The sequence below is a fragment of the Salmo salar genome, chromosome 15 (assembly GCF_965601325.2).
Source record: "Salmo salar chromosome 15, fSalSal1, whole genome shotgun sequence".
Classification (NCBI taxonomy): Eukaryota; Metazoa; Chordata; class Actinopteri; order Salmoniformes; family Salmonidae; genus Salmo; species Salmo salar.
The window spans coordinates 90,761,217-90,833,305 of record NC_138305.1 but is presented as its reverse complement, the minus strand read 5'-3'; the positions used below and the strand labels follow the sequence as shown (position 1 = coordinate 90,833,305).

Genomic DNA, 72,089 nt, shown 5'->3' with positions numbered 1-72,089 from the left:
GGAGGCTCCGAACTGAGGAGCGTCACCGGAGGCTCCGAACTGAAGAGCGTCGCCGGAGGCGCCGGACTGAAGAGCGTCGCCGGAGGCGCCGGACTGAAGAGCGTCGCCGGAGGCGCCGGACTGAAGAGCGTCGCCGGAGGCGCCGGACTGAAGAGCGTCGCCGGAGGCGCCGGACTGAAGAGCGTCGCCGGAGGCTCCGGACTGAAGAGCGTCGCCGGAGGCTCCGAACTGAAGAGCGTCGCCGGAGGCTCCGAACTGAGGAGTGTCGCCGGAGGCTCCGAACTGAGGAGTGTCACCGGAGGCTCCAGACGGAAAAGCGTCGCCGGAGGCTCCGGACTGGGAGGCGTCATAATCGGTTCCGGACTAGTGACCGTTGTTGCTCGCTCCATGCCATGGATCATCTCTACAGGTTCCGCACTAAGGATCATCACTGGAGGCTTCTTACCATGGATTATCTCTACAGGTGCCGGGCCATGGATTATTCCTACAGGCTTCGTGCCATGGTTTATCCCTACAGGCTCCGGACCATTTATAATCCCTCCAGGCTTCTTGCCAAGGATTATTTCTTCAGGTTCCGGGCCATGGACTACCTCTTCAGGCTTCGTGCCATGGAATATCCCTACAGGCTCTGGGCCATGGATCATCACTAGAGGCTTAGTGCCATGGATCATCTCTACAGGCGTTGGACCATCGATTATCACTGGAGGCTTTGTACATGGAGCAGGAACCGGTCTCATCGGACTGGGGAGACGCACTGAGGACCGAGTGCTCAAAGCAGGCACCGGCCGTACTGGGTTATGGATGCGCACTGGAGGGAGAGTGCGAAGAACAGGCACAGGACGTACTGGATTCTGGAGGTGCACTGGAGGGAGAGCGCGAGGAGCAGGCACAGGACGTACTGTGCTATGGAGGCGCACTGGAGAGAGAGTGCGAGAGGCAGGCACATGCTCACCACAAAAAGCACGGGGAATTGGCTCAGGTCCCAGCCAAACTACCCGTGTGTCCCACCCAAAAACATTTGGGGGCTGCCTCTCGTTCTTCCCAGGTAGGCTCCGATATTGCTCTATTACCTGGCCCCAAGTCCAGTCTCTCCTCTCAATCCACTCCTGATGTGACCAGGTGTCCATTTCTGCCCGGGCACGCCGCTTGATCCAGTCATGGTGGGTAGTTCTGTAACGCGGGTCGTATAAAGGGGACCAAGGTGCAGCGTGTATAGTGCTCATATTTACTTTTAATTAATATACTTTAACAAAACAACAAAACGTCCAAAAACAGTTCCGTCAGGTGACATACACTAAACAGAAAACAACTACCCACAAAACCCAGGAAGAAAAACCCCTACTTAAATATGATCTCTAATCAGAGGCAACGAGGATCAGCTGCCTCCAATTAGAGATCAACCCAAACAATCCCAACATAGAAATAGAAAAACTAGAACTTAAACATCGAAATAGAAAACATAGAACAACCCAAAAACACCCCCTGTCATGCCCTGACCTACTCTACTATAGAAAATGACATCTTACTAGGGTCAGGACGTGACACTGACGTGTATAGTGTTGCAGTCATCCGCATACATAGACACTCTGGCTTTACTCAAAGTCAGTGGCATGTCGTAAGTAAAAATTGAAAAAGCAAGGGGCCTAAACAGCTGGATTATATTTGAGAGGCTTCCATTAAAGAACACCCTCTGTGTTCTGTTAGACAAGTAACTCTTTATCCACATTATAGCAGGGGGTGTAAAGCCATAACACACAAGTTTTTCCAGCAACAGACTATGATCGATAATGTCAAAAGCTAAACTGAAGTCTAACAAGACAGCCTCCACAATCAGTTTATCATCAATTTCTCTCAGCTAATCATCAGTGATGTGTGTAAGTGCTGTGCTTGTTGAGTGTCCATTCCCTATAAGCATGCTGAAATTCTGTTGTCAATTTGTTTACTGTGAAATAGCATTGTATCTGGTCAAACACCATTTTTTCCAGAAGTTTACTAAGGGTTGGTAACAGGCTGATTGGTCGGCTATTTGAGCCAGTAAAGGGGGCTTTACTATTCTTGGGTAGCGGAATAACTTTAGCTTCCCTCCAGGCCTGAGGGCACAAAATTGAAGATGTGGCAAATAGGAGTTGCAATATCGTCTGCTATTATCCTCAGTAATTTTCCATCCAGATTGTCAGTCCCAGGTGTCTTGTCATTGTTGATAGACAACAATCATTTTTTTCACCTCTTCCACACTGATTTTACGGAATTCAATTCTTGTCTTTCATAATTTAGTCCGATATACTTGGATGTGTAGTGTCAGCGTTTGTTGCTGGCATGTCATCCCTAAGTTTGTTTATCTTGCCAATGAAAAAGTAATTAAAGTAGTTGGCAATATCAGTGGGCTTTGTGGTGATTGATCCATCTGATTCAATGAATGAAGGAGCCGAGTTGGCTTTTTTCCCCAAAATTTCATTTAAGCTGCCCCAAAGCTTTTTACTATCATTCTTTATATAATTTATCTTTGTTTCATAGTGTAGTTTATTTTTTATTTTGTTTAGTCACATGATTTCTTAATTTGCAGTACATTTGCCAATCAATTGGGCTGCCAGACTTAATTGCCATTCCTTTTGCCTCATCTCAACCATACCATTTTTAAATTCCTCATCAATCCAGTTTTTACAGTAATTTCCTTAATGGGTGCGTGCTTATTAGTAACTGGAATAAGTAGTTTTATAAATGTGTCAAGTGCAGCGTCTGGTTGCTCCTCATTACACACCACAGACCAGCAAATATTATTTACATCATCAACAACATAGGAATCACTACAAAACGTATTGTATGACCTCTTATCCACTATATTAGGCCCAGCCTTTGGAACTTTGGTTTTTCTAGATATGGCTATTATATTGTGATCACTACATCCTATGGATTTGGATACTGCTTTAAAGCAGATTTCTGCAGCATTAGTAAGTATGTGATCAATACATGTTGATGATTTAATTCCTGTGCTGTTTGTAACTACCCTAGTAGGTTGACTGACAACCTTAAAATCACCCACAAAATATACTTCTCTGTTGATATCACATACATTATGAAACATTTCACACATATTATCCAGATACTGACTGTTAGGACTTGGTCTATAGCAGCTTCCCACAAGAATGAGCTTTAGGTGAGGCAGATGAACCTGTAGCCATATTACTTAAACAGTATTTAACATTAGATCGTCTCTAAGCTTTACAGGAATATGGTTCTGAATATAGACCACAACACCGCCTCCGTTAGCATTTCTGTCTTTTCGGTAGATGTTATAACCATGTATTGCTACCACTGTATCATCAAAGGTATTATCTAAGTGAGTTTCAGAGAGTCAGAATATGAATGTTATTTGTTACAAGCAAGTTATTGACTTCATGGGCCTTGTTTCTCAGGGTACTTATGTTAATATGGGCTATTTTTAGCACTTTTCAGTGTTGCTTGTTTGTTTTTAATGCTTTACTGGGAAGCTTATCAGAGGTAGACTTACTCATGTTATTTACATTGGAGCTGATAGTAGGAAGACCACATTATGCAGCTCACCCTGCACTATTGCACACCGCCTCAGTGCTAACAGTGTAACTCAGGTTTATAGGCTCATGATTACTGCTTACAATAGCTGTAGGATAAACAGGTGCATTCGGTGCAATTAGGGGTACATAAATTAAATTACTTACATTGTGTTTGCCAATGCCCCTAAGATCATTTACATTTGCTGCAGCATTATGACGACTCATTGTCACAATGGTAGGGATTAACTGAGCTGGTCCTGGATCATTTACCAGTCATTGTTTCAATGCAGCCTTGAAATGCGTGGACAGAGTCCAGGAGCCGAGATGATTTGGATGGACTCCGTCATTCCTGTAGAGTATCTTCTGTTTCCAGAAGGTGTCAAAGTTATCAATAAAAGTGACTCCAGCAGAGCTACAGTAGTCTTTTAGCCAGATGTGTAATGCCAGCAGTCTGCTGAATCTTTCACACCCTAGACGCGAAAGACTCGAAATGGTACTGGACGATGGTACTGGACCTGAAATTATTGGCTGTTTTTTGGAGTCTTTTAATGCTAAAATCAGTTCTTTAAAATCAAATTTCAAATGTTCCGAGCTAGGCCTCCTGATTTTGTTGACCCCACATGGACTATGACAGTGTCAGCTCCCGACATCTGTGGTAGAACAGTCGGAAGCAGCCTTTTTATGTCCAGTACTTGTGCTCCTGGGTAGCACAGGGTTTTTTCCTCGGGGACCAAGATGTTTCTCACCATAGAGCTGCCTCTGATGACAGCTGGTGATGTTGAATGGGCCGGTCTCGCAGGCAGCCTTACTGTCTGGTGAGGCTGGGAGCTCCGAGGATCTGAACCCAAGGTAGAAGCCACCAGAGAGGGAGACAGAACCGAGGACGAAGACGCAGGTACCTCCGGATCCGATCTTGATTGGGAAGCCACCAAGGACGAAGGCGCTGGAACCTCTGGATCCAGGGCGGCAAAGCTGTTTCTGGTCTGTGTCAGTTCCAAGCTCAACATCTCCATGGAGACCCCCGTTGCCAGAGGACGCCTTTTTCGACTTCCATGGCGAGTGACGTACCTCCATGGCTGGTTGGTTGGGTCGAGAACAGCTCCATTCTCCAGGGAGGGGGCGACCCCTTCGGGGATAGAACCCTGCCTAGTACTGGCCAGTCGGCTGTGGAGAGCCGACACGGCGGCAAAACTTCCACCAGACCAGAGTGCGGCTACTGGGGTGGAAGAAAAATTAAGAGTAGGTGGGCATGGGTTCCCCAGTAGCTTATGTAGGTTTGCTACTTGATTGCTAAGAGTAGCTACTTCGCGCCTGTAGTCCTCCGCAAGCAAGCGGTTGCTACATTGAAAGTCAGCGCGGTCCACATTGTCCCGGAACAAAGCAAAGTAAACACAGCCCCTGCAACGTTGGAAATGTTCAATAGCGGCCTCCATTTGAGGCCGCCGAGCCAGCTAGGATAGCTGGGTTTTCGCATCTCTCCCCCTGTACAGAATCTGTCAGGATCCCGGGACAGATAGCAGCACTCACAGCAATTTAGCCCAACAGAGCCGCAGGATTCCAAATAAAATATAAGTATATAAAAACACGGTCAGCTTTTAAACCGAGGTCTTTAGTTCAGGTTTTGGCATTCGACAGCGTTCAACAACAATAAACATACGTTGGGCTATGATGATGTAGTGCCTTTTATGTGCCTTTTACTGAGGAGTGGCTTCCATCTGGCCACTCTACCATAAAGGCCTGATTGGTGGAGTGCTGTAGAGATGGTTGTCCTTCTGGAAGATTCTCCCATCTCCACAGAGGAACTCCGTAGCTCTGTCAGAGTGACCATCTGGTTCTTGATCACCTCCCTGACCATGGCCCTTCTCCCCCGATTACTCAGTTTGGCCGGGCGGCCAGCTCTAGGAAGAGTCTTGATGGTTCCAAACTTCTTCCGTTTAAGAATGATGGAGCCCCCTGTGTTCTTGGGGACCCTCAATGCAGCAGAAGGTTTTTGGTACCCTTCCCCAGATCTTTGCCTAGACACACACCTGTCTCAGAGCTTTACGGACAATTCCTTCGACCTCATGGCTTGGTTTTTGCTCTGACATGCACTATCAACTGTGGGACCTTACATAGAGATGTGGGTGCCTTTCCAAATCATGTCCAAACAATTGAATTTACCACAGGTGGACTCCAATCAAGTTGTAGAAACATCTCAAGGATGATAAATGGAAACAGGATGCACCCGAGCTCAATTTCACATTTCATAGCAAAGGGTCTGAATACTTATGTAAATAAGGTATTTCAGTTTTTATTATTACAATTTATAAAAACCTGTTTTCTCTTTGTCATTATGGGGTATTGTTTGTAGATTGATGAAGGAAACAAATATTTAATCCATTTTAGAATAAGGCTGTAACTATTAAGGCTGTAAAAAGTGCAGGGGTCTGAATACTTTCCGAATGCACTTTACATCTGGCTCTAGCTTTACTGGTACTGCAAATACAGATGATTATTTATAAGGATAAATATTCTGGAGAAAGTTCATAAACCATGACACAGAAATTCAGGTTACGTCAATAAACTATTGCAGTTGGTGTGTGTCCAATCCAATCTCTTTCTATTAAATCCAAAAGTGGGAATCAAATGTAAAGCATGGACATCAGCTGCCTCGGGAGAGTTGGATGTAAGGCTGGAAAACTGGGGCTGTGGGAGTAGGATGCTTTTGTCAGTCATGTTTTCCTAGAATGAGAATGACTAGAAGTTAGTTAGTTAGAGTCGGTTCTCAGTCTTACTGGGGAGTATCTGTTCTCCAACAGTATCTGTGGTTTACTGTTATGCTGACACAGTGACTCTGTGTAAAGTTGTCTCAGCTTTTGCTGTAATGTTTTTTTTTACTGCTCTATATTTTCCCTAGTCAGAGCATACAGCCCCACCCCAAAAATTCCCAAACAAATCTTTTCCCTTATAAAATTACCCTAAATGTAGATTTTAAGCTCAAATAATGCAACAAAATCTTTTTTTTTCAACTTGAAAAATCACATTTCCCTGCCAGACAATGATTGTTCCGACTTTCAAGAATCTCTGTGCTAATTTCCTGCCTTTCTACACATTTTTGCATGAGGCTGAGAAAAAAATTCTGCAGCTAATTTCCTGTAATTCTAATGATTTATTTCATGGCATATGACTTGTTCATATGCTACAGTACCAGTGAAAAGTTTGGACACACCTACTCATTCAAGGGTTTTTCTTTAATTTGACTATTTTCTGCATCGTACTTCATTTGCACACTTTAAAAATACTTTTCTACTGTGCTATTGAGTGTACGTTTGTTTATTCCATGTGTAACTCTGTGTTGTTGTTTGTGTCACACTTCTTTGCTTTACCTTGGCCAGGTCGCAGTTGTAAATGAGAACTTGTTCTCAACTGCCTACCTGGTTAAATAAAGGTGAAATAAAAAAATTTAAATCATAGAATAATAGTGAAGACATCAAAACTATGAGCTAACACATGGAATCATATAGTAACCAAAAAAGTGTTAAAAGAAATCCAAATATATTTTATATTTCAGATTCTTCAAAGTATCCACCCCTTTGCCTTGATGACAGCTTTGAACACTCTTGGCATTCTCTCAATGAGCTTCATGAGGTAGTCACCTGAAATGCATTTCAATTAACAGGTGTGCCTTGTTAAAAGTTAATCTTTATCAGTTGTGTTGTGACAAGGTAGGGGTGGTATACAGAAGATAGCCCTGTTTGGTAAAAGACCAAGTCGATATTATGGCAAGAACAGCTCAAATAGCAAAGAGAAATGACAGTCCATCATTACTTTAAGACATGAAGGTCAGTCAATGCGTAAAGAACTTTGAAAGTTTCTTCAAGTGCAGTCGCAAAAACCATCAAGTGCTATGATGAAACTGTCTCTCATGAGGACCGCCACAGGAAAGGAAGACCAGAGTTACCTCTGCTGCAGAGGATAAGTTCATTAGAGTTACCAGCCTCAGAAATTGCAGCCCAAATAAATGCTGTTCAGAGGAGACTGCGTGAATCAGGCCTTCATGGTCAAATTGCTGCCAAGAAACCACTACTAAAGGACACCAATAAGAAGAAGAAACTTGCTTAGGCCAAGAAACACAAGCAATGGACATTAGACCGGTGGAAATCTGTCCTTTGGTCTGATGAGTCCAAATTTGAGATAATTGGTTCCAACTGCCGTGTCTTCGTGAGACGCAGAGTAGGTGAACGGATGATCTCCGCATGTGTGGTTCCCACCGTGACGCATGGATGAGGAGGTGTGATGGTGTGGGGGTGCTTTGCTGCTGACACTTTCAGTGATTTATTTAGAATTCAAGACACACTTAACCAGCATGGCTACCACAACATTCTGCAGCGATGGTTTGAGCATAGTGGACTATCATTTGTTTTTCAACAGGACAATGACCCAACACACCTACAGCTGTGTAAGGTCTATTTGACCAAGAGGGAGAGTGATGGAGTGCTGCATCAGATGATCTGGCCTCCACAATCACCTGACTTCAACCCAATTGAGATGGTTTGGGATGAGTTGGACCGCAGAGTGAAGGAAAAGAGTGAAGGAAAAGCAGCCAACAAGTGCTTAGCATAACTCCTTCAAGACTGTTGGAAAAGCATTCCAGGTAAAGCTGGTTGAGAGAATGCCAAGCTGTCACCAAGGCAAAGGGTGGCTACTTTGAAGAATCTAAAACGTAAAATATATTTTGATTTGTTTAACACTTTTTTCATTCCTACATGATTCCATGTGTTAATTCAGTTTTGATGTCTTCTCTATTATTCTACAATGCAGAAAATAGTCAAAATAAAGAAAAACCCTTGAATGAGTAGGTGTGTCCTAACTTTTCACTGGTACTGAATATCAGCTAAGCTCATGGGGCTGTGTGCGGGGCACCTATATATGCAACTACAGTTGTCATCACTCCAGGGCCTGTATTCTTGTTCCATGGCATGTCAAGTTGAATGGCTGGAACCAGGTTACCGAGATCTACCGGGATTTACCGCCCAAAACCACTCCCTTTTCCTGGGATAAATAACTGCGAAAACCAGTTAATTATAATAAATTATTTATAAACTAAGCAAAAAAAGAAATGTCAATTTTTCAGTACCATCTTTCAAAGACAATTCGTAACAATCCAAATAACTTCACAGAACTTCATTGTAAAGGGTTTAAACGCTGTTTCCCATGCTTGTTCAATGAACCATAAACAATTAATGAACATGCACCTGTGGAACGGTCGTTCAGACATTAACAGCTTGCAGACGGTAGGCAATGAAGGTCACAATTATGAAAACTTAGGACACTAAAGAGGCCTTTCTACTGACTCTGAAAAACACCAAAAGAAAGATGCTGCCATCTGCGTGAACGTGCATTAGGCATGCTGCAAAGAGGCATGAGGACTGCAGATGTGGCCAGGGCAATAAATTGCAATGTCCATACTGTGAGACGCCTAAGACTGCGCTACAGGGAGACAGGACGGACAGCTGATCATCCTCGAAGTGGCAGACCACGTGTAACAACACCTACACAGATTTGGTACATCCGAACATCACACTTGCGGTACAGGATGGCAACAACAACTGCCCGAGTTACACCAGGAACGCACAATCCCTCCATCAGTGTTCAGACTGTCTGCAATAGGGTGAGAGAGGCTGGACTGAGGGTTTGTAGGCCTGTTGTAAGGCAGGTCCTCACCAGATATCACCTGCAACAACATCGCCTATGGGCACAAACCCACCGTCGCTGGACCAGACAGGAATGGCAAAAAGTGCTCTTCACTGACGAGTCGCGGTTTTGTCTCACCAGGGGTGATGGTCGGATTCGCGTTTATCGTCGAAGGAATGAGTGTTACACCGAGGCCTGTACTCTGGAGCGGGATCGATTTGGAGGTGGAGGGCCCGTCGGTCTGGGGCGGTGTGTCACAGCATCATCGGACTGAGTTTGTTGTCATTGCAGGCAATCTCAACGCTATGCGTTACAGGGAAGACATCCTCCTCCCTCATGTGGTACCCTTGCTGCAGGCTCATCCTGACATGACCCTCCAACATGACAATGCCACCAGCCATACGGCTCGTTCTGTGCGTGATTTCCTGCAAGACAGGAATGTCAGTGTTCTGCCATGGCCAGCGAAGAGCCCAGATCTCAATCCCATTGAGCACGTCTGGGACCTGTTGGATTGGAGGGTGAGGGCTAGGGCCATTCCCCCCAGAAATGTCCGGTAACTTGCAGGTGCCTTGGTGGAAGAGTGGGGTAACATCTCACAGCAAGAACTGGCAAATCTGGTGCAGTCCATGAGGAGGAGATGCACTGCAGTACTTAATGCAGCTGGTGGCCACACCAGATACTGTTACTTTTGATTTTGACCCCCCCTTTGTTCAGGGACACATTGTTCAATTTCTGTTAGTCACATGTCTGTGGAACTTGTTCAGTTTATGTCTCAGTTGTTGAATCCTGTTGTGTTCATACAAATATTTACACGTTAATTAAGTTTGCTGAAACTAAATGCAGTTGACAGTGAGAGGACGTTTCTTTTTTTGCTGAGTTTATGAGCAGCATGGTGTGAAATGGAACTGTTAAATTATATGCAATGTCTAAATCTGGCTTCTCCATGGTCTCTGCATGATGGATCAACTCGCAGGGTGGGGACAGACAGCCCATCTCAGTACAGAGCGCAGTTCACAATGCATGTAGACCTGTCATCTCATCATGGTAACTTTTTTTCTTGTGATAGGTAGGCCTACATTTGCTGCAGCATAGCCTATGTATGTTACAGTAATATAAAGACAGAATGCGTGTCTAATTTATCCATCTCCATCTGGCTTTGTTTTTTTAATGGTAAAGGTTATTATATTTTTAATTGCAGCTCCAGAGTATTAAAACAGCCTTTCACTTGAATATCATTGCTTTAAATCAGTGCACGTGTGAGAAAACGTGTCATTATGGGGTATTGTGTGTAGATTGCTGAGGAATTGTTTTTATTTAATCCATTTTAGAATAAGGCTCTAAAGTAGCAAAATGTGGAAAAAGTCAAGGGGTCTGAATACTTTCCCAAGGCACTGTAGTTGTACCACATCCTTTCTGATGAGATGAGTAGACTATACACCTCATGCTCTTTGCGGAAGTGACAGAGATCCAAGATATGAAACTTTTAAACACCTATGCAGAACAAGCTTGTTTTTTTTACTAGGGCTGTCAGTCAATCAAATAAATTATTATTATTACTAAGTCTTGCATAGTTCGTTTTGTGTCTGTATGTTACATTGAAATTGCCTAACATTGCATTGATCACAATTCCCAGAGTAGAGCAAAACGTTGATACTGTTAACTAAAGGGGAAAACTCAAATAAGATGAGTGAAGTTCAATGTAATTCTTCTCTGCGCGGGCGGATATTTCTTCTGCGAGGCAGTCTGATGGGAGCTGTGCTGCAGCTTAGAGGGAACACTGACACACACGCACACACACAAACAACATACATCGTTTTTACAGAGGTTGGAGAACACTCACAGCCATGGGCTTCTCCAGAAGAATATGGCAGCCTTTCTTTGCCAGTGCTATGGCAGGGTCCTGGACAAAAAGACAAAACACACTATCCTAGAACAGCAATCATGGATTCTCAATGTTAACATGAGTGTCATTCTCCTTTTTGACACTGTAGCATCAAAGGACAAAAAACGTTTTGGAGTAGCCCTGTGCATCCTAAAATAGTTCTGTTGAAATGGTTGATCAGATTCTGTGACATAGCTAGCAAATTTGATTGATTCAGTAACATGTATCCTCTTCTACTATATGGTTATGACGACGGTCTGGGGTACAAATGAACACAGCATCCACAAACTTCTCTCTTGCTACTATACCATGCCAATCTGGGAAAGAGGAATATAATCAGTAGCATTAATTGCAAACTGTTAAGACAGGTGTTAAGTCATATTATGCATGCAAAATACACTTGCTTGTACTTGACATTCAGTGACATAAGACACCATGATAGCTTAAGGAAATTGTTATGTCAAGCTTATGGCAATATGACATTGGTTATGAAGTATAGTTCAAATGAGGTGCTACCAAATAAGGGAGAGGGAAAAAATGGGTGTCGGCTGACATTGACTTAACACTCACACCAGCAAACACGTTTTCATCTGCTACTCTGTGTTGCTTCTGAAGTTTCTCTCGTGCAAATTTCCTGGGATCAGCCACTCCAACGACCTACTATGAATTTGAGTAATCACTGTTGCCGTTATCATTATCATCACTTTTACGTGAAAACTTAGTCAAGAGCTGGTAGCACACTTCAGTTCTGATGGAAAGAAGTTGTGAATGATTTAGTGGGAAATCCTATATCTTACCAAGATCAGATGGTCAACTCATTTAAATTCTTTCAGTCAGTATTGACAAGATCAGATGTGGAGAGCGGTTGGGGAGTCTTACTCTCATGTGTTGAGGACGGAGGCAACGTGTGAGTACGTCTCCCCACTGTTCCCAGCTCCCACCACAATGACATCCACAAGTGATGCCATGGTGACTGTATGGTTACGTCTCTGATTTTGGTGGCCTGTCCCCGGAAATGTCCCCAATAAGCACTGGGAAAGAAAAAATAAACTATAAAGTTAAATTGAGGTTGATATTTCAATAATCAAAAGCTGTATCCAATCCGATTTGCATGTTAAAAGGATGTCTATCCCTGTACCGCTGGTAAACTCCTTTGCTTTGCTGCAGACCTATGAGAATACATTGTAACCACCTCATGAACAACCATTCCCATGACCATAAGAGCATCTGACAGCATATTGGTAATCAAACTTGGGTGATTAAAAAATTACTAAAGTAATCAATTTCTGTGTTATAATTAAAAGTAGTCTAATTTAAAGACAAAAATGTACAATGCCTTTCCCCCCCCCACACAGCTAAAACAGATACCAGAAATAACAGGTGACATTCTGTACTGTCATATCATAAAACATTTGATATCAAATCCAAAATGCTGGAGTATAGACAAATTCAAGTAACGAGTCGATCTCACTTTTTAAAAGTCCTAATGATGATGTCATCCTCGTGAGGAGGATAAGATGGCCCATCAGCAGTATACCCACGTTAATATGTTTAATGACCAAACCATTCTGTTGTTGGTGTATGCCCACATCATTCCAACACATAACTGCTGCTTTTTAAACATACTTAATTACCTTCTTTTTTTTTTTAAAGGAAAACCATTTCACTTATTGTAATTAATTGGTCATATTTCATAGAAATCTGGAAACACTGGACAGTTACTTTAAAGCATTTTAGCTTCACTGTCCAAATAAATACTTACAGGAGTGCAATTTGTTTCCCTTTTACTGACAATATATAGTGACGGTCACATGATCATAGAAAAACACACTAGTAGTATGCTAAAGGCATAAACAGGGATACATTAGCAACAAAAACAACGGCCATCAATCATCCCAGAGAAATCTTTGACTGTGTCTATAAATTGCAAAAATCAGATAACTATAGATTAGGATCTTTCCTCTAGAAACAATTGCATACAATAAGCTACAGTAGATCAACCGATAACCTACATTGGCCAGAGGCGGCAGAGAAATGTACGCATCATCTCTGCTTTGACCACTTAAAAAATATGGTCTTTGATATGACGTCGTCTTCAGAATGGTGTCGTCTGCAGCAATAAGAAAACACTTCCCCATCACGGAATTTTGATTGAATAAAGGTCCCTCACATAATAGTAGAAGTGTTAACAACTTCTATTTATGATGTGAAAGAAAATATCTCGAAACATGAACAATGCTTGACATTTGTTCATATTTAAGACATTTACATTATTTGACCTTGAAACATGTTTTAAATGTAAATAATAATATTTCTGTATACAGCACATAGGCTACTAGCACTGTACAGGAAAAACAGTTGCGACTCCATAAAACCATTAGTGAGTAGACTGGACAGAGGCCCTAGAATACAAAACAGGTATATTTGAACAAAGCAAGTGTTGCTGGACTTTTACTGTGGTCAAAGAGCTTAAAGTGGGGTGCCTGGACACAATAGGGTACAAATATAGCACTGCACAGGAAAAACAATCCATTGTGTGTGTGTCCATAAAAACATGGTTGTCTACTCAGTAGGCCCTAGAATACAAAACAGATTAGTTTGAACAAAAAGCTAGGTCATAGGAAGCTTTATGTCAACCTTTGAACAGTGCGAAACATCCCAGCAAACATGCCTACATTGGCATGATAGAAAGGTCTGGAACCCTGTGTTGGGCTTGGTGTGGGCAAGCCCGTGCCCACATGTGGCCAATGGGATATCAGCACCAGGGACAGCTACCGTTTCAGAATGTAATGTTGTAAGCCTACCTTCGATTATGTGGCCCAAAAACACATTGTGATTTCATATTTTAGTCTATTAAATGAAGACAGTCTCTGAGAGACTGCCAGGGAATGATAGCCGATATACTGCACAAATGCTTCAGTTGCAGATACAGGTGCTGCTCATGATGTCCCAATTTATACCGGTAAGCCAAGGAGTCTTGTTTGGAAATGCATGAGAGGAGTTTCAATGTCACATGCACAAGTACAGTGAAACACATTCCTTGCGAGAGGAAGTGAGGAGGGGGGCTGGGTTGGGGAGGAGAGAGAAACTGCATGGGAGTAGAAGCAGATACTGTAAATGTTGGGAGTGGCTAAGTAGGAGTAAGGCCTTGCGGTGTTCTGTTCCACAACACAATCAAGAAGAGCATCACTATGAGGAGTACATGGGGGAAAATTCATTCAGAGGCAGATTATTACCTACAGCAGGTTTTCAAATTCCTTACTACAAACAGATACATGTTAAATGCAAAGACAATGAAGCTCTGCGTCCTAATATATTACAGATGTTTCATCACATCTGTAAGTTAAACATATTGATCTGAGAATAAAGTTGTCATCAGACAAAAATATAGTAATTATTTTGGGCCGTCTTAACTAGAACTTCTATAGTAAGGTGACCAATTTAAATGGAAACAACTGCCATCAGCACTGTGTTGTAAATCAAATAGGGGGAATAGGAAGAATATGGGGACTCTAATGGTTTCACAAGAGCCTCCTCAGCTCTTCACATGCAAAGTTGAAAGACCATAAAAAATAAAATATTCGTAAGCATAGGAAGGATATGAAACCTTGGCATAGCCAACTCCATATAAATAATGATGCAGACCTATGATGATCATACTTGAGTCCTGCTACCATCTAGTTCATAAAGAACCCCGCAGCACACAAGGAATACTATTTTCTGCCAAACACTGTATATTCATGCTGCACTATAGATGAAGAGAAACAGATCACTCTGTGACTAAGTTTAGCATCCATTGTAATTTCATAAGCAGTAATATACACAACAGTCTCTTTGGATGCTTGTCATATGGTGAGAAAGGCCTCAATGTGATTACGTGAAATACGTTAGAGAAGTTAAAACGTCATTTATAAAACTACTGTCTTTATTTTACTTATATATCAAATTTACAGATTAAGAATGCTTATAAAAACACTACATGAAGGAAATGTCAGTGCATTTCGACGGCATAGTCACTATTTTCCTTTATCTACCCAGGAAAAGAAATTACAGCGAGCCTCAGGATTGGATGCATGGCCCTGAGGGCGGTTACACACAAAGAACTGCTTGCCCATGTTTGGACCTGCCTTTTTGACAGTGCGGAGTACACAGGGTTCCCCATGAGCCTTACAGGGGGGCGGTAGGGGTGGCCCACGCAGGACCGTCTTCCAGAACCCGCCCAGTGAAGCCCCCTTCCTGGGACATGGGGGGTCTACAGTAGCCTCTGAAGCCAGGGCTGCATCCTTCCCCTGGTTTTGACTATTGACACTGGCATCCTGTATGTTGCTGCCCGGGACATGGACTTTGTCTCCCATACAGACACCCTGGGGATCTTCTGTGCACGGCGGGCCTGGAAGTGATGGGACATCTTGTCCCATCACTGCAGAATGTCCTCCCTTGAAGGTATGTGGTTGTGATGGGGTCACTTCATTTCTCTCTTCTCCCCTCTCACACTGACTCACAGGTATGGATTTGGGCTTAAAAAAGGCTAGGAGGTTGCCCTGGGGTTTTGGGGTAACAGCCTTCAGTGTCATAATCTTTTTGCTCTTTGGGACACCAGATTCCACTGCCAACTTCCATTTCTTTCCAGTGGAGCTGGTCCCTGCTGATCCCAGTGGATTCAGGTTCTCTCGGGTCTCCCCAGTCTCCTGAGATCCTGGTAGTGGGTCCCTGCAGGCCTCTCTGGCAGGTTGTTGTTGGTCCATCTTGACAAGGAAGCGTGAGAGTTTCTGCTGCCTGCCAGCAAACTCTGGTAGGTTGCGGGTACAGAGAGGAGGCAGCTTGGAGCTGGACAGGAGGGGGCAGCACAGTTTCCCCCAGACAGGGCAGTGATCAGACCCCTCCACCTCTGGCATGATGTCTGCTGCCACAAACCCCATTTTAACCAAGGGATGGTCTGCGAAGATGTAGTCGATACGTGTGCCATAGTTGGTCTGCCTGGCTCCAGTCATAGTGTTCCAACAGGTGAAGGCCTTGGAGCGTGTTGGGTGAAAATGGCGGAAGGTGTCCACAAACTTGCCGCTGCTGAGGGGTTTTGATGAGGTATTCTCAGACTCCTCATGGTTTTTTTCATAATCCTTTCCTTCACTGTCATCAACCAGTAAACTGTTTAGCCATTTCCTCCCGGGGTGATCCTCAAAATCATCCTAATAAAAGTAAACAGATAGGAGTAACAACATCAGCTATTAATAAACAGATGTCAAAACTCAAAAGTAAATGTGATTATGTCTGAATGAGGACATCAAACCTATCACCTGAAAGAATTCTGATTACTTCACTTACTATGTCATCTGGGTCACAGTGATCTATGGGCCGGTGGGATGTATTCACATCTCCCAAGATGATTACACGGCTGGGTGAACGAGTCAGATAAACAAAGAGAAATTAGACTTCCAATAAAATGCATTGAACAAATCTCATATCAGTTTGTCCCCTATTATGATACCCACCCAAACCCTCCTGCATATAGCCCACTCACCTCCCAGCTTCCAAAATTGCTTCAGCCCGACATTGAAGCAGCTTGTAGAACTGCAGTTTGAAATGTTTACGTTCAGGCTTTTCTGGGTCAGCTCGTGGGCAGTATACATTGATAACCGTAACTGTTTCAGGTGTGTCTTCACACCTGTGAAAAAGCAAGTGGGCACACAAAAACAAACAAACACTCAGATCATTGGGGAAACAATGGCTTTTCAGTGCCACAACAAGTTAACAATTGATACATTTCATGACATTATTTCAGAAAACCTAAAGAATAGCATGGGACAAATCATGTGATAAAATTATATTTTTTTCCTCCGTACATGACTCTGTGCTGTGTGAGAACAGCCCTTCCCTCATTGTCCAGGAGCTGCAGCTCCTCACTGGAGAACTCTCTCGGGTCACCATAGCATCCAATGGTTCCCTCGTGGTTGGTGGTCAGCAGACCGGTCAAGCCCTCCTCTGCAGCAAATGGGGTGGCACTGTCTTTGCAGTAAGTAGCAACTCCTATTTAATAAACAGATTAGTGAGGTACATATTAATGTGGGAATGTGAAGGCGCAATGGGAATACTATTTCTGTGGTTCATTCTTTTTTTGTCAGGAATTTGTGATAATGGAACTAATGGATCAATGCAATCCATGGGAACTAATTCAAACAGACCGGGGACACCGTTTCAGGGGACCCAAGGGTCATTGTGTCTTGTTCTCTGATATAAGAGGGATTATGTGGCTATTTTGTTCAGATGAAAATGACTGAATCAGGGCTTGCATGATCCCGAAGCTCAATACTTTGGAAAATTATGAATGGTCCCAACCTGAGTAGCCACTGCGTCCGCGACTAAAGCTGAAATAGGAGTTATAACCTTCAACAATAGCAGTCTTCTCATCCAGCAGGTCTCCTGTCACAGACAAACACAGGATGACAGAATCAGTAGCTAGCCTAGCTGTAACATTGTCAGTTCAAATTGTAGCAGAGAATGTCACATGTATTATACAATCACATATTTATCATATAGCTTCTGTTACATTATCAAGTTAGCCCGAGTGCCAAACTGTTTGCCCTATCATGCTTGCCAACTTCTTATACTGTAGAATCTCCCGCGTACAATTCTTACTTGTTACTTTTGTCTCTTGGACACATACGATGTCAGCATCCAGCGACTCAAGCGCCTTTTTAATTCCACCCTTGAAAGTCCTTATGCCATTAATGTTCCAACTGACAATCTTCATGGTTTTACGGCACTCGTGACCAACTGTTCAAATATTTTTTACAATTTGCTTTACAAAAATTGTACTTGAAACGTGACGACTGGTTAACACGGAAGTGACCCGGAAGTACGTCAATCGAATAAGAACATTTTCGACAGTTTCTCAACCCAGAGGCACAAAATCGCGAGACTTCCGGGAAAGCTTGCAAAACAAACCAAGCAGACCAGGCCGGGGTTTGAGAAGTCAACGAGAGAAATAAACAATTCTTCCTTAGTTGTTCAATTTTCTTGAAATCTAAAAACACAACCTAGATAGGAGCCAATGTCTTTTAGATGTACTATGCAGAAATCACTCCACCATTACCTGGTTGCTAAAATTCAAGTAGTTCACCCTAATTTCAGTTTGTGACAAAATAAGCAAGTACGGGTCAAACTCATTCCATGGAGGGCCAAGTGTGTGTGAGTTTTAGCTCCTCCCTTGGACTTGATTGATTAATTAAGGTCAGTGATTAGTAAGGAACTCACCTCACCTGGTTGTCTTGGTCTTAATTGAAAGGAAAAAACAAAAAAGAGCTGACACTAGGCCCTCCATGGATGAGTTTGACACCCCTAGTGTAGAGAATCATTGTACCATCTAAACCGCTGTGAAATATATTTTCCATAACCAAAAATCTTTTATTTTCAGCTGGTGTACACAACTAAAAGTAAAAGATGAAAAAACGAAACATAAGAACGGGAAGCACAGAAATAGCGCGCATAGAACACATCTACTACCTTCTTAGATTTGCTTTTTTGAAAGTGACAAATTGACACGTTTTCATTTTCGTCAAAAAATTTAAATGTTTTATCGAAGGAGTGTCTTTGATATGACGGCCTGCACATGCGCAGTTTGGAGCGAGACGACAGTAACTGTAGACCGGATGACGTATTTCTGCACATGAGTTTAGCTAGCCAACGTCGCCATGACATCGCATACAAGTGTGATCTGGGATTTCTATTGGAGAAGCAGTTTTTGCCTATCTTCATACTGTACTGTCTTTGGTCAAAGTACATCTGCATTGCTTGCTCTTTGTGGTTATATAAGCACTTTGTAACGTTTCTGTATAAGCACTTTGTAACATTGATTGATATGTGATAGAGCGGTCAGGAGGAGCTCTGTGGACCCTTCGTGTCCTGAAGTAATTTAGCCATTCATTGTAGTGATTGCAATCTTTAGATGGTTTGGAACGTCAAACTGAGAGTGGCGTAGCGGTCTAAGGCACTGCATCTCAATGCTAGAGGTGTCACTACTGACCCTGGTTCGATTCCAGCCTGTATCACAACGGCCGTGATTGGGAGTCCCGGTGCCCAATTGGCCCAGCGTCGTCCGGGTTAGGGTTTGGCCAGGGTAGGCCGTCATTGTAAATAATAATTTGTTCTTAACTGACATGCCTAGTTAAAAAAAAGGAGGCAAAAAGTAGATTTTGGCTTGGAAAAGTTGAATATTTTCAGAAGGAGTTGGGTAATTGGTTAAGGGAGGTGGATTGGAGGTTGAAAAGATTGAGGGAGGCAGAGGAACGGGTTTCAATCTGTTGAAGCTAGAAATAACAAGGGTTAGGGTATGTTGAGGAAGATTGGTGTCAAGTTTAAACAGAGTGAGCCGGACGCCAGTTCAAGTTCTGGAGATGAAATGGAATGGGTAGAAGGTGTTGTGAGGAACTTGGTGCCCGAGCCTTGCATCGATGGTCATGGTCATGATAAAGATATGTTTGGTCCAGTGGGAGTGAGAGTTTTGAAGAGGGTGGGACCAGGCCTTTTGTGATGTTTGTTTGTGTTTCTTCAGATTAGAGGGAGCAGGCGCTCCATGTGACGTAACTTGGGGAAAGACCTGTATCTTGCTTTGCGCTTAAGTACATGGCACCATTGAAGGGAGTGATTTCTGGGGTAGTGTTAAGTGTGGAGGTCGAGCAATTTAAGTTGAAGATTCCTGGTGTTTGTGACGCCCGCCGTTTACTGCGATGCAGATTCTGTGGGGAGTTATGCTGTTAGAGCTTTTGTGCCGAATACACTGCCGTGTTAAAGGTGCCAGATTTATGGGCATGTCACAGCAGTGTGTAGGAGGGAGATTCTAAGATGTGGGAAGTGTGCAGGAGGATATGGGACCGAGGAATGTGTAGTTTTGGTGGGAAAAGTTATAAATGGATCACTGGAACTTTAATAATGCCACTTTAATAATCAAATCAAATCAAAGTTTATTTGTCACGTGCGCCGAATACAACAGGTGTAGACCTTACAGTGAAATGCTTACTTACCAACAGTGCAATTTCTAAAACAAAATAAAATAAAGGTATTAGGTGAACAATAGGTAAGTTAGGAAATAAAAACAACAGTAAAAAGACAGTGAAAAATAACAGTAGCGAGGCTATATACAGGCACTGGTTAGTCGGGCTGATTGAGGTAGTATGTACATGTAGATATGGTTAAAGTGACTATGCGTATATGATAAACAGAGAGTAGCAGTAGCGTAAACGAGGGGTTGGCGGGTGGTGGGTGGGACACAATGCAGATACCCTGGTTAGCCAATGTGCGGGGGCACTGGTTGATCGGGCTAATAATGTTTAAATATCTTGCATCACTCATCTCATATGTATATACTGTATTTTATACCATATTTTGCAGATTGCCTATGACACTCTGTCATTGCACATCCATATATTTATATGTATACATTCCTTACTTAGATTTGTGTGTATTAGGTAGTTGTTGCGGAATTGTTAGATTACATGTTAGATATTGCTGCACTGTCGGAACTAAAAGCACAAGCATTTCGCTACACTCGCAGTAATATCTGCCAACCATGTGTATGTGACCAATTCGATTTGATTTGTCAACTTTAAGGGTGTCCATGTTTCTGGGATCAGAGGTGTCCGGTGCGAGAGAGGCAGGTTTAGGTGTCCAGGGTCAGAGTAGAGCAGAAGATGTTGTAGGCTGAGGCAGTGAATAAAGTAGAGGAGGGTGGATGAAGGGTGAGGGATTCTGAGAGGATCCTTGTGAATAGTAGATCTGTAACAGAACAGAGGGATAGGCCAATGAGTGATACAGCCTATGTTTCAGTAAGGTTGGCTTCTTAGCGTTCATAGCAATGGTTATAAACTGTATCGCAGAGATGGAACTTAAGTCACACAAAATAGATGTTGTTGTGGCAGCTGCAGAGAAGTACTTGGGGGTACGAGATTTGACTTCAGAAGAGTTAGAGGGTGTGTTGAGTGGTAGAGATGTCTGTTTGAACTACTGGTGCACAGCTTGGACACCCATGCATACCCCACAAGACATGCCACAAGAGGTCTCCTCACAGTTCCCAAGTCCAGAACAGATTATGGGAGGCGCACAGTACTACATAGAGCCATGACTACATGGAACTCTATCCACATCAAGTAACTGATGCAAGCAGTAAAATTACATTTAAAAAAAAAACAGATAAAAAAAAAACGTATAGAACAGCGGGAACTGTGAAGCAACACAAACATAGGCACAGACACATCCTTACACACAAGATAACATACGCACTATACACACACGTACACTTGGATTTTGTACTGTAGATATGTGGTAGCGGTGGAGTAAGACACTGAGGGCACACAGTGTGTTGTGAAATCTGTGAATGTATTGTAATGTTTTAAAAATTGTATAAACTGCCTTAATGTTGCTGGACCCCAGGAAACGTAGCTGCCTTGGCAGCAGCTAATGGGGATCCAAAATAAATACAAATACCTTACCATAACGGTTTTATGTCACGTTCACGTGCTAGTCCAAACTAGCAAACTCAGAAATGAAATGTCAGACTTACTACCTCATTGTAGTTATACACGTCGCATTCAACCAGTTAGCATGTCCTGAATCATTATAATTTAAAACAATTCTGAATGAATACAATTGCACTAGAATTGTCATATTTTTTAAATATTTTTTTTTATATATATATTTTACTTATTTATATATATTTTTTGTATGTATTTTGTATTTTCTTGTTTATAGCTGTGTTTTGTTTTGTTAGACATGTTTGATGTAGTGATGTAAGTTGTTGATAATTTTGTATAATGAATTAAAAAAATTAAATAAGTTTATGCTCGTCCAATAAGAAAAAGAGAACATGGATGAGAAGCATGCAACGAGTTGTATGCGTTGTTTTTAACTGTTTATTTGACATTATCTTTGGAATGATAACTTTTTGTAACAGAGTAACAATTGATTTGATAAAATATAATTCTGTCTGTCTGTCTGTCTGTCTGTCTGTCTGTCTGTCTGTCTGTCTGTCTGTCTGTCTGTCTGTCTGTCTGTCTGTCTGTCTGTCTGTCTGTCTGTCTGTCTGTCTGTCTGTCTGTCTGTCTGTCTGTCTGTCTGTCTGTCTGTCTGTCTGTCTGTCGCATAGAGATAGATAGATAGAGAACTCTAGTGCCCAAAACCTTGTTTCAGCATGACGACTTTCACCATTTTGAAATAGTCAACTGGGTTGGACTTCGAATGGGTTAAGGAAGGATCAGCCAATGAAGTATACTCGTGAGCAAACACTCCATAACTGCAGGTGGCACTAAATCGCCAACCTTGGCTTTATACCTGTTCAAACAACACACTCCAGGACTGTATGCACCTTTTCAGTTTCTTTGCTAACTCATAGAAGTAGTAATAGAAGAAGATTATTGACTACTTCAAAACAGGGGTTGGAACCAAAATTATTGTCAATTTTTACATTCTGAACAGAACTTTTTTTTTTCAACTACCAAAAAAAAGTTCTGAACCGTTTAGAGCGCCCCAAAAAGTACCTGTTTATATTGTTACTTTCTATTCCTTTTTAAACCTCAGATTTTTATTTTTTTTACATGAAGCTCAACATTAAATTACTTAACCAATCAGTGCTGATAGAGCAGTTTACTATGGAGCTGGCAAGCAATAGCCTAGTGGTTTATATGCATGATAGACAGACAAGTGTACAGCGCAAGATGAGACTTACATTTTGTGGGTGGTGAGAGAGCAAGAGAGGGAGGAGGAGGCTTGGCTTGAAGCACTGAGAATCTTGTTATGATATGGATTATGTGAATTAGGCCCACAGAATTATATCTACGGATGAGAGGCTTCTATGAAGTAACTTTGAATGTCTTTGAACTTCTGAGAGTTGCCTTAACATTGGACCAGAGCTAACGTTAGCTAGCTAGATAGCTAGCTAACAAGCTTGTGTGTGCAGAGCAGCACCAGAATAAAAAATATGTCTTACCTTTTTGTAGTTAATACATCCAATGTGAAACGTGATAACTACAGTATCCTTAACTAGCAATGAAAAAGGTAATCAATTCTTCTCTAATTAAAAATGTCTCCCTAATTTCTGAATCACGCTTGTAACTTCGCGAGTAGGATACAGTAACCTAGCCTTCGCAGGGGGAGGGGCAGGTAGCATAAACAGACAATAAACGATTTCCATCTGACAGGCGGGCACTGAGTGACAGAGTCAGGGCTTTGTATAGGTACTTTGTTGCGTTTATTTGTGGGACTGAAAAAAACATGCCATGAACGTAAAATAACATGATTAACCGTTTCCCATGCTTTTAAAATAATGGTTCAGTTCCGGAACAGTATAGATCACTTTCATTCCCAGTTCTGATTCTGTTCCTCAAAAATGTCTTATTTTTTTCTATTTTGTTCCTTGAACCGGTTCCAACCCCTACTTCAAAATGGAAATGGCTTCAATATCACTGCCCGTGCTCTCACGGACGCCATAGCAGTACAGATTCAATGATGCAATGTCTGTAAGTCTATGGTCTGAAGTCATTCCAAATGTTGTGACGCTGGACGTTGCTAGGGGGCAGTCTTTCACTGGTCTGTGTCTACTCACTCTCGTTGCTTCGGCGCGCAATGACTTTCAAAGTGCTAACTCAAGCTAGAAAGCAAAAAGCACATTGGCTGGAAAACCGGGGCGGTTAGCTTGTCCACACAGAAACTCGACGACGAAGTGTCAAATTCTCCCTGAGGGTTGCCGGTTAGCTTAATTTAAACACAAGATTTTGAAATAACAAACTGTACTTTTGGCCACAAACGTGAATCGATATTGGAGGTGAGTAATATAGCCAGCTAGCTAATGTTAGCTATGCGTTTGATTGGTATGTTAGCGGCTGAATTCTAGGTAGACAATTAGCCTAGCTAGCTAGTCTGACCACAGATAGCTATAAGTCTTTGTTTTGACAGTTCTGACAACTAACTAGTGTAGCTAGCTAAGAAAATGGGAACGTTAGCTAGCTATCTGCGAATATTCGTGTCTGGTGACGTTAACTGTTAGTTCGCTTTAAGAATCAGCGTTAACTAGCTATTTCGCTAACTACTGCTAACAAATTAAATATAATTGTATTGGTCGCCTACACATAATTTGCAGCTGCACCGAAATGCTTCTAGATAACTTGCCAACCATGTTGGAAAGTAACGTTAGCCTATAAGCTGATTGAATGCCAGCACACAGTAACGTTAGCTACAGACGGACAGTTGCATTTTTCTTTACCCTGACAACAAAGATCACAAGTAAAATGACTGAGAGGAGCCAGTTAAACTCATCTGACTCTTGACCGTCTGTGGCTGGGCTGCCAAGTTTATTATTCACTTCACGCCATTTTATCCAGTTGTCAGCTGCCAGCAACTCTTTGGATAGCAAATCATATTGTTAAACCTCAGGTTAGTTTGAAGTTGCTTTCAACTCATTGGTTACTATTTGTGGCTTTGAACAGTCCAATGACACAATCAATGTTCCTGGGCTGTTTCCTTCCTCCTCCCCCACAGCTAGCAGTAAGTAATGAGGCAGGAGGATTGAAAGAGGAAGCAGGTGTCTCAGCGGAGTATTGGGGAAGGAGGTGGAAGAGGACAGGATGCTTGAGGAGGCAGGCCAAGCAGGGACTGAGGCGGAGAGAGATGAGACGGAGATGGGGGGCATGGACCTGATGGCGGAGGTGGTGAGGCTGAATTTGGAGCTCCGGGAGGCCAACGAGGAGAAACTACAGGCGGCCCGTTATGGCTTAGTGGTGCTGGAGGAGAGTGCTGAACTGAAGAAGAAACACACCCAGCTGGAGGAGGAGTACGAGACCCTCAAACAAGAGCAACAGCAACTCAAAGAGGTCAGCAGAAATGTTCAATGTCTATAGCTATTCCAACCTTACAGCTACTACTACGTGTGCACGGTGGTGACATTTTCTGTGATAGATTTTGTATTGCTTTGTCTAATCATGCTCCACACGAACTACTTCAGTGTGAACAAGTGCGAGTCACGCGCTGCTCTGTATTGACCAACCTGGGATTAGCCACACAATGGACTTCCTGTTAGGACAGAAGCTTTTAGATAAACTGTTCTACACCAAGAATTAATCACAATCATAATGTTGCTCGGGAGTTGTTCTTAATCCAGTGTTACATAGAAATGTATGAATTGCCTACTGAACATTTGATAGAGTATCTTTATGGAACCTATCATGTTGAACTCTGTTACTAACTTGGCTGAATGACAGTTTCCCCAAGACTCAAGAGGCATAGCCAAGGGTTCATATGAATCATTCAGTTTGTGTGATAGAGGAGGATAGGTCGGTTTCTGCTCCTGTAGTGTCGTATGATGTTGATGTGTATAGATGTGATACTGTTTATCTCTGCTAGGGATCTGTGATGGAGGGATGAGAGCACATTAGTCAGCATATCCCATGTTGGAAGTGGAAACTGGAATTAATTTTAAGCTGCTCTGTTGAATGTAGACTGCATGGCATTAGAGGGGTGAACAGGGCAGAGAAATATATTATTCGTAGCACGCAAATTATTATCACTGGTATTAAGGTTAAGCGGCATTCATGTAAATAGATCATCTCATAAAAATGTATATTGTAATGGGACGTACAGTCACATTCTGACTATTGCTTTTGTTAATTCATTATTCTAGCTAGTAGCATCCAACATAGACCCTGCACAAATAGGTCTACCATTCTGTTTTAAATACCTCATTTTAAAGTAATATTATTTTTCACTTTCAAATATATGCAAAACAAAAACAAATGATTTCAAATTTTAACAAACCATAACTCTTGTGCGCAATGACGACTTTGAACAATTTACACAGGGGAAAAAACTAACATTTTACTGGAAAAACTGTGCAGAATTACAGTAAAACTCCCTCAGTTTTATTGTTACCAAACTTTGTATCTTCAGTTTGTCCTATAAATGTGTTTTTATAAAATGTTCAGTGTAAATTGTTAAAGTAGTCCTTGTGCATAGAGTTCTATGGTTTGTTAAAGGCCCAGTGCAGTCAAATGTAATTTCCCTGTGTTTTTTGAAAATATATTTCCACACTGAGGCTGGAATAATACTGTGAAATTGTGAAAATTATGATAATGCCCTTTTAGTGTAAGAGCTGTTTGAAAAGACCGCCTGAAATGTCAGCCTGTTTTGGTGGATGGAAGTTTTGGCCTGCCTGGAGACATCACCAGGCGGTAAATTAGTTGATAGACCAACAAGACACTTCCAAATCTGTCTGCCATAACAGCTAGTTTTCAGTTTTCCCCTCCCCACTCCCAGACAGTCCTAGCAAAATCTTGCTTAAGGAATTGCTCTTTGCTAAGAATCTATTTGTTTGTTTTTGACCATTTTAATTGAAAACACAGTAAGGTACTTAATTGTTACCCAGAAATAATTTTATATTATGATTTAAAAAAAAAAAAAAAAGGCTGCATTGTAGGGCTGGGCAATATATCTATTGAAATCGATTAATTCAAATGTATGTTTTTGCGTGATAATGCAAATTACCGTATCGCAAGAATCACGTTTTTATTTATCCCTTTCATGGGCGTTTATGTCTGTTTTGTTCTGTCTTTTTGGTCTTGTTTCCTTCGCTCCTTCGGTGTTGTGTGCACTTTACCATTTACACCAGAGATCTGTTTATAATGACGAGATGTCTTTACCCTAACAATGGGGAGTCGTTGTCCCAAATGTGGGAATGTAGGCAATAAGCTTAGATCCAAAATAAGTTCATTAAAATGTATTGGGCTTATTTTGGACCGATTTTTGGCGAGCGTGAAACCCCTCGCTTCTTCCTCTCTGTTCATACAAACACACCAAGCCCCTCCCCCTGCCACTCACAACAACAAATATGAGAGATCACTTCTTCTCTGACAAGCGGTTTCAACTCCCTATTTGCATTTGAGGGTTGGTCCAACAGAATTGGTCATATGGACACTGAAACACATTGAAATATTATTTTACTATAATAGAGAAGTTAACAATACCCTTTTAATGTCTCAACTCCGCCAATTGCGACACTACTAAAAGGGGATTGTCATTGAACATTGATTCTGGGAAATGTATGCTCAGTTTGTCACGCACGGCATTGCGGTACCATGTACTGCTTACAGCATTTTAGCCAAAGACTGTTTTACTAGCTGTCTAGTCTGTGTTTTGTAAATGTGCAATAAGCATAAAACACAATTCTATAAGGAATTGGCCACCCGTTCTCATTCTGAGAAAAGTTAGGCCCCTTGATTTCAACATGTGGACAGGCTAGCATGCTGTTCAAACTGTTGGGAGATGGACAGTAGGGTGTGTTCAATCATAACAATTTAAACTATTATGCCTTGTTAGCTTGCAAATAGATCCAAGTAAACTTGAATATAAAGATTAACTGGCAACTCACTAGCACGTGGCCTTGTGCTTGAGAGATTGAGACCAGTGTCTATAATGCCTGCGACAAAAAGTTAGTATTTATTAGTGAATGTGCATTAAGCATGGTTCTGGTAAAATTTGTAGCAGAAAGGCCATTTTCATAGACTTGAAAGCTAACTAAGTGATTATTGCAAAAAAGCAGGTTAAACTATTTATATTAAATTATTAGTAGTTCTTATGCAGGGTTGGAAATTAACACCTTCCAAATCCGGGAAGATTGTCATTGGCTGGTAAGAATGTCTATTTCACCAGCCACGTTCGCGGGTGGTCACACATCATTTGGGAATAGTTTTTTGTCCAAAGGCCATATGTAGAAGTTTGGTTGAGTTGACAAGATGGCTATTAAAGTGTGACCTTTTTCCTCATGTTTTTTGACCAGTTATATAATTTTGTTCACAGCTAGGTTGTTTTTTTCATTGTTTTAGTTTTCCTCAACTTTCTGCTGCTTAGTGGTGGGGAGTCGACCCCAAAATAATAGATTCCTTGCCCATCAACTCCCATTTCTGGGTGTCAAGCTTCGATTACGCTAAGAACCGACTCCTCTAAGATTCAGTATTTTTGCAGTTGAGGAAACTAGTTGCCGTAGGCTACTTTCGAGAATACTGTCACTTTGTTTACAGCAGAGAGCGAGGGGAGGGGCATACAGTCAAAACCATGCATCGGTAATCAAAAGATGTATAGTCTATCGCAATGCTGTGTCTCTCAATTTCTTGACTTGCAATGTCTCGCGCAAGTTCACTTAAGTACGGCCTATCAACGAATAAGCTAAGCTATTCTACATGGAACAGACCGAAGACCAAACACACTAGCGTTTTTCATAGCAAAGAGCAGGTGAGCCAGGGGGAGGGAGGATCAGGGCAGGCAGACACAGTCGGAACTGTGCGCATAGGCTATATCTTGGTAATCTGTATCTTGCAATGCCTCGTATATTCACCTAAACTATATATTAGGCTATCAATGAGTGGCTAAGCTATTCCTTATAATGCCAGTGAATTGAAGTTGAACATCGCCAAATGCATCACTTTAATTAGGCCTAAATCTGCAATAAAAAGTATTGTGCCTATATCTTTTTAATGAAACCCTGGCTGTTGATGTCCTAGGTCAGGCTCTCCAACCCTGTTCCTTGAGAGCTAACTTCCTGTAGGTTTTCGCTCCAACCCCAGTTGTAACTAACCTGATTCAGTTTATCAACCAGCTAATTATGGAATCAGATGCTCTAGATTAGGGTTGGAGTGAAAACCTTCAGGATGGTAGCTCTCCACGAACAGGTTTGGAGAGCCCTGTCCTAGGTAATAGATCGCAAAGCAGGCTATCTCTGCTAAACTTCTTGGAAATGGCAAGTTCACTTTCTCATCCATAAATGCATCTCAAGTACAAATACGGTTCAGCAGTTGAAATCAGCAGGATGGGGGGCATTGTTATTAGGAAGGACAACGCCACGTGAAATATTTTCACCACTAGAATTAAAAACCTCCAGGTTTCCATCATAACAGTCAGTTAAGTTAGAAGAAATGAAGAATTACAGGGTGCAGTCTGGAAAAACTACTGTGTCAATCGGCCTCTAGAATAACGCACATGCTTGGATAGTGATTACATAACCAAAGTCTCTAGTAATACCCTTCCGAAGCGGGATATAACATGGCCAAGAATAGGCTTATCAGCGTAGAGTGTGCAGCAGAACAGTTCCGTATTTCACTGAAAGAATAAACGTTTTGTTTTCGAAATGATAGTTTCCGGATTTGACCATATTAACTTCTATGGGCTAGGTGGGACGCCAGCAGCCAGTGAAATATCAGGGCGGCAAATTCAAAAACAACAAAATGTCATAATTCAACTTTCTCAAACATACAACTATTTTACACCATTTTAAAGATACACGTCTCCTTGATGTAACCACATTGTCCGATTTCAAAAAGGCTTTACAGCGAAAGCAAAACATTAGATTATGTTAGGACAGTACATAGACAAAAATAATCACAGCCATTTTCCAAGCAAGGACATGTGTCAATAAAACCCCCAAAACAGCGAAATGAAGCACTAACCTTTGACGATCTTCATCAGATGACACTCCTAGGACATTATGTTACACAATACATGTATGTTTTCTTCGATAAAGTTCATATTTATATCCAAAAACAGCATTTTACATTGGCGTGTGTATGTTCAGAAAATGTATTCCCACCAAAACGTCCGGTGAATGTGCACATCAATTTACAAAAATACTCATCATAAACGTTAACAAAATACATAACAATTATTTTAAGAATTATAGATAGACTACTCCTTTATGCAACCGCTGTGTCAGATTTTAAAATAGCTTTACGGAGAAAGCACATTTTTCAATATTCTGAGTACATAGCTCAGCCATCTCGGTGAGCTATTCAGACACCCGCCAAATTCGGGGCAACCTAAACTCAGAATTAGTATTAGAAATATTGTATTACCTTTGCTGATCTTCAGCAGAATGCACTCCCAGGACTGCTACTTCCACAAGTAATGTTGTTTTTCTTCCAAATAATCCATATTTATGTCCAAATACCTCCGTTTTGTTCGTGCGTTCAGGTCACTATCCAAAAGCATGATGCGCGGAACGAGAAACGGAAAGTCAAAATGTTCCATTACCGTACTTAGAAGCATGTCAAACGCTGTTTACAATCAATCTTTAGGGTATTTTTAACGTAGAATTGCGATAATATTCCAACCGGACAATAGCGTATTCATTCAAGAAGAAAAAGGAGGGGCACGCTCGCAGGACCGAGCATATCCAATCCCTTTGTTGCCAGGCAGATCACTCAGTAACTGAGCTCCTATTATCTGCCCAGTGACAGGAAAATGCTCAAACCACTTTCTGAAGGCTTTAGACAGCCAATGGAAGCCTTAGGAAGTGCAACGTCACCCCACAGACACTGTAGCTTCGATAGAGAATCAAAAGAACTACAATTCTCAGACTTTTCACTTCCTGCTTGGATTCTTCTCAGGTTTTTGCCTGCCATATGAGTTCTGTTATACACAGACACCATTCAAACAGTTTTAGAAACTTCAGAGTGTTTTCTATCCAAATCTACTAATAATATGCATATTCTAGTTTCTGGGCCAGAGTAGTAGTAACCTGTTTAAATTGGGTACGTTTTTCATCCGGCCGTGAAAATACTGCCCCCTAGCCCAGACAGGTTAATGACCTTAGGCTCGTATTTCTGTGTGTTGTTAAGTCTATGATTTGATAGAGCATTCTGACTGAGTGGTGGTAGGCAGCAGCAGGCTCGTAAGCATTCATTCAAACAGCACTTTCGTGCATTTGCCAGCAGCTCTTCGCTGTGCTTCAAGCATTGAGCTGTTTATGACTTCAAGCCTATCAACTCCCGAGATTAGGCTGGTGTAACCGATGTGAAATGGCTAGCTAGTTAGCGGGGTGCGCGCTAATAGTGTTTCAATCGGTGACGTCACTCGCCCTGAGACCTTGAAGTAGCTGTTCCCCTTGCTCTGCAAGGGCCGCGGCTTTTGTGGAGCGATGAGTAACGATGCTTCGAGGTTGGCTGTTGTCGATGTGTCCCTAGTTCGAGCCCAGTTAGGGGCGAGGAGAGGGACGGAAGCTATACTGTTACACTGGCAATACTATAGTGCCTATAAGAACATCCAATAGTCAAAGGTATTTGAAATACAAATGGTATAGAGCGAAATAGTCCTATAATAACTACAACCTAAAACTTCTTACCTGGGAATATTGAAGACTCATGTTAAAAGGAACCACCAGCTTTCATATGTTCTCATGTTCTGAGCAAGGAACGTAAACGTTAGGTTTTTTACATGGCACATATTGCACTTTTACTTTCTTCTCCAACACTTTGTTTTTGCATTATTTAAACCAAATTGAACAGGTTTCATTATTTATTTGAGGCTAAATTGATTTTATTGATGTATTAAGTTAAAATAAGTGTTCATTCAGTATTGTTGTAATTGTCATTATTACAAATAAATAAATCGGCCGATTTAATCGGCAGCAGCTTTTTTTGGTCCTCCAATAATCGGTATCGGCGTTGAAAAATCATAATCTGTCGACCTCTAGTTCCTACACATCACCTTTAGATATTCAAACAAAATAGGCCTTTTATAGGCTAAGTTGATGAGTAAATAGGCAGCATCATGCTCATGTCAGTCCTCTAAAACGCAAATGTAGTCTTCCTAGTAGGACTCTGCAATAATATGGTATGTGCAAATCCGTTTCAGCGTGCTTTGGGAGTCGAGCAAGAGTCCTCTCCTTCGACTCCAAATATCCTGGAGTTGTGCACTACTATTTCTGCTAGGAAGACATCGTAATCAGATTTTTTTCCATCACAGATAAGCGAGTACCCAAGTTACCATGGTAATGGCCAGTCCCTTAAAGTGGCAGTTGCGCATTTGTCTCACCTGATGATTGTGCTTGATTGAGCATGGATCACTCCTAAAAACGTTTATTAAAACACCCAAATACTTTAGTTGTTCTCAAATGTATTTGTTTGCGTCTACATTTCTACTTAGGAGCACATCATGTACTCTCCCCAATTTCGATCTTGTATAATCGCTGCAACTCTCCAAAGGGCTCGGGAGCTGAAGGTCGAGTCATGCGTCCTCGGAAACATGACCCGCCAAACCGCGCTTCGTAATCTGGAAGCCGCACCAATGTGTTGGAGGAAACACCATTCACCTGACGACCGGAGTCAGCCTGCAGGTGCGCAGCCCACCACAAAGAGTCACTAGAGCGCGATGAGCCAAGTATGATTAGGGCCGGTTGTGATACAGCCCGGGTATGAACTCGGGTCTGAAGTGATGCCTCTAGCAATGCAGTTCCTTAGACCGCTGTGCCCCTCGGGACAACCTTTTTATTGTTTATGTCAAAAATATTTTGTCTGGTAAAAAAAAAAAAATCGGTGGCTGCTAGATTCTTTTTTTTTTTTTTTTTCATCTGCCACAGCCGCTGGTGGACAAGAAATAAGATTTCCCTGCCTGGTCTTGGTTGGAAGGTTTATATTTAGCCTATGTATAACTTCATAAGCCCTTAATTTATCTGATTATTGCTCACTGTTTGAAATTGGAAAAAATTGGGATATGATTTTTTTTAGGCCGTATCACCCAGACCTACTGCATTTGAAATCAATGGTTTTTGTTTGGTATACATTTTAAAGTGGAGTCTCAGTGTAATTCTGTTACAGTGGAACTTCCCATCATGCATTGCATGTTGTGAGTAAATACCATATTTTATGTAACTGCATGTTCAGCAAAGGTTGCTTGTTCACATTCTTTAGTAAATTACATAATCGGACCAGTAGGACAGGTTATTATATATATTTTTTTTTATTACTTGTACCGAAGCTGAAGTCACTTGTCATCCCCCAAAAAGGCCAGTAACACCATTGGCCAAAAGGGTTGAGTACATGGCAGAGATCAGAATTTGTTTTCTGCGCTTGCCCATAGACGAGAGGAATCATGACATAGACAAAACACCCAATATATTTAGTTGAGCCAAATCTTTTCGAATAGCCTATTCAACTCTGCTAGAGCTGTGGCACGAAGTAGCCGAGGGCTATCTCTGTGTGCTGAAGTGTATAGATGAAGTGAGTGACCCAGTCAACGAGCCTCGCTGGCTGTGCGTCTTGTGATGGGTTGTAAAGTCATCATGGGCTGTCCTCAGAACTGGATCATTATAAACTGATTCACATGTTTGTCTCATCCTCTTCTCTTATTAGGCTACTATATGCATTTTATGTAGGTTGCACATTGCTAAAATAATATGGAAATAGGCTTAGACCAACTAGGCATTTATTTCATAAGCTTTTCTCAGCTGTAGCCTGTTTTCTTTTGACTTGTCATCTTGATATTTTTTGTTAAATTTCACTTCTTGTCGCCCCAAATATTTGTCATAAAAAAAAAAATTGCATGGACTCTGACTTCCATAATTATTCCCATTTAAAACCTGCAACTTTAGGACATTAAACACCTATTAGACTAGTTTTGAAAATATTCTTCAGAAATGTATGGTTTTATGATATTTCAGATAGTAGGATTAGGCTTTTGGTTGTTTGATTCGCAACAGCAAGGAGGGATTTCTTTTCTTCTGGTCTCACATGCATCATTTTTGTCTTAACTGCTTTGCTCAACTGTAAGCTTTGTTCAAATTTCTCATTTGATTTTTATATCTTGCTATTTGGCCTATCTCTCATTATTACCATAGGCCTCACATGTTTTGGGGTTATTCAAAAACAACTTTGAACTTTCTGAGGGCCTAGAACTGATCATGAAATAATGCGGTAGGATAAATCTATCATGCGTTAAACTGAAAGAGTGGCTTACTAGGCCAAGTCATAATCATATAAAATGTAGAGAAAATAGACAATTTGAGTTTCTATAACAATATGACACCTGAGTGTCCGCTATAAAATAGACTTCGGCTATTGGCCCAGATCATCCTACATTTATTGGAGAAAGAAAATAAAACATTTCTGACCGGTTATTTTGCACTGCCTTGTTAAGACTAGCTCTGTCTAAAATGTTTTCTTCATCCAATTCTGATCAGAGTAATTGTTTGATATTGGTATATTTTCTTTTACTGAAAACTATTTTCTGGTTGTCTGATTTAAAAAAAGAATATATATATATTTTATATGTACTTGCCCTGGACAAGCCTTAATGTCAAGCCCTGACTAATCATGAGATATAGGCCTATTTACCACCCCTGTAATACGTTTTGATGTTGAATGATTCAACAGATATTTCGCCTAGCGTAACGACCAAATGATATTAGTGGGGTAGAGGCCAGCGAGAATAGAAGGAAGTTAGGTGAAAGGGTTTACATGTCTGTGCTCGGCATGTCCTTGTTAAGAGATTACCCATGTTAAGGGATTGTTAGTTTATATAAATCGAATTAAATTGTATTGGTCACACACACACATTTTGCAGTAATATCTAACAATTCACAGCAATACACAGATCTAAAGTAAATATTAAATATTTGAACGAGCAATGTCGGAGTGGTGTTGACTAAAATACAGTAGAATAGAATACAATATATACATAAGAGATGAGTAAAGCAGTATGTAAACATTATTGAAGTGACTAGTGTTCCATTATTAAAGTGGCCAGAGATTCCATGTCTATGTAGATAGGGCAGCAGCCTCTAAGGTGCAGGGTTGAGTAACCGGGTGGTAGCAGGCTAGTGACAGAGACTAAGTTTAGAGCAGGGTACTGGGTGGAGGCCGGCTAGTGATGGCTATTTAACAGTCTGATGGCCTTGAGATAGAAGCTGTTTTTCAGTCTCTCGGTCCCAGCTTTGATGCACCTGTACTGACCTTGCCTTCTGGATGGTAGTGAGTGTAAACGCCATATGGATGCTTCACATTGATACGTCCGGGTGAAATATCTGTCTCATTGTTCTATCTGTGGTTTAATTGTTATGAATACACCATCCTGTCCATCTGCAACCTGTTTGAACAACAGCCTGTTCACTTTGTTTAGATTTTGAAGTCAAGTGGCCTACCTGGATAAGAAGATTAGCATTTCTCAGAATGAGAACAAGTTGTCAAGTCAATTCCTTATATAAATGCATGTTATGCTCCTTGCACATTTATAGAACACGGACTAGACCGCTAGCACCCAACAGTATGTGGCTAAAATGCTGCTAGCGCGCGAAAGAAACAGAAAATAAATGTTCCACAATCATGTTCTTTGATACTCCCATTTTAGTAGGGTCTGCTCTGTTCTAAATTTTGGAAGTTGAGACATGTAAAGTGCTTCGTTAGAAGGGAAATTGACTGATTTCTGATGGACCAAACAACATCAAGTGCAAATAGCGAGTTGAAACTGCTTGTTGTCAGAGAGGAAGAAGTGATCTTTTGTCTTTGTTGTTGAGTGGCAGGGGGAGGGGCTTGGTATCTGTGTGCGAGTGGGAAGGTGCACAGTTTACTCAGCACAGAAGGAGCGAAGGAGATACAAGCATTTGAAACATCGCACTAAAACATAAATTCGAATTAGTTCGATATCTATCATACCAGACTGGTTTGAGCTAGGGCAGTAGCAGCACCAGGCAGTCGCAGTAATCCTTCCCTGGCTAGTGATATGGGGCGTTGTCTTTGTGCATGGCTGCTCAACAGACATGATTAGAGACAGCTTCTCATGGGATTCTACAATCTTTTTCCTACCATCTCCAATCCATCCAACCCTCACACATAGTCATGGCCAGTGGTTCTGTGTGTGGTCCATATCCCGTAGTGACAGTTTATTTCATTGACTGATTTTCTAGACACACTGGTGACGTCATTTGGAAAAATATATTCCTCTTTGGCTTGTCCCATAGATTAAACTGGTTTGTAGTACCACATTCTCAACTGAGGAAATGTAGGCCTAAGTTATGCATGGGATGTACTCAAGACTGCTCAGATTTCGACAGCTGGTCTGTGGAGTCCTATTTCCACTGGCACAGATATACATCTTTGTTTTGGGTGTAAGTAAAAAGTGCTGTGTTTTCAGTAGATGTGCCACTTGGCACTGTGTTGTAGTTTTCACCCCAGTGATAGACCTTGTGCCATACAGACCACCATATGGTGGTCACCCAACCAACTCTCCATACAAATAAATGGAGCCCTTTTTTGCTTTTGTCTGTCTGTGTCTGTAGGCTCTGGCAGAGTCTACATGACACCGAAATAGACACTGAAATAAATGCCTATCTCTTTGCTTTGTCTCCGTCTGTGTGTACTAGGCTCTGTCAGACTCTGTGACCCACCACAAGCGTGCAGCAGCAGATGGGGAGACCCGGGAGGAGTGCCTGCTGCAGGAGACTGCCAGCAAGGAGGCTGCCATGGCAACCAGCATGGCTGAGCTTCAGGCCGAGTTACGGCAGGCGCGTATCACTCTGGGCAACGCTCACGCAGAGATCGACCGTCTGGCTGGCCTCTCCTCCCAGCTAAAGAAGGTATAAATATACGGCCTATCCATTCACTGAGATACTGAATGCTTTACACACCAATATTTTCTTGCGTATGGAAAGATAAAACTCTATTTAATGTCATTTGTTAATCTCTCCATTCAACTCAAATGTAGGTATTCCTAGTATTAGTCAAATAAGGAAATACTTTACGCCCTTAATTCCTACTAGTCTCTTTTGTGGTAATGTTTAGTAAGGAGCAATGTGCAGTGCTTCCATAACGTTAATGTGTAGTTCCACTGAGAGCGTGTTTGTGTTCACAGGAGTGTGAGTGTTGGGAGGCGGAGAAGGGCCACATGAGGAATGAGATGAAGGAGTATAAGGTGCGGGAGCTCCGGCAGCTCCAGGACAACAGTGAGCTGGAGGAGGAGAACACCTGTCTGCAGAAACAGGTGTCTGTACTCAAGGAGAACCAGGTCAGTTTCTCCCTTCTCACCTCACTGATAATCAACCATAGAAATAGAATGAATAGAAAGGGTGTCTCCATTCAAGTCAATTTCATTTTATTTCACCTTTATTTTATCAGGGAGTCACACTGAGACAAAGGTCTCTTTTTACAGATGAGCCCTGAATTACAGAAAATACACATATCAAAATATAAATACAGAATGCAATCAGAAAGATGGCATAATGGGTAATGATAGGCACTTGAGTGTACAAAACATTAGGAACACCTTCCTAATATTGAGTTGCACCCCTTTTGCCCTCAGAACAGCCTTAATTCTTTGGGGCATAGACTCTACAAGTCTACAAGGTGTCGAAAGCGTTCCACAGGGATGCTGGCCCAGTTTGACTCCAATGCTTCCCACAGTTGTCAAGTTGGCTGGATGTCCTTTGGGTGGTGGAACCTTATTGATACACGGGAAACTGTTGAGCATGAAAAACACAGCAGCGTTGCAGTTCTTGACAAACTGGTGCCCCTGGCGACAACTACCATACCCCGTTTAAAGGCACTTAAATCTTTTGTCTTGACCATTCACACTCTGAATAGCACACATACACAATCCATGTCCCAATTGTCTCGAGGCAAAATAAATTGTTCTTTAACCTGTCTCCTCCCCTTCATCTACAGTTTTTGAAGTGGATTTTACAGGTGAGGGTTCATAGTTTTCACCTGGATTCACGTGGTCAGTCTATGTTATGGAAAGAGGTGTTCCTAATGATATGTACGCTCTGTGTATCCACCTAATTTTTAAAACTCTTTTAAAAGACTAAAGCCAAACGTGGGAACTATAGATATAATTTCCTTCGCGCTTCCGCATTATCATAATTCATATGTGCCTCACTAGAAATTCTTGCATTAGCATTTCTGTTAGCTGATACATCATGACAAAAAAATACCATATTACTGTCCTGTTAATGTGCCTGGACCTTGTAGCCTAAACTGTAGAGAAAAAAAACATAACTGGTCCAAATGGGTGCCCAATCGCAGGCAGGCAAGTTATTTCAAAATGAATATGCATTCAAAACGCCAGGCTTTTGAGAGGTTATTCAAATGACACGCTATTCACTGCAGTTGACGGCGTAGACCAGCGTTTTGTACTCACTTGAAAACAATAACATTCTTCATTACATTTGTAGCCTAGGAGGATATATTTCTTGTCCCTAAAAAAACTGAAATGATAGGGTAGCTTTTCGAGCTGCGTACCCGGGAACTGTGAGGGCGTGCACTCAGCGCAGCCTCAGGAGCCCACATACTGAAGGCTACCTATGATTTTGTTATCTGAGTAACATTCACTGCGTTATTAAGCATAACATTGAGCTTATGAATTACAGTCTAATATGCATATGCTTCTACTTACGCTATAGGCTAGATCTCGAGCCTGTCTTTGTTCTGTTGCACAATTACGCACCTGGCCTCTCCGCTGCCACAACTATTCCCTTTTAATCTTGTGGAGTCCCAGGAAAAGACAGATTACAAAAGCTTGTTGGACACTTATTTCCTTTAGCCTACTAATAGTGTATTGGAGGAGAGATGCGCGCTTGCTCTTGCTTGCTAAATGTAAAATAGGCTACAGCATTAAAAGAGGAGCCCATATTTTCCTGTCTTACCGCCGTGCTACATCCTGACGAAATCGGCCTACACCATATGAGTGGCCTGCTAATGTACCTTTCTGGATCATCTGTCGAGAATAGACCCAAACTGATACAAATATGCAGTTATTTCGGTGGTTATTCAAATCAGCCTAAATCACTTCAGTTTACAGTAATTGTGTATTCACTTGATAACAATAATAAATTCCTCATTGTGCTGTGTTATAGCCCAGGTATAGTAATTTCCTTGTAGAAAAATGTAGGCCAAGGCCTAAATAATAGTGGAGCTTTGTGTGCCCATGGACCGCAGCCTGGCGGAACGCACTACAGATCTGCCATTTCATAATCTGTTAACTTATTTCTTACACTTTGATATGGAAGTATTTAGCTTATATCCCTAATATTTAGCTAATGACTGGCCTAATATTTACTTTGGCTACACATCAGTAGCCTCTCTCTTCCAGCTGTTCCCATGCGCAACAGGCTGTAGGCTACGCAAGCCTCTCCGTAATAGGCCATTCCTCTTGTCATTAAATCCCAGGAAAAGCTCTAGGATATTTTTTTTGATACTTTTTTATGCTTGGCTTAATGGCCTATTCGGGGAAAGAAGCAGGCTTGCTCTTGCTAATTGCTTAAAAAGAAGACCTAAAGGAATTGACAACCATTGGAAAATGAATCACTTGCTAACCAGTTGAGCATCGAGGCAATGACATTTACATTTTAGTCATTTAGCAGACGCTCTTATCCAGAGCGACTTACAGTAGTGAATGCATACATTTCATACATTTCCCCCCCCCCCCCCGGTACTGGTCCCCCGTGGGAATGACATGCTGTAAAAGATGCGCAGGGTAAACTGCGTTTGTTGCTGAATTGCTATGTTTAAATACGAGTTACTATATTTTTCATTAGGCCTGTATGTACAGTGCATTCGGAAAGTATTCACACCCCTTGACTTTTTCCACATTTTGTTACTTTACAGCCTTATTCTTAAATAGATTTGTTTTAAATGTATCATCAATCTACACACAATATCCCATAATGACAAAGCAAAAACACGTTTTTAGACATTTTTGCAAATGTATTAAATATAAAACTGAAATATCACATTTACATAAGTATTCAGACCCTTCACTCAGTACTTTGTTGAAGCACCTTTGGGAGCGATTACAGCCAGGGAGTCTTCTTGGGTATGTTTAAAAGCTTGGCACACCTGTATTTGGGAAGTTTCTCCCATTCCTCTCTGCAGATCCTCTCAATATCTGTTAAGTTGGATGGGGAGTGTTGCTGCACAGCTATTTTCAGGTCTCTCCAGAGATGTTAGATTGGGTTCAAGTCCGGACTCTGGCTGGGCCATTCAAGGACATTCAGAGATTTGTCCCGAAGCCACTCCTGCGTTGTCTTGACTGTGTGCTTAGGGTCATTGTCCTGTTGGAAGGTGAATCTTCGCCCCAGTCTGAGGTCCTGAGAGCTCTGGAGCAGGTTTTCATCAAGGATCTCTCTGTACTTTGCGCTGTTCATCTTTCCCTTGATCCTGACTCCCATTCCTTTTTGCTGAAAAACATCCCCACAGCATGATGCTTCCACCAGCATGCTGTGGGATGTTGCCAGGTTTCCTCCAGACGTGGCGCTTGGCATTCAGGCCGAAGAGTTCAATCTTGGTTTCATCAGACCAGAGAATCTTGTTTCTGGGGATTGGTCAGAGTCCTTTAGGTGCCTTTTTGCAAACTCCAAGTGGGCAGTCATGTGCCTTTTACTGAGGAGTGGCTTCTGTCTGGCCACTCTACCATAAAGGCCTGAGTGGTGGAGTGCTGCAGAGATGGTTGTCCTTCTGGAAGATTCTTCCATCTTCACAAAGGAACTCTGGAGCTCTGTCAAAGTGACCATTGGTTCTTGGTCACCTCCCTGACCAAGGCCCTTCTCCCCTGATTGCTCAGTTTGGCTGGGCGGCCAGCTCTAGGAAGAGTCTTGGTGGTTCCAAACTTCTTCCATTGAAGAATGATGGAGGCCACTGTGTTCTTAGGGACCTTCAATGCTGCAGAACATTTTTTGTACCCATCCCCAGACCTGTGCTTTAACAAAATCCTGTTTTGGAGCTCTACGGACAATTCCTTCGACCTCATAGCTTGGTTTTTGCTCTGACATCCACTGTCAACTGTTGGATCTTATATAGACAGGTGTGTGCCTTTCCAAATCATGTCCAGTCAATTGAATCTACCACAGGTGGACTCCAATCAAGTTGTAGAAACATCTCAAGGATGATCAATGGAAACAGGATGCACCGGAGCTCCATTTCTAGTCTTATAGCTAAGGGTCTGAAAACTTATGCAAATAAGGTATTTCTGTTTTTTTTAATACATTTTCAAAAATGTCTAAACCTGTTTTATCTTTGTCATTATGGGGCATTGTGTGTAGATTGAGGGGGAAAATGTATTTAATCATTTTTAGAGTAAGTCTGAAAACCTTCTGAATGCACTGTATGTTGAAGTGTGTGTAATATACACTACCGGTCAAAAGTTTTAGAACACCTACTCATTCAAGGCTTTTTCTTTATTTTTACTATGTTTTACATTGTAGAACAGTGAAGACATCAAAACTATTAAATAACACATGGAATCATGTAGTAACCAAAAAAGTGTTAAACAAATCAAAATGTATTTTATATTTGAGTTTCTTCAAATAGCCACCCTTTGCCTTGATGACAGCTTTGCACAAATATATAAATATTTATTTATATTTTTATATACATTTCTTTTTTTCTTGCTGCATATACATATATTTTGCATTCACATTTTACATACATTGTACTTTTATATAAAGCAGTCACATAACAATAATACATTACCAAACATAAGCTCTTTAATCCCAAGCCACACTCAACCCATGCCACCTATCACCATAGATAGATAGGTAGATAGGTTTCCCACCATCACCATTTGGAGCGGCAGCGTAGCCTAGTGGTTAGAGCGTTGGACTAGTAACCAAAAGGTTGCAAGATTGAGTCCCCGAGCTGACAAGGTACAAATCTGTCGTTAACCCACTGTTCCTAGGCCGTCATTGAAAATAATAATTTTCGTTCTTAACTGACCTGCCTAGTTAAATAAAGGTAAAATGTAAAAAAATAGACGACGCTCATTTGGTTTCCATGTGCCATATGTTTTTCTATTGCACTGTGATGTTTTACGTAATTTTTTTTAACCTTTCTAATCGTATAGTATCCACAGATTGTGAGCTAAAGATAAACATTTCCTACAAGTGTTATATTATTTATTGACTGACTATGGCTTTCCAAATCGCCCAACCATTCCTGAACCTTCGACCAGAAACAAGCTACATAGGGGTAATACCAGAATAAATGATCTATTGATTCTCTCTCTATTCGCATGCCCCATATATATTTATGTATATAGCAATAATTTTATGTAAGAATTTAAATCAAGTGATGTTTTTTTGTACCAGTTCATAAAATATCATCGAAAATATATATTTTTGCAACCTGTATGGTGCAGCTGTCAACATTTTTGTCATCAAATGAAACTGGTATTTGAAAAAAATGTTTTACCATAAATAATGCTTTTTTTTTATGAATCATTATATTTGAGTTTAACCATAACATTTGTTGTAATATTTTTCTTTTTTTTTTCTGGAGGACAAAACTGAAATTGTAATTAAGAAAGGCCGATACTTTAACCAAAATGTCATTTTCAATTAGTTGGAAATTAGAAGTTATCTGTATTAAGGCAAAATGGCAATTTTAAAAGGATGAGCCTTTCTTAATAATCTAATGGGAACCATTTTGGGTTTAAGTATAACTTTTATATATATATATATATGAGTGAAGCTTTTAGTGAGAGGTTTAAAGCTTTAATATTTAATCATTTTAGCCCCCCAAACTCATATTCATTATATAAATAGGCACGTTTAATTTTGTCTGGCTTAGCATTCCAAATTAAAATAAATATTTATTGCTCATATGACTTAAATGAGTCTGGAGTAGGCAGTGCCATTTAGTAAATAAGTAAACTGATAGGACCAAAGAGTTCATCAATGTGAAATATTTACCTCTCCATGGTTGCAGAATTCTTTCTATTTTTGCTAACTTTCTATTGAAATTGATTGTGGTAAGTTAATTTATGTTTTTGAGATGAATACCAAGTATGTCTACTTCACCATCCGCCCATTTTATTGGTAAACTGCAAGGTAGTGTACACAATTAATTTTTTTACAATCCATTACGTAATATGGTTTTAGTCCAGATAGTCTAGAAAAGTGATCAAGATCTTTAATGATCTGTCGCAGTCGGCCGCGACTGGGAGGTCCATGGGGCGACGCACAATTGGTTCAGCGTCGTCCGGGTTAGGGAGGGTTTGGCCGGCAGGGATATCCTTGTCTCATTGTGCACTAGCGACTCCTGTGGCAGGCCGGGCGCAGTGCACGCTGACCAGGTCGCCAGGTGTACGGTGTTTCCTCCGCCACATTGGTGCGGCTGGCTTCCGGGTTGGATGTGGGTTGTGTCAAGAAGCAGTTGGGTTGTGTTTCGGAGGATGCATGGCTCTCGACCTTCGCCTCTCCTGAGTCCGTACGGGAGTTGCAGCGATGAGATAAGACTGTAACTACTACCAATTGGAAACCACGAAATTGGGGAGAAAAAACGGGTGTAAAATTTAAAAAAAAAAAGATCTTTAATGAGACTGCAGGGATCCAGATTGCGCACTTAAGAAACTTGAGTCATCGGCATACATTGACACTTTAAAAGAAAAACATTTTATCCCCTGGATTTCTAACCCCTTCATGTTCTTGTTGGATCTAATTTTAATAGCTAGCATTTCAATGGCCATAATAAGTAGATATGGAGACAATGGACATCCTTGTTTTACTGCTCTTAAAAGCTCAATACTTTCTGAGAAGTAACCATTATTTACTATTTTACTTCTGGGGTCGCTGTATTTAACTTTAACCCATTGTGTAAAAGATTCACCGAAATTAAAGTAATCCAGGCATTTATATATAAATTCTAGTCATACTTTATCAAACGCCTTTTCAAAATCTGCTATGAAGACCAGGCCTGGTATCTTTTGATATTTCATAATGTTCAATTGTTTTCAAGTAAATTATCTCCAATATATCATCCATGTATAAAACCTGTCTGATCAGGATGAACAATATCTGGTAAAACCTTTTTTATTCTGTGCGCTATGCATTTCGCCAAGATTTTCACATCACATTATTGACGTGTTAGAGGCCTTCAGTTTTTTAAATAGACTGGATCTTTATACTTACCACCTGGGTCCTGTTTTAGTAGTAATGAAATCAGACCTTGTTGAGTACCTGGAAGTCTACCATTTGTATAGGAGTAATTAAAACATGCTAATAATGGATCTTTGAGTACATCAAAAAAGGTCTGATATTTGTATACCATCAAGCCCTGTTGTTTTTCCAGACTAAGGCAATAAAATATTTTCAAAGTTCGTCTTCTGTAAGTTGGTCTTCACACAGGTCTTTCTGTAAATTTGTTCATTTTACATTTTATTATTATGAAAGAAATCCTTAGTTAACATCATTCAGTGGAAATGGAGACAAAAGAAAAAAAAAACATGCAGAAAATATTTTGCTTCCTCTTTCAAAATATAATTTGGTGACTCATGAATGACTCCATTTAACGAGTTTCTGTAAATTATTTTTGGTAGCATTTCTATGTTGAAGATTTTTTTTTTTAAGAAAGAAAAAAAAGGTTGTGCGTTTTTCACAATTTTCCGTCCAATTTCCTTTATTTTTGTCATACATTACACTTAATTGTTCTTGAATAAGTACCTCCATTTCTTTGTTTTTCCTCTAACCTATTTAGTGCCTCTAGTACAGTTTCCATTACCATCTACATGCACTGTTACTTTCTCCATTTCCTTTATTAGTCTAATCTCTTTTGACCTAAACTGATTTTGTTTAAATGAGTATTGTATTGAATGGCCTCTAAAAGTACATTTTTAAGTGTCCCATACAATAAGGGGATCTGCTGTACCTATATTGTGCAAAAAAAGTTAATTCTGAATTATTTTGTCTAAGTTGAGAACAAATTGTCATCCAATAGGCTTTGATTAAATTTCCAATATCCCCTTCCATGTGGAAATTCTGTAAGAGTTATATGGAAGCCAATTAGATGGTGTTCCGATTGCATTTGGTCTCCTATTAATACTTTTTTTGAATGTCTTTTTTTTTAATTTACTTTTGACGCTAGCAAGAACGAGACTAGGAAGTAATCAAGACGGCTAGCTTGATTAAGTCTCCATGTATATCTCCCTAGGTCAGGGTTTTTCAGACTCCATATAGCCACTAGTTCTATTGTATCCATGATCTTCGTGATCTGCTTGAGGGTGATAGTTTGTAGTGTGATTTCCTTTATGATCCATTGAGGTACTTAAAACCGTATTAGTGTGGATCATCATCATTTGGCCCATATAGATTAATTAGCCAGATCTGTCAGATACATTGAAGTATTATTTGCAGTTGTCACTATGACAATGAAAACACCATGAAAGCCCTGAATGGTCTGAACCAGTATCTGCTTTAGACCTCATGAATGGTCTTGTTACCACAATAGGCAGATTGCTGTAGGATGCGTTGATCAGTTGATTGACTGGTGTAGGACTGTAGAATGATAAACTTTACTCTAGTGTGGATGCTCACTAACGTTTTAAAGTTATTTAGCCTGTAGTTTATTATTATAGTTATTGTTGTAGTTATTGGCTTGGTGGATGGCCCAACACAACTAACATTATCACAACAGAACTAGCCAACTACTAAGTCTAGCTAACGTTAGTGAACTTGAATGAAATAAATATAAAATTGCACTTATACACTTGTTTACTTGACTTTTATACTCTATAAATTGACTCTTTAAAATAATTTACTCTGGCAAGTTTGCCACCATCGTGCTGCAGTACGGAAGTAAAGCTGAAGTCGAATCCATCACTTCCGTTGTTTGGCTGTGCCCATAGTAACGTAAAAAAAGTAGGTGGGAATGGGATAATGATGACGTAACTGGTAGACTGGCAGCCATTTTGAGTGTACCAATGCCAGGAAGTAAAAGCAGGAAGTGTACCCTTCAATCTGTGCTGTGATTTGTTGAGTCAACTCAACTGACATTACAAAAAAGACATTCCATTACATGAGTCACATCAGTTAGCATCATTTGAATGAACATTCTACTTTATTAGCATGGCAACCCAGCATCAGTTTATAGAACATTCCAAAATACCCTGGAAATGATTCCATCACAATACCAGGCAGCCATAATCCCAGTCAGTATTAGATAGAACGTTGCGGCCCTGCCCGCCTGTGGGGAAAACAAACTGTGGTTACCTAGGTTATCCCATTGGCTCACAATTTTCTGGTCTGCTTGTTTTAGTCAATTTCGAAACGAAATTTAAGAAAAGTGCAACATGTCTAAAAATTACTTTTTAACATTGCTTGCTCCTGGGCATGCTCACTACTTCGAAAAACATAATATTGAAGGGCTTCCCTTATGCCCCTTTTCATGATGGTGTTAGCAGCTACGTGAGTGCTAGCGAGCTACCGACCTGAACATTGTTTGCCAAGACCAACATCACAAACAGACTATACAGCTACATGTAGTCCCTGCTCTCCCATGCCGAATTGCCTGAAGCCACAGGGCTCTTCTCGCAGGCTCCAGTTCCCTACGTGGGTTTTTTGACCTGGTTACATGTGCATGGAACAACACAGCAGCTTTTTGGCATGTTTTGTTATTTTTGTATAACCAAAAATGAACAACGAAGTTGGTTCTTTTACACTGGGGGGGTCAACGGGAAAGAATGTTTGTGGTCGAGGGGAATTCCTTATTACGTGAGTATCGACTCAGACTATTACGAGCGTACCCATGAGTTTAACAGTCACAGCTTCCAAGCCCATTCTATTTCTATGTAATCAACACTCGGGTAACACAACAGAGCCATGTTCAGTATGAAGAACATTTTTTGAAACAGGGTGGATATAGCTGAACTTGTCCAATATGATTGTAGTATTCTACTGAATGAAGTTTAACCGCAGTGTGCCCTACTGAACACAACCCTGGTCTCCCATCAACAGCCAGTTTGGGACTTGGGCCAGAATACTCCTACTCTTCCCAAAAGGGTCATGGAATGCATACCCAGATTTACTCAGAACCTTGTGTAACCGCTGAAAAATGTGCAATGTCATACCAAACAGTAGGAATGTGTTTATTTCTTAATGGACAATAGGCGGTTCCAGATCATTCTGTGGTTGGTTGGTTTCTATTGTTCCTGTCCATTTGAGTCTCCATCTTCTGCTGGGTTTAGTATCTGAGGGTGTCTGAGGATTCTTTCCCAGTGGTTCATGAATAAGGGCTAGCCTTGTCTATGTTCTGGGTTTGGCTGACAGTACATTGACTGTGTTTTCCCCTGCCAATCTGTCTTGACACACTCATTGTTGGGGAGTCATCTCAGTTGATGCGAGACAATGGCATCGCTCCAGTGGGACTTGTCAATGAACACTCAGGAGAGATAAGATTCTCATCCTGGTCACGCGTAGGCCTACTGTAAATGTGACGTAAACTCTGCTAACTCGTTTGTCAGTTTACTCATGAGTTGGCCAAGTAGTGCAGATCAATTATTCAAAAGGTTTTAAAATATTTTACCAACTGCCAGCCATAAGTAACCGATTTTAGAACATTCCTGTCGGTGTTCTATGGTCAAGAGTAGTGATAATCTGTGCATTTTACAGTTACACATTCCTAGTCCAGTACCACCCAACATACATGACAAGATAAGATTCACTTTTATTGTCCCTTAAGGAAAATGTGTCTGGAACATTCAAAACACTACTCCCACAGTGTTAACATACTCAGGCCTACTCTCTCTGAGTCTCTGTCCTTACATGCCCCCTCTCTTGTCATCTGCAGGTGGAGTTTGAGGCAATGAAGCTGGAGCTCACCCACAAGGAGGAGCAGGACGAGGTTCTCCGGGCACAGCTGGAGGAGGCGGCGCGGCTGAGGGAGATCGCCGAGCGTCAACTGGACGAGGCCCTGGAGGCCCTGAAAGAGGAGAGGGAGCAGAAGAACAGCCTGAGGAGGGAGCTCTCGGCCCTGGCCCTCAACCCCTTTGACTCTGTGGGCAACCTGGAGCTGCACCTGGAGCAGCTGGATGACAGTGGTGACAGCGGAGGGGGCCAGAGGAGCTCTGAGGACCAGGAGCACGACCAGGACAGCGGTTACAACAATGGCCCAGGGTCTGGTTGCGCTCCTACTAATCCTAACCCTAAGGCAAACGGGCACGTCCAGCGCTTCTCCACCCCCAGGAACAGTGATGTGTTCCTGAGGCCTGCCCCTGGCCTGGTGTCTGATCTTCTCAGTGAGCTGCACCTCTCAGACAGCCAGAAGCTCAAACAGCAGCTCATGCAGGTACACAACGGGCTCATATCAACAGAGATTCCATTAAATTACTATATGCAGGCCTAGAATTTCGTGATTTTAGTGGCAGTGCCATTTGGGCTTCAAGAGGTGCCCAATCTTTCATGTGGGACGTTAAACGAGTGTCCTGACTCTTTGTGGTCACTAAAGATCCCATGGCACTTATTGTAAGATTACTGGTGTTAACCCTGGTCCCCTGGATAAATTCCCAATCTGGCCCCTTATACCATCATGGCCATCTAATTATCCCAAGCTTCCAATTGGTTCTTTCATACCTGCCTCTGCCCTGTAAATATCCCCCAGGTCGTTGCTGTAGATATGAATGTGTTCTCAGTCATCTTACCTGGTGAAATAAGGGTAAAAAAATCTTTTAGGACACAGAGGTCATCTCCTAGGGCACCAAGACCATTAACCAAAATAGCCAATTACATTTATTTGAAAACGGACAAACACTAGCTATTCTGTTAAGAAAAAAATATTGTACGTGTATGTTAATGTACATAAATAATTAGCGTATGTGTAGGTGAATGTCAATGTGTATTGGCTACAGCCTGTCCAGAGCGATGCTGTGTGTGTGTGTATATATATATATATATATATATATATATATATATATATATATATATATATATATATATATATATATATATATATATATATATATATTATTTATTATTTATTTAAAGTCGGAAGTTTACATGTGGACAGTTTTTCTAACATCTTCAATTTGCACCTAGGGTTTTCAATACGAGGGATGTTTGCAGTTCTGTCCCGTTTTCTGTCTTCACTTGTAGCCTGCTTCGGAGCTGTGATGCCTGTGAGAAGGACCCGATCACGTTACGGGCATTGGCTAATAAGAATGTAGATATTTTAGAGAGCCTTGTGAGTGAGAGGTGCTTCGGCGCACGATGATTGGCAGCCGGGAGAAGGGAATTATAAAGATTATGTTCAGCCATACATTCTGTATGTAATGTATACTAATTCACTTCAAGGAATCAACTGTTTACATTTTCTTTCCGTGAGGAATTGTTTAAATGCAACCACATTGAAACAGACACAGCCTGTAGACCACGTGTCAATGCCTAGACTTAGCTCTGCTCTAATTATGCTACTTGTCTTTTGGGCTTGTACTTTCTATGAGATTATGAGGGTTTCAGGCAGGTTAGCTTTGCATGACTGAGAGGCAGGCCTGCTATGTTTGCTGTTTCCGGCTATAGACCACATCCTGCTACAAATAGAATTGGATCACTCAATGAGTCTCTCTCGTGACTACTCACAGTAAAGGTTCAAATGGCTCAACAAAAACCGTATTGCACATTAAATTGGCACTTTCCTACACATTCCTATAGCTCTGCTCAGTCTTTCCTACACATTCCTATAGCTCTGCTCAGTCTTTGCTACACATTCCTATAGCTCTGCTCAGTCTTTCCTACACATTCCTATAGCTCTGCTCGGAACTCTTGTTGCCGTTGGTCTACTATTTCCATTATGTAAATAAATGCCGTGCTTGACTTGTACTGAAATAGGTGCTTGCATTCATTTTGAGTGCCGGTATTGTTTATTTTATGCACAATGCATTTGAGCTAATATTCTGTAAGAGGTGCAGGGACTCGAGCACTAGAAAATGTGAGGTGCCGGTACGTTCCAGTGAGTTCCTGCTCAAGTCCAGCACTGTGTAAATGTATAATGCACTTAGCTGGGGGTTGGTATTGCTGTTGCTCAACACAGGCCCAGCAGGTGTTATAAGAGTACTTGAGTGGGTTGAGCCAGTGCTGCTCCACTACATGAATAATAAATACAGTTAGATGAAAAGGCACTCCAGGGTGAAATGTATGTTAACCATCTGAGAGAACATCTCCTCTTGTCTCAGTGAGAAGAAATATCAACCTGCTGAAATATATAACTGACATCACTTGTCTAGTGCTGAATGTGTTGTTCAGTGCAGTCGCCTGAATTCTTGGTTCAGTAAATCATCTGTCAGGAAACTCAATTAAAAATGCCATGTTTTGCTTTTACTATACATTTAGCAATCTATGAAGCAAATACCTGTTTTAAGCAATGGTTTTGGAACAAAGTGGCACTTTTAAATAGCTGGAAAATATGTAATTCCTTCTGTTATACACTACCAATCTAATGTTTTAGAACACCTACTCATTCAAGGTTTTTCTTTATTTTTACTGTTTTCTACATTGTAGAATAGTAGTGAAGACATCAAAACTATGAAATAACATTTGGAAGGAATCATGTCGTAACCAAAAAAGTGTTAAACAAATCAAAATATATTTTATATTTTTGATTCTTCAAATAGTCACACTTTGCCTTGACAGCTTTGCACACTCTTGGCATTCTCTCAAACAGCTTCATGAGGTAGTCACCTGGAATGCATTTCAATAAACAGGTGTGCATTCTTAAGTTAATTTGTGGAATTTCTTTCCTTGGTGTTTGAGCCAATCAGTTGTGTTGTGACAAGGTGGTAGGGGTGGTATACAGAAGATAGCCCTATTTGTTAAAAGACGAAGTCCATATTATGTCAAGAACAGCTCAAATACGCAAAGAGATACGACAGTCCATCATTACTTTAAGACATGAAGGTCAGTCAATCTGGAAAATTTCAAGAACTTTGAAAGTTTCTTCAAATGCAGTCACAAAAACCATCAAGTGCTATGATGAAACTGGCTCTCATGAGGACCCAAACTTACCTCTGCAGCAGAGGATAAGTTTATTAGAGTTACCAGCCTCAGAAATTGCAGCCCAAATAAATGCTTCACAGAGTTCAAGTAAGAGACACATCAGCTGTTCAGAGGAGACCATGTGGATCAGTCCTTCATGGTGGAATTGCTGCAAAGAAACCACTTCTAACGGACACCAATAATAAGTAGAGACTTGCTTGGGCCAAGAAACATGAGCAATGGACATTAGACCGGTGGAAATTTGTCCTTTGGTCGGAGTCCAAATTGGACATTTTTGGTTCCAACCCCCTTGTCTTTGTGAAACGCGGTGTGGGTGAACGGGTGATCTCTGCATGTGTATTTCCCACCGTAAAGCATGGAGGAGATGATGTGGGGGTGCTTTGCTGGTGACAGTCTGATATATTTAGAATTCAAGGCACACTTAACCAGCATGGCTACCACAGCAGTCTGCAGCCTTCCCAACTGGTTTGGGCTTAGTAGGACTATACTTTGTTTTTCAACAGGACAATGCCCCAACACACCTCCAGGCTGTGTAAGGGCTATTTTACCAAGAAGGAGAGTGATGGAGTGCTGCATTAGATGACCTGGCCTCCGCAATCCCCCGACCTCAACCAATTTGAGATGGTTTGGGATGAGTCTCTCATCCAGCCAACAAGTGCTCAGCATATGTGGGAACTCCTTCAAGACTGTTGGAAAAGCATTCCAGGTGAAGCTGGTTGAGAGAATGCCAAGAATATGCAAAGCTGTCATCAAGGCAAAGGGTGGCTATTTAAAGAATATCAAATATATTTTGATTTGTTGAACACTTTTTTTTGCTTACTACATGATTCCATATGTTATTTAATAGTTTTGATGTTTTCACTATTATTATACAATGTAGAAAATAGGAAGAAAAAAAAAACCTTGAATGAGTAGGTGTTCTAAAGGTTTTGATCGGTAGTGTATATTTAGCAGTATGAAGCCAAATAAAAATTAAGAAATGGTTTTCAGTCCTTTTTTCTGTTCCTCTGTGTCTCTTTCTCTAGGCTGAGAGGGATAAGACTGGTCTGGCCAACACTGTCCAGGACCTCCAGAGGCAGTTGGAGCTGTCCCAGCAGGCCTTTAGTGAGCAGGAGGACAAGGTGGGCTCCCTGACCCAGCAGCTGGAGGCCGTGCAGCTGCAGAAACACATCCTGCCCCAGGGAAAGGCAGCAGGCGACCGGGGGGACGGCAGCAGCAGGACCCTGGAGAACGGTGCGGATGACTACGACTATGAGCTGGACGTAAAGAGCACGGAGGTGCTGGAGGCCCGGATGAAGGCGGCCGGCGAGGAGCTGCTGAAACTGCGTGAGGAGCTGTCCCAGGCAGGGAAACGTTACTCGGCCCTGGAGCAGCGCTGCCGGCAGGAGAAGGAGCGGTGGAGGGGAGAGGCCCATGAGCTGGCTGAGAAGATCCGCCAGTGCATCAAGTCCAGCCGGCAGGACCAGGAGCGCATCAGCGAGCTGGAGAAGGAGATTGGAGCGACGAGGAAAGTGGCTACTGATTCTGAGGGTCATCTCAGCGTGGCACAGGAGGAGCTGCTGGCCTTCTCTGAGGAGTTGGCCAACCTCTACCACCACATCTGTGTGTGCAACAACCTCACGCCCAAACGCGTCACCCTGGACTACTATCGCGACGGGGCCAGGGGCCAGTCAGGAGGGAGTGGAGGGAGGTCCAACCACCTGCACCCCCATCACGGACGTAACAAGCGCCGCTCCAACGAGTTGTTTGCGAAAGCAGTGCACGGAGGGGATGGAGACAGTAGGCCTGGTACTCCCCAGGACTCCCGTGACAACTCCCCCTCGACACGCTGCTCCTCCCCTGCCCCAGTCTGCCCTGGCTCCCCCACGCTGGACTTCAGGGACCCCTCCAACGTACGTAACCTGGTGGCTGTCATCCGCTGCCAAATCAAACACCTCCAGGTACGAGTGCCACCGCCATATTGTCTTCCACTAAACATACATATTTAATGGTGGGTTCATTAATTAAAACCTCTATGGGATCGGTGTTCCTCCCCCCGCGGGACTGTTGATCTAACGTAGGCTAATGTGATTAGCATGAGGTTGTAAGTAACAAAAAACAACTTCCCAGTACATAGACATATCTGATATGGGCAGAAAGCTTAAATTCTTGTTAATCTAACTGCACTGTCCAATTTACAGTAGCTATTACAGTAAAAGAATACCATGCTATTTTTTGAGGAGAGTGTACAGTTATGAACTTCTGAACTTGAATGTATTAATAAACACACGTTTTTTTATTTTTCTTTGTTATATTTTACCAGATCTAATGTGTTAGTCTTCTACATTCATTTCACATTTCCACAAAGTGTTTCCTTTCAAATGGTATCAAGGATTTGCATATCCTTGCTTCAGGTTCTGAGTTACAGGCAGTTAGATTTGGGTATGTAATTTTAGGTGAAAATTGGGAAAAAAAAAGGGTTGGATCCTGAAGAGGTTGTCATAGTATGCCGTGCTGAATTCTGGTCCCATGGTACAGAATGCATTATTTGGCTTCTTTCAGAAAGCTGTTAAGCACAATGTCTGATGCTTGGTATTATTTGGGAAGTAGATATCTGGGAACTGTAGTGTACTAGACTACTAATACTACGTATGAGAGATATTTTGGATAATCTTTACATTGCTTTAGTTCGGTTGAAAGACCTATTCAGACACCGGTGTTTCCTGAGTGGTCCATCATGTCAGTGAAACTGAAAGTATGCTGAATAACATCACTAGGGCAATAAGCACTCGTCATGCCTGTTTCCCTCAGGTGGCGGTGGACCTTTGTCGCCACCGTGGCACGCTGCCCTATTCGGGAGGGATCAGCTGTGGAGGGGAGCTGGAAAGTGAGGCCCTCATGGAGGAGGTGCTGAAGCTCAAGTCTCTCCTCAGCACCAAGAGAGAACAGATCGCCACTCTCAGGACTGTCCTCAAAGCCAACAAACAGGTAACACACAACAACAAACAAGGTCATGCAATGGACACGTCAAGTTGAACACGCGCACACACACACACACACACACACACACACACACACACACACACACACACACACACTCACACAACCATCAGACTCAGATGGGTCACGTACTGTGTAACAAGATGTGCAGACGTCACTATCATAATTGCTCTTACCAAATGGGCATCAATCAGGTGTAGTTCTATTTTTGTCTTGAAAATAAGTTGAATCTATTTTTCCATTGAGGGTCTGGGGCTGACTGACTCTCAGCCTGACGTGTCCATGACCTGTAATCCTCAGACCAAAGTCACTTGATAATGTCCTGACTCGATAACAACTGAACATTCAATCAGACTTTTCCTCTGGTCTTTCTCTCTATTTTTTGGATCCTGTTCTGTTTTCTTGGCTTGTCAATTAAGCCTTGGGTATCTGACCCATAGCAACACCAGTAAGGTCTGTCTTCTGACTGCTACAACCATCAGTCTGCCTGAAGGGGATGTTCCTTGTTCAATTGTCTCATCTTTTTTTGTGATCTATATATATTTTTCAATGAAAAACAAATGATATTCCCTAAAAATAGGGGGGAAGGGGTAGGTGAGACATGATTGGACGGTCTGAGTGTAGACTGAGTCAGAGATGGAGTATGATGACGTCTTCCCCAGAGATCTTCCAGTACACTGCTCCTTCCTCCCCCTCTACTCTGTACGCCTCCAGCCCTGGCTGACCTTCTTCTGTCAACCCCTTCACGGTCTCTCTCTCTCCTCTCCTCTTTCTCGCTCTGTCTCACACACACACACAAACTCTAAGGCTAATCTCTGCTCGATTAGGCGAGCCTCTCTGTCACGGGTTAGCCTCTGAATTCAGATGTCTGGCTCTCTTCTATTCCACTGCCACAAAGATTGACAGAACTATGATATTTTAATAAATTACTATCATAAAACGTGTGGTTAACCTTTGTTCCCTTCTCGCACAGTTATGTAAATATGGCCTTTATTTACATTTTAGTCATTTACCAGACACTCCTGAGCGATTTACAGTAAACAGGGCATACGCTTTCACTTTAGAATTAAGATATTTGCCAGTTAATTGTTGGTAATTTGCTTAGACAGGGTCGATGCTGTATTTCTTGTTTCTATTTAAATAAAGGGTTGATATTTTCATTGCTAAAAATGTTTTTTTTTTTACATTGCACTACCAGATGAGAGGTCAACTTTGCCGTCTGTTATGTACTTAATGTATTTTCCCCAGCTGTAACAATGAATACTAATGTTTCTATTCCAGACAGCAGAGTTGGCTCTGAGCAACCTGAAGACCAAGTACGAGACAGAGAAGAGCATGGTGTCTGAGACCATGGTGAAGCTGAGGAACGAGCTTAAGGCCCTGAAGGAGGACGCTGCCACCTTCTCCTCACTGAGGGTGATGTTCGCCAGCCGGTACAGTCATTTATATACTGTCCTTTTCATATTCCCAATCACCAAGAATAGCAGCAATCTAGAGGCCTGAATTGGAGGAGTACAGTAACCTCTATTTGTTTGACAATTTAAAACCAGAAATCAGCATCACAAGTGGATAAACTGTATTTCAAGTCTCTGAGGAAAACAAACACAAAAAGGATTTCAGTTGTGTGCGTCAATTGGTGATGTGCTGCAATCAAAAATATACATATTTCATGATGTCCAAATTCCTGTGTTAGGCCTACTCTGAGATTAGCGTTCCAGGCCTATTTTCTACCCGGCTACACATCCACAGACTAGCCTCCCTCTGCTGCTGTGAACAGATCTACACCTAGCAGTGGACAGTAGACACTCCAGTGGAACTAATTGTTCTCCATCTTTAAGCAGCTAATCGTCATGTTTGTGCTCCTGTGGCTCATGTTTAGATGAGACAGTCAGACATTCCATGACATGGTAGACTAGAGCTTGGATGCGACCCAAATGGAACCCGTTCCCTAAATAGTGCTCTACTTTTGAGCAGAGCCCTAGGGACCCTGGTCAAAAATAGTGCATTAAATAGGGAAGTGTGCTATTTGGGACGCATGCTAGAGCTACCGTCACTACAGTGTCATCTAATCAGATTACCCCCCTGCAGTCCGCCACAATCCCTCTCACGTGCAGGTTAGCACTCACGTGCTACTGCTCTGTTTGGAGCCTCAGCCTGGACCGACCTGTCCGTCGGGTCAGGGAGACTCTCCACGCAACGGCCCCTTCTCCCCCTCTACCCCACCTCCAACAGTCTCTGTAGGGATAGCTGCTAGCAACCAAGAATGGACTGAGACAGAGTTAACCTATGCAGAGCCTGCCTCACGTGTGATACTCTGTTTGTTGGCAGGCAGATGTTTTTCAGTGTTGGCATGTGTGTCCTAAACTAGTGTGTGGCGGGACAAAGGCATTTGTTATTTGTGATAGTGTCTGTTGTCGTTGCTTGCACAGTTCTGTACGGTATTGAATACTGTAGCTACTGTTACTGTAGTGATTCCATATGTGGATGTGTTATTTTTAATGTATCTGTGTGTTAGTTTTAGAGGGATGTTAATTTAGCGATTGTTCAGTACTCCAAGCTCAGAAGGGCTTTCAAGGAAAGGAGTGTTTTCTCTGAATATGCTTTTTTTCCTGGAAAGACATTAAGCTCTGTCTCTTCACTAGGCATTAAATGAGCTGCCATTTGGTTAAGCCTGGTGTATGACAGGCCCTCTAATGCAGGGTGCGGCAGAAGCCTACAGTCTGCTGCTACGGCCAGAGGCCCTGACTGAAATTTGATTTGGGTAATGTTTTGTAATGGTGCCATCATGTGGTAATATAGAGTGCCTCACACTCAGAAACTCAAACTATTATTCAACAAATTCAGAAATTAAATGCTTTCTTTGTATATTCTTGGGTTTCTCTCTTCTCTTGGGTTTGACCCATGGGATCTTTACTGTCTGTCTTCTCTTATAAATGGCTGTGTCATCTTCCTCTGTGTGTTTGTCATAGCTGTTGATGATGAGCAGTACATTATTCAGATCATGTTTTCTATGTGTGTACAGTTTGTAACTTTTATCTGTCTAACATGTCTACTAAATGTGTGTGATTGTGTTGCTCTAACATGCATGTGTCTCCAGGTGTGACCAGTATGTCACCCAGCTGGATGAGATGCAGAGGCAGCTAGCAGCGGCTGAGGATGAGAAGAAGACCCTGAACTCCCTGCTCCGCATGGCCATCCAGCAGAAGCTGGCCCTGACCCAGCGCCTGGAGGACCTGGAGGCCCCTCTGTCCCCCCACGGCCTCGGCAACAGCCCTCGCCGCGCAAGGGCCAAGGAGCTGGGCACCAAAACGGGCCGGAGCCCCCGGCGCAACAGCCCCGTACGGAGCAGGAACAGCCCCCGCTCCAGCCCAGTCCTCACCAACAGTGTGTCCAGCACCGCCAGCCACCACTTCCGAGCCCTTACCCGCAGCCTCCACACCAGCCCTGTAAGAACCCGGTCTTCCTCCACCACTACCTCCTTCCATCCTGACCCTCTTCCTCCTATACATACCCCTTCCTCCTCTACCCGTACCACTCCCCGACCACGCAGAGCAGCCAAGCTCCCCAGGGATGCCACGTTCATTAGAAGTCGTAGTGTCACTGATGTGTTCCAAGCAGGGCTGCGTCTTTGGGAGGAACAGGATGACGCCCAGTCTGACTCCTGTATAGGATCTTCCAGCTCCCTGGATAGCGCAGTCTTTGGGAGGGCTCTTGTAAGGGGTGCCAGATGGGCTTCAGGCCCTAATCATGAAGACACCTTTTTCACCAATCGCACTTTGTGCTCCTCGTCCTCTCCCTCCAGAGTAAAGTCTTCCTATTCCAGATCGATAGAGAATCTGGCCTCTTCCAGGTCTCTCTTTATCCCTTCTGTCAACATATTAGACCCACAGGGCACTGTTAAGCCAGTGTTGAAGCCAACCTTGGAGGTTTCTGTTCATAGAAAACAACAAAACGTTGTTTACAAATCAAGTTCTTCAGAGGTGGTGTCCACAAGATCTTCCAATTCTTCTCCAACCCCAAGGTGCCTTACAGCAACTCCCCTCTCTCTCCCAAGTCAGTCCAGTAGGACCAGACGGGCCCCAGGCTCAGAATCACAGAGTCGTTTGAGTAGGCCTAGTTATAGGGTCACCAGTGATCCTCCTCACCCACAACCAGCCAGGGCTTGTAGTTCACAGCCCAGAGGATCACGCTCACACAACCAATGACACTTTGGAGTTTTATCAGCATAAGTGCTCAAGAATGTTTCCCAAGTTAGAGAAAGTAGACAAGCAAAATACATCGATTGTCTACTGATGGCACCACATAGTCCCATAACCTCTTGTTAATACTTACTCTCTTTTTTTTACCTGTTGTCTTAACCAATTGTTGTGCTGTGTGGATCAGTGACAGTATCCTTTTTCAGTTTGTTTTGGTCCTTCGGTTTATTACTAAATTTCCTTTTTATGTCTCTGTCTCCCCTTGTGTCTGCAGCGGTAAAACCAGTCAGTCGTCACGATCACCCCAACCCCCCAGTCCTCCATAAGAACCGTGTTCTCCATGTCCACCTCCTGAAAGAAACGCCTTCCCTTCCTCCTGAAGTCGTCATTCCTCCAAACACATCCTCTTTATCCCAGACCTCCTGAGTCAACTCCGACCTTTCTACTCTACTCATCAGACCCAGTGGACTGGCTGCCCTTTCCGTTTCTCCTTTCCATCTTCCTACCCTCTGTATGGACCCAAGATGCCTACCTGCATGCAACCAGGAAAGGAGAGTTAAAGAAGAAAACACACTCTGATTTTATTTATAATGTTATGAAGTAAAGGACTGTTTTTCTGACCTTCACAGTATTATTTACCCTTTCTTTCGAACTGAAAACCCTGTCCTGCTGTGTTCTCCTGCTGTTGATGTATATTTATGCAAATATTTTCCATTTTGATGCTGCTGCAAGTTTTTTGACACTAGTGAAGACGTTTAGCCTGGCAACATGCCGTAGTCTGTCTGGCAACGTGCAACGTTCTTCTAGTGTCAGACAGCATCCCCCCCTGGACAACTGCTGCATAGCCTGACCACCATGGCTGCATCTGAAATTTCACCCTATTCCCTACTGTATATTGTGCACTACTTTTGACCTGGGCTAATGGCGATTTGGTTGAAACTAGTGCAATAGGTTGGGAATAGGTGTGCCATTTTGGTTTCATGGGCATTTTAAAACACAGCAGCCTTACTAACCATAATTGAAATACTAAATGCACACTGAAGAGTCCTGTCCCTCGTGTTTTGAGGTTGATTTATTTCTATAGCTCTGCATCTTCTACCGGCGGTAACTGTTAAATCCTTCTCTTTGTCCTGTGTCGTACCTGACTGTTTGGCTTCGGCCTACCAACCATGCCCTTCAGTCAGGAGATCAATATCACTGATGGAAATGATTCATCTGTAGCCTCAGCACCTCAGGTTTATATCACAGTTGAATGAACTAGCTAACAAAAAGATGGGAGATATTTGACGGGCATGCTTCTTTTCAAACTATGCAGATAGCTCTGAGACTGAAGGCCCTGCAGACTGCTGTTTTCCAGGACCTGGGTAAGGACGGTCCCATAGAAATAAAATTACGAGAACAGACCTCTGTTTTAATTATATTTCTATGGATTCTAACTATTTAATTTCCCTCTCGTCTCCTGGCAGCAGGGTTGTAGTGGTCGTGGGTCTTCTAATACAGTGTCCCTACTGGACCACACTGCCAGCCTCCTACAGTGTAGGGTCCACCGTGGGGCACATCCACCTTTATATCTAGTAGCCTTAGTGATTTGACAGTTTGTTTTAGAATTAAAAAATAAATATAAGAAAAAAAACAGGCTCAAATGAACTTGGTCCAGGTGGGTTTCCGTGCTGTGTTTAGTGAAGGTCAGTACATCATGCTAATTGGGGGTTCCAATGTTGGAAACAGTGCCTTGGTTTTCCTCTTGCTCCAGTCATTTAATGTTTAGACTAAATCACCTTTTTAAATATGTTGAACACTGTTGTAGTGATGAGATGTGTAGTTAATTTTCTATATGATTATGGACCTTTGTTTAGCTTTTCGGGAAACTAATAATAGGCTCTTTGGTACTTGTTGTAGTTTGTACATTTTCTTTGTCCTTAAACCTCCCCACCCCCCTCCCCTGTTCTCACTCTTTCACAAATGTGTTTGTACAGGTAGGTGTTTTGGAAATGTAACTGATCATCATATGTCTGTGTGTGGACAAAATGAATTAGTGCATTCATTTTATTTGTCGATAGAACCTAAGATGCCCACATGGTCCTCATCAATTTCTGTGTATGTAAAGTAAGTTAATTTTGTTGACCTGTGAACTTATTGTGTGATGGAGAATAAAGCAACACCACTGTCAGTGTAAGTCATTTTTGGGCTGATGGCATATTAATCAAACTGTAGGATGTTTTCTTTGCCTTTAGGATTAATACTTCAAGATCCTACCCCTAATATGGCAAGTCAAACGTTGAGGCATCTTTTGCATCTTTTGAAGCAAGTTGTCCAATTTATTTGATGTTTCATTTGTTACATTGTATCTACTCCGTTGGATTTGCCCAGCTTATTGTGATTGGTTCAATTATCTCCAGGCCCTTACCCCTATACTGGGGGCGTAGAGTGAAGTTAAACCTGTTATATCGGCACATTTATTTATTATTTTTAACCAGCCGGCAAATTCATTGAAGTTCCTTTTTATAGTAATTGTAAACAATACCGGTATATTTATATGCATTGGTTCTGACATTTTTTCTTAGAATAACCTGAAAAAAAGTGGATACCACATGGCCGTGCATTAAGGAAAATTGTTGAACTAATGGAGAGAAGATATGTAACGATCAAAGCTGTGAATTAAATGACAGGTTGGCAGCGATACCTTTACCTGCTGCTTCCTCAACACCTGCCGCTCAGACATTAGGTTGGAGGCAAGAAGCGTCCCAAGGAGCCATGTCCGGACGCTCGTACTCCTCCACCGACCCAAAAGCAGATCATAGGACCTACCTATGGGCACGTTGTAATGAGATGAAACGGCTTGTGCACGATAAGTAGAGTGACCTCAATTTTCCTTTGTCAGAAATCCCCCCCATCACGCTCAAAGTTTAGCCTACCTGACGTTAAGGGATTCCTATCATTTGTAATGTGCATCCACTTATGGTGACATTAATTGCTTATAATGTGCAACTACAGCCATTTGGTGCTGATGGGTAGGGACTCAGTACTCCCCATCAGCTACTGATGTGAGTTTTGTCATCTGTCGGTTGAAGACAATATGCACAAGGATCGTATCAGTTCATCCTCTTCTAGGCTAGTGCTGTAACAGTTCATCCTTCCCTGGGTTTGAAAGTGGGTCAAACATGACAGCTGGATGGCAGTCCTGTCAGTCATTGGTCTTGTTCTGAGAAAATGAAATTGTTGAAACCAACACTCATCCAGGGAATATCAAAAGAACCTCAGGACCAATCCCAAACCCCTGCAGGGCAGGTCATGGTCTCTGACACACTTTCTCATTTACCCACTAGCCATATGATTGCATATTTTGTTTCATTATCTGGTCCCTAGATTATAGCATCATTATGTCAGCACACACACAGTAAAACCCAGGGGTGTTACTTTGGTTTTAGAAGTGGGGGGAATATATATATATTTTTAATTATCATTTAGGATGAACACTCCAAACAGCCTACCCGACCCCTCGGAGGCTTCCGCATGGGCCTAAAGTACAACGTTGCCTTGTTTTGTGTCACATTCCAATCTTAAAATGGGGGGGACGGACATGTCCCCAGTGAAAGTTGCGCTCCTGACAAAGACCCTCACTATAAAGACAGAAGAAGGGTCTTGATACTGTAGGTTGGGGGAGAGATACAGACTCGAGAATGAAGTTACCAGTTAGATATGGTAAATCTATCATGTTGACGGCCAGCTGCTGTCACTGTTATAGGCAGCTCCAAATGAAATGTGGCCCCGTGGTCATATTCCAGGAATTTTGTGACAGATTGGGAAACTGATGTTGACCCTCTTTAATCTGAGTCTGTGTGTTTGCTGTGTAACTGATGATTGCTCAGGAATAACAGAGGGAAAAAAATGCGTTGTTGAAATCCTTAATTCACACAAAATGTCAGTCATTTTGCTATACTTTTTGGTCCAGTGATCTATCTTATAAACACATTCTGCTGTTTGTTTTTGTCTGTGGGCAAAAGTAAATTTGCCTCTTCAAATCCTGTACAGTATTTCAAATGTCTTACCCCATATGACTTCCCTTTAATCCTGTTGTTGCTTGCCTAAACTTTGTTCTTTGCTTCAGGTACGTAGTCATTGTGCACTCCGGCTGGCAGCACCTCAAACTGATTAGTACCGAAAATGTAAGTCCTTAAATCGTATAAAGCTGTAGTCATGTCCATTGTTCCCTCAATTTTATTAGCACTGAGCAAATTTCAGGTTTTGAAAATTCTGTGCAACTTCCAGAGCACGTTGACTGTAAACACTGAGGCTCTACCTGCTTTAAGTTACAGTTTTAACAGTGGCCAGGTAGGCCTACATTATGATCAAATAGCCACATTAGCCTATCAGAGTGGCCTACCATCAAAAACAATAACTGGGCTAATAACTCACTAACTAGCAAAAGATATGAACAAAATGTGCACATGTGGCTACATGCAGCTCTTGCTTTTATCAACAACAAAAAAAAGCCCATCTACTCACGACCACAGCTGTAGACACAGTCCAGTTCAAAGTAAATGGCACGGGTCCATATATGGCAATGGTCTATTTACATTTATACAAATGGTGGGACTAATCCTGATTGCTGATTGGTTAAAACTGCATTCCAGCCAGTGTCTATTCCACAAGTTACCACCGGCTAAATCTATGACGTTAAAATGTCTATTTACTCTGTTCCATCTGACTACGCAATCCACTGTCTCGTCAGCTCAGCCAGGCACTTTATAAACTTTGATCTCCACTATAAAAAGCATCTAGACATTATCTCACATTTCTTTTAGACTAACATTTAGTTTTCAATAGCTGAGATGTATATAAACCTTGCTGTCTTTCTCTCTGACATTTGCTACGTTGTTTCAATATTCAAATTTGATCTCCAGCTGTCCCATAGTAATCAACATGTTGGGAGTCGGGACGAGACAAATCAAATCAAATTTTGTCACATACACATGGTTAGCAGATGTTAATGCGAGTGTAGCCAAATGCTTGTGCTTCTAGTTCCGACCATGCAGTAATATCTAACAAGTAATCTAACAGACAGGCAGGCAGCGGTTCTCAGCCAGTAGATATCATGAATCAGCTGGCATCATTTTTATGGATATATACAAAGAAATGTCAATTGAAAAATGGTCAAATGAATCAAAGTGCAGCTAGTTTGCAGTCTTTCCAGCTTCAGTTTGAAGATATTGTGTTAGCTGAAGTGTTGGTTAGCTCCTCTGAACAACAGTGTCCTGACGAGTGAGCACATTTTCTATGCCAGGCGAAATCGTGCCTCATTAGCTCATTGTTATGCATGTATCCAAATATATGTCACTAGAAAACAACTTATGCAAATGCAGCTACTTTGCTGTTATTCTGCCTGCACTTTTTGACGTGACTGTAAGTTAGCCGTAGTTGGCTAGCAAGCAAGGGAGAAGAAGTTGCCAGCCAGTATGGCAATGGAACATTTAGAATGAACGACTAACACACATCTATAGATGCAGAACAAAAAGACTGAACGACTGGGTCAAGTCTCTGGCAACCGAACCGATAGAACCAACAACGAGCTTGCTTGGGTAGCAACCTCAGATTTGTGCCGCGACTATATCTTTTGGAAGGATGAAATGGTATGAATAAATTAACCAAAATCTTTTTAATGAAAATATGTTAATCATTATTTGAAAATGTTGGGACCCCGTTGTATAAAAGTAAGGCTTCTTGTATAAAAATTATAATGCCCTCGAAACCGGTGTTTGGAGGATATATTGGCACGGTTTGCTGCTAACAACACCCTTGCCAATATGTCCTCAACACCGGCTTCGAGGGCATTATCACTTAAATAGGCCTACTGCAGCTCTGATTGGTTATGCCGCACCGTACTATAGGGCTGTAGTGCGCAATAGAATCATACTCTGATGTATTCTGCCTACAACAAAATCTCTTGCGTAGTTTGTTTTGTTTTGTTGCATTGAAGTGGCTAATATTGTGTTGATTCGATAACAATTACCACAGTAAAGGGAAACGTTGAAAGTCTTAACTAAGGGGGAAAACTCTAAATAGTTGAGTGAAGTTCAATCTGGTGCCTGATATTTCTTCTGCGCTCTGTGCGGCATTCACAAGGATTTGTATGGCAGTCTTGGGGCTACTGCGCACCCATGCACATGCGCAGGTTAGAAGGAACTTTTTTTTTGTGTACTTGTACCCCTTTTTCGTGATATCCAATTGGTAGTACAGGCTTGTCCCATCGCTGCAACTCCCGTATGGAATCGGGAGTGGGGAAGGTTGAGAGCCAAGCGTCCTCCGTAACACGACCCTACCAAGCCGCACCGCTTCTTGACACACTGCTCGCTTAACCCGGAAGCCAGCTGCACCAATGTGTATGAGTAAACACCATACAACTGTCGATCATTGTCAGCTTGCAGGTGCCTTGCCCACCACAAGGAGTCACTAGAGCGTGATGGGACAAGGAAATCCTGGCCGGCCAAACCCTCCCCTAACCCGGACAACGCTGGGCTAATTGTGCGCCGCCTCATGGGTCTCCCAGTCACGGTTGGCTGTGACACAGACTGGGATCGAACCCGGGGCTGTAGTGACGCTTCAAGCACTGCGATGCAGTGCCTTAGACCGCTGCGCCACTCGGGAGGCCCAGAAGGAACATTGGTTATGTAATATCCTAAACACGTTATCAGTCTACTATGTTGTCTCTCTAATATGTCTCTGTGCTGTCTCTCCCCAGACCTGATCCCACCAGATGTGTGTGTAACCTGCTCAACACCTCCACTATCTATGCAAACAATGAGGTCAGCCTGGCGGAGGTGGACATCTATGGGTTTGACTATGACTACACCATGGCCTTCTACTCCAACGCCCTCAACAATATGATCTATAACACTGACAGACTTCCTCATCGAGCACTGTGCTCTAACTAAACTGCCAAAACACTGACACATACTGATAATTTTCTGCTCTTGTTTGACAGTATCCTGAAGGTATCCGCCTATATTACTACATCCCAAACTTCGCTGCACAGGGCCTTCACTATGATATTCAAAAGGTAAACATCATACAGCAACTATGTGCTCTAATACATCGCTCTGCCCTTATTTAAACATATAATCTCAAGGTACCATGGGTTTACGGTACTGTTTTGTCCTCCCCAGGGCCTCCTGATGAAGATCGATGCTTTCCATTACATTCAGCTGGGGACTGTGTATCAGTGAGTTCTGGTTATGGGTAGGTGAATAACACTCTGCAATGTATGGGTCAGTCAGTGTACTAAACATATAAATATAATGAATATAACATGCTTGGAAACTCTAACCCTGGCAAACACACCTGATGCCAACAGATGTCCTGCCCCCATCCCCACCTAACAGTTCAATTAAATAGGTGTTTCCATTTTTCTCATTTCACGATGTAGCCTTTTTTTTTTGCAATAGCATAGAATTCTTATTATCATATTGATTCAATGATGAATCCTCAACATTTTTTTCTATCGTGTAGTTTTCTTATTTTTGCCTAATCGATCATGCTGCGTTGTAAATATGCATGAACTTTTGTGTGCAATGAACATTGCTGTGTGTCAGTGACAATGAATGAACACAGGGATGATATCTGATGCTGATTTTAACTATTTGCAGGTTTAAGAAATGTCTTTGATTTATTTTTTCAGGTACATAACATTGTTATACAATAAGTCAGCAGCTATTTTCAGCCAGTTAGCGGCGAGATAAGTTACCTTTTTCTAAAACTATTCCAGATGTGCACAATGTTATAGGAATAGTAAAGATTTATTTGAACTGAAAATTATTTATATTCCATGGCTAACCATAAATCTATTTTAATTTCAGAATGACCACAAATGTTACTGTGTTACTATGAGAAGTTATGCACAGTGCTTTTCAGAGTCCATCAATTTAATGTTGGGATCTGTCCCCAGGCCTTTAATGTAATAACTTCACACGTTGCGCATTGGCATCTGTGCGAACACTTTAGACATTACTGTTGTCCAATCAAAGACATTTCTTAAACCTGTCGTCCAGGGCCGTATATTTAGAAATACAGTGAGCTCCAAAAGTATTGGGACAGTGACCATTTGTTTTGGCTCTGTACTCCAGCACTTTGAATTTGAAACGACTGACTTTTTTGTACATGGTCCCCTAAAATGGGGGAACTAAAAGTATTGGAACAAATTCACCAATGTATTTGGTCCGATATTCCTAACACAAATTGGGCACAAAATAATCTGAAACACAAACAAAACAGCAAATGAATCCAATGCTTGATGTAATCATTGTGTGCTAAGAATATGGGACCAAATAAACTTTTGATACACACAAGTGAACTTGTCACAATACTTTTGGGCCCCTAAAATGGGGGGGAAAGAGTCCATGTACAAAAAGTGCTGTCATTTCTAAACGGCTCATATGGATGAAAATACCTTCAAATTAAAGCTGACCGTCTGCATCGAAGGTGCTGGAGTACATAGCCAAAACAAAACACATTGTCCCAATACTTTGAGCTCACTGTATCTCTGCTAGAGCTGACCTTATCTGCTATTGTCCCTTCTCAGTGTACAGGGCTTGAGAGGGATGCGTAAGGTAAAGCCAAACATGTTTAATGTTAAAATCTGCTACTCTTTTGGAACGCAGTATTGTCAAGATAACTACTTTTTACCGTGTGTAAAATTGCTTGTTTCATTTGAAAGCTTTTTATAAAAATACAAAAAATGCATGAAATGAAATGTATGCATTCACTACTGTAAGTCGCTCTGGATAAGAGCGTCTGCTAAATGACAAATGTAAATGTAAATTTCACTGGTGAACTCATGGGTACACTCACAATGGCTGCCTGGTATTGTGATGCAATCATTTCCAGGGTATTTTGGAATGTTCTATCAACAGCACAGAAAAAAAATGTATGAAATTGTATGAAATGTATGCATTCACTACTGTAAGTCGCTCTGGATAAGAGCGTCTGCTAAATGACTAAAATGTAAATGTAAAAATGTAACTGATACTGGATTGCCATGGTAATGTAGAATGTTCATTCAAATGATGCTAACTGATGTGGCTCATGTAATGGAATGTATTTTTTGTAATGTCAGTTGAGTTGACTCAACAAATCACAGCACAGATTGAAGGGTACACTTCCTGCTTTACTTCCTGGCATGGGTCTAGGTCGAAAATATACAGGTTCGGCTCCAGCGCCGTTGCTAACTGCCAGCTCTGTTGCTAACAAGCATAGCTGGTCCCATTGTTGCAAAGAGTTATGGGATATTAGAATTTTGTTGTCTTAACCTTTGTCATCTTAAACCTAGGCATGGGTACACTCAAAATGGATGCCAGTCCACCAATTATGCCATCATTGACTTGAATGGAGACCCTTTCTATTCTAAGCCTTTAGACCAATTCAGAATTTTTTTCTGCTTGCATTTTGTATTTATATTTTGATGTGTGTATTTTCTGTTATTTATGTAGTTCAGGGCTCATTTGTAAAATAGGCCTTGGTCTCAGTATGACTCCCTGATAAAATTAAGGTTAAAAAACAGGTAAAAAGTTTGGAAACACCTACTCATTCCATACATATGTAATCATGTAGTAACCAAAAAAAAAACAAATCAAAATATATCTTCAAAGTAGTCACTCTTTGCCGTGATGACAACTTTGCACACTCTTGGCATTCTCTCAACCAGCTTCAACTTTGCACACTCTTGGCATTCTCTCAACCAGCTTCATGAGGTAGTCACCTGGAATGCATTACAATTAACATGTGTGCCTTGTTAAAAGTTAATTTATGGACTTTCTTTCCTTCTTAATGTGTTTGAGCCAATCAGTTGTGTTTTGACAAGGTAGGGTTGGTATGCAGAAGATAGCCCTATTTGGTAAAAGACCAAGTCCATATTATGGCAAGAACAGCTCAAATAAGCAAAGAGAAATGACAGTCCATCATTACTTTAAGACATGAAGGTCAGTCAATCAGGAAAATCTCAAGAACTTTAAAAAGTTCTTCAAGTGCAGTCGCTAAAACCATCAAGCTCGATGATGAAACTGGCTCTCACGAGGACCGCCATAGGAATGGAAGACCCGGAGTTACCTCTGCGGCAGAGGATAAGTTCATTAGAGTTACCAGCCTCAGAAATTGCAGCCCAAATAAATGCTTCACAGAGTTTAAGTAACAGACACATCTCAACATCAGCTGTTCAAGGAGACTGCGTGAATCAGGCCTTCATGGTCGAATTTCTGCCATGAAACCACTACTAAAGGACACCAATAAGAAGAAGAAACTTGCTTGGGCCAAGAAACATGAGCAATGGACATTAGACTGGTGGAAATCTGTCCTTTGGTCTGATTAGTTCAAATTTGCCATTTTTGGTTCCAAACGCTGTGTCTTTGTGAGACGCAGAGTAGGTGAATGGATAATCTCTGCATGTGTAGTTACCACTGTGATGCATGGAGGAGGATGTGTGAGGGTGCTTTGCTGATGACACTCAGTGATTTATTTAGAATTCAAGGCACACAGCGATACACCATGCCATCTGGTTTGCGCTTAGTCCCACTATCATTTGTTTTTCAACAGGACAATGACCCAACACACCTCCAGGTTGTGTAAGGGCTATTTGACCAAGAAGGAGAGTGATGGAGTGCTGCATCAGATTACCTGGCCTCCACAATCACCCAACCTCAACCCAATTGAGATGGTTTGGGATTAGTTGGACCGCAGAGTGAAGGAAAAGCAGGCAACAAGGTCTCAGCATATGGTGGAACTCCTTCAAGACTGTTGGAAAAGCATTTCAGGTGAAGTTGGTTGAGATAATGCCAAGATTGTGCAAAGCTGTCATCAAGGCAAAGGGTGGCTACTTTGAAGAATCTCAAATATAACACTTTTTTTGGTTACTACATGATGTCTTCACTATTCTACAATGTAGAATATAGTACAAAATAAAAACCCTGTAATGAGTGGGTGTGTCCAAACTTTTGATTGGTACTGTATATTTGTTTGGTACTAAAACTGTGTTGACCCTATAGGGGGCTGAACCCAGTTCCAGATGAGGTCCTGAGGCTCTATGGGGCTACCCACCATGTCCCCCTACACCAGATCAGCGAATTCTACGGACAGACTACATAAACATAAATGGTACCGTAGATCATTCATGATACATCGGGATGCGTGAGGTAACGCGCAACGTTAGTTCCGGTACTTTGGACAAATCACAATTTGGCAGGTGTTAGATTCTTTAGAATTTTGGAAGGTTAGGCGACATTTGCACCATGGACTTTCCCGTAACTTGCAAATTGAGTGAGTGGAGCACTTTGTTCCAGCAGGGAGTTTTTGTTCATCAGGTTCAGTCTGTAAGCCTTGGAGCTTTGATGTTTTCACTCAGGTTCACATTCTTCTATGTCTATTGAATGCCTCCCTGTGGAGGAAGCACAACATGCTTCCCCTGCCTCCTAATCTTCCATCTCAAACATACTGTATGCCCACTACCCACAATCCTCTGGGTCTGGTACTGGGCTCCCTGTCTTCATAAATTAGGGATTAGCTCTGTGTACAGGCCTCGCTCACTGTGGGCACTGGTTTCATTTTTTTCCTCCTTGGAAAGAGAGTTGTTACAAACATGGTACCTCATTAGAGCTAGAAGCACCGGGTGGTAATATCATGTTTAGAAATAAGTATTTTATACCCATTTTGTAACTGCATTTCTTGCTAATCACACCCAATTTTAGAGCCGTAGTAATATGTTGACGAGTGTGTTTATAACCATACAAAACCTAGGGTTTATAAGTGTGTTTATAAGCATACAGTAAGTAGTTGACTTGTAATTGTCCATAGGATCTCAAAGTGAAGCAGTTCATGAACATCTTCTCCATCCCAGAGATGACCCTCCTAGCTGTGGCCAATGATTTCTTCATCTCCAACGACATTGAGTACGATCCTGAGCACCTCATCAAAGATGTCTCAGTGAATGTCTCAGCACACTTGATTAATGCAATGATTCAGAAATGTGTGGCTATTTTAAAAGTCTTTAATTTTTACTCTGGCTAACAGAGTAAAAATGCTGTCTTCTGGTGTTAAGGTCATTCTTGCAGGGACATGTGGTGTGGGAGATCATGTCTTTACACTGTACCACTCAGAGGGGAGGTATGTGGTGTAGATGTCTCCCACACAACCTCTGGAAGGATCTGAATCTAGATCTGTCTCTTTATGCAGTATCTCTCCTGGACCTAGTTTGTGTCGTCAAAGTAGTGTAGTGTAAAGAGGCCCTAACTCTGGTGAACAAAAGACTATTATATTTTATGATATTCTTTCACTCACTAATTAAACCTTGGTACATACTGTCCTTTACATGCTATTCTCCCTCTTCTAGGACCATGTCCCCTTTTTTCAGACTAAGAACAAAGAACCTGTTCAACATGGCCTCCATCAGCTGTCTGCTAAATTACGATCACTCCTATACCTTCTACCCCCTATGCATCCCTCTGCAGCATAAGGTGCCCCTGTGGCTGCATGAAGACCCCTTTCCTAGAGGAGATGGCCCACATCCGCTGAGCCAACAATGGGTTGTCATGCTGGTTTCTCCTCGCTGGGTTCTCAACATGGACATTCACAAAACAGCCCACCAGAGGGCACTGTAGATCAGTATTATTCAGAGAATAAGCTTAGGTTATTACTATTTCTGTAACTGAATACTGTGAGTAGTATCATGGCCTATATAGGAGTTACTCTCTGGCAGATCTAAGTGAACCAATAATAGACATGCACTTCAGAAACCTTTAACTTAAACACCCTTCATTGTACATGTTAGTTATTAACTAATTGGTCATACACCCATCCCTGTGAGACTGGCAAACAAAATATCTGGTTGCATTTGATGACCAGCATGCAAAGACCGATGCAGCATGTGCCCATCATGGACACATGTCTATTTCGTGATGAAAACATAGCACGTACTGTATGTTAACGATGTATGTTCAAAATACTGTAGCTGCTTTTAAAATAGAATATGACAAAATGTAAACAATTTTGTCACTGTTGTAGCTTTTTTCATTTGTCATGATGTTGCATGTGTAGCCTATTGATTGTTGACTGATACAATTCAAGCTTTAATGTCCATAAAAAATGTAAGAACAAGAAGTTAGATAATCAATCTGTAAATCGAGAAATGTGTATGAACTTTTGAGGTAGGCATCTATTGAAATTGATTTGAGCTGCTCCTGCTCCAGTCTACCACTTCGCCAGCTATCACATACAGTTAACTACCAGCTATCACATACAGTTAACTACCAGCTATCACATACAGTTAACTACCAGCTATCACATACAGTTAACTACCAGCTATCACATACAGTTAACTACCAGCTATCACATACAGTTAACTACCAGCTATCACATACAGTTAACTACCAGCTATCACATACAGTTAACTACCAGCTATCACATACAGTTAACTACCAGCTATCACATACAGTTAACTACCAGCTATCACATACAGTTAACTACCAGCTATCACATACAGTTAACTACCAGCTATCACATACAGTTAACTACCAGCTATCACATACAGTTAACTACCAGCTATCACATACAGTTAACTACCAGCTATCACATACAGTTAACTACCAGCTATCACATACAGTTAACTACCAGCTATCACATACAGTTAACTACCAGCTATCACATACAGTTAACTACCAAAATAAAGGAAACACTTGAGTAAATGAGGGATACAGAGTATATTTAACACAGGTGTGGTTCCTGAGTTAATTAAGCAATTAACATCCCATAATGCTTAGGGTAATGTATAAAAATGTCCAGTTGCCTGTTATTTTGGCTACCATGGCTAGAAGAGATCCCAGTGACTTTAAAAGAGGGGTCTCAAAGGAGCATAGGGGGTTTAAAGTGTGTGTGTGTCTCAGTGACAAGATCTCAAACCAATTGAACACTTATGGGAGATTCTGGAGCGACACCCGAGACAGAATTTTCCACCACCATCAAAAAAACACCAAATGATGGAATTTTCTTGTGGAAGAATGGTGTCACATCCCTCCAGTAGAGTTCCAGACATTGTAGAATCTATGACAAGGCGCATTGAAGCTGTTCTGTAGCCTATACACTGTAGGTATAGGCTACTTTACTATCATGAAGGCACTTTAGTTTTTCACAGATTATGCATTTTAAAATGTCATTATGGCTGACTGAGAAAAACCAGATGTTCCACTACCAGGACCTGGCATTTTAAAATGTCATTATGGCTGACTGAGAAAAACCAACTGTTCCACTACCAA

The 72,089-nt window shown here is 41.8% G+C and overlaps 2 protein-coding genes across 4 annotated transcripts; one reads left to right on the top strand and one right to left on the bottom strand.

The window, feature by feature from the left end:
• Window positions 1-12,852: 12,852 nt before the first annotated feature.
• Window positions 12,853-17,961, bottom strand: apex2 (apurinic/apyrimidinic endodeoxyribonuclease 2). Its single transcript, XM_014146473.3, has 6 exons — window positions 17,719-17,961; window positions 17,419-17,502; window positions 16,926-17,109; window positions 16,604-16,747; window positions 16,408-16,477; window positions 12,853-16,271 (listed from the first exon to the last, which is right to left on the bottom strand). Exons 1-6 carry the CDS (start codon window positions 17,831-17,833, stop codon window positions 15,102-15,104), a joined length of 1,767 nt encoding a protein of 588 aa, XP_014001948.2. The 5' UTR covers window positions 17,834-17,961; the 3' UTR covers window positions 12,853-15,101.
• Window positions 17,962-23,681: 5,720 nt separating this feature from the next.
• LOC106572386 (protein bicaudal D homolog 2) lies at window positions 23,682-59,971 on the top strand. Of its 3 annotated transcripts, XM_014146475.3 has the most exons (11): window positions 23,705-23,893; window positions 24,450-24,501; window positions 24,607-24,938; window positions 36,242-36,454; window positions 36,730-36,882; window positions 47,430-47,927; window positions 51,652-52,566; window positions 53,417-53,593; window positions 54,887-55,038; window positions 56,703-57,051; window positions 58,076-59,971. In XM_014146475.3, exons 3-11 carry the CDS (start codon window positions 24,693-24,695, stop codon window positions 58,079-58,081), a joined length of 2,709 nt encoding a protein of 902 aa, XP_014001950.1. In that variant the 5' UTR covers window positions 23,705-23,893; window positions 24,450-24,501; window positions 24,607-24,692; the 3' UTR covers window positions 58,082-59,971. The 3 variants fall into 3 exon arrangements, with proteins under 3 accessions (XP_014001953.1, XP_014001949.1, XP_014001950.1); XM_014146474.3 differs by lacking the exon at window positions 24,450-24,501 and having other exon boundaries at window positions 23,683-23,893; XM_014146478.3 differs by lacking the exons at window positions 24,450-24,501; window positions 56,703-57,051 and having other exon boundaries at window positions 23,682-23,893.
• Window positions 59,972-72,089: the final 12,118 nt, after the last annotated feature.

Coding starts and splice junctions, on each gene's coding strand:
- apex2 (XM_014146473.3), bottom strand. CDS start 17,833: ATGAAGATTGTCAGTTGGAACATTAATGGCATAAGGACTTTCAAGGGT. Junction 17,503..17,718: donor CCAAGAGACAAAAGTAACAA/GTAAGAATTGTA, acceptor TGTCTGTGACAG/GAGACCTGCTGGATGAGAAG. Junction 16,272..16,407: donor ACTGTGACCCAGATGACATA/GTAAGTGAAGTA, acceptor TACTTTTATTAG/GATGATTTTGAGGATCACCC.
- LOC106572386 (XM_014146474.3), top strand. CDS start 24,693: ATGCTTGAGGAGGCAGGCCAAGCAGGGACTGAGGCGGAGAGAGATGAG. Junction 47,928..51,651: donor TCAAACAGCAGCTCATGCAG/GTACACAACGGG, acceptor CTCTTTCTCTAG/GCTGAGAGGGATAAGACTGG. Junction 53,594..54,886: donor TCCTCAAAGCCAACAAACAG/GTAACACACAAC, acceptor TTTCTATTCCAG/ACAGCAGAGTTGGCTCTGAG.